General features: G+C 41.5%; 2 protein-coding genes across 9 annotated transcripts; one reads left to right on the top strand and one right to left on the bottom strand.

Moving 5' to 3' along the window:
- The first annotated feature begins 28,462 nt into the window (after positions 1 to 28,462).
- LOC112214517 (CD99 molecule-like 2) lies at positions 28,463 to 47,020 on the top strand. Of its 4 annotated transcripts, XM_024373320.2 has the most exons (12): positions 28,463 to 28,785; positions 32,655 to 32,723; positions 33,097 to 33,141; positions 36,723 to 36,842; positions 38,009 to 38,107; positions 39,689 to 39,769; positions 42,531 to 42,593; positions 43,409 to 43,480; positions 43,767 to 43,811; positions 43,945 to 44,064; positions 44,218 to 44,283; positions 46,804 to 47,020. In XM_024373320.2, exons 1-12 carry the CDS (start codon positions 28,728 to 28,730, stop codon positions 47,013 to 47,015), a joined length of 1,050 nt encoding a protein of 349 aa, XP_024229088.2. In that variant the 5' UTR covers positions 28,463 to 28,727; the 3' UTR covers positions 47,016 to 47,020. The 4 variants fall into 4 exon arrangements, with proteins under 4 accessions (XP_024229088.2, XP_024229092.2, XP_024229089.2 ...); XM_024373324.2 differs by lacking the exon at positions 38,009 to 38,107 and having other exon boundaries at positions 28,464 to 28,785; positions 39,692 to 39,769; XM_024373321.2 differs by lacking the exon at positions 42,531 to 42,593 and having other exon boundaries at positions 28,464 to 28,785.
- Positions 47,021 to 58,318: 11,298 nt separating this feature from the next.
- mtmr1a (myotubularin related protein 1a) lies at positions 58,319 to 71,825 on the bottom strand. Of its 5 annotated transcripts, XM_024373314.2 has the most exons (18): positions 71,485 to 71,825; positions 70,092 to 70,194; positions 69,857 to 69,883; positions 69,405 to 69,428; positions 66,275 to 66,350; positions 65,925 to 66,019; positions 65,695 to 65,802; positions 65,254 to 65,355; positions 65,006 to 65,089; positions 62,446 to 62,595; positions 61,952 to 62,140; positions 61,305 to 61,490; positions 61,031 to 61,189; positions 60,758 to 60,805; positions 60,556 to 60,648; positions 60,235 to 60,348; positions 59,927 to 60,103; positions 58,319 to 59,655 (listed from the first exon to the last, which is right to left on the bottom strand). In XM_024373314.2, exons 1-18 carry the CDS (start codon positions 71,607 to 71,609, stop codon positions 59,482 to 59,484), a joined length of 2,034 nt encoding a protein of 677 aa, XP_024229082.1. In that variant the 5' UTR covers positions 71,610 to 71,825; the 3' UTR covers positions 58,319 to 59,481. The 5 variants fall into 5 exon arrangements, with proteins under 5 accessions (XP_024229082.1, XP_024229083.1, XP_024229084.1 ...); XM_024373315.2 differs by lacking the exon at positions 69,405 to 69,428; XM_024373316.2 differs by lacking the exon at positions 69,857 to 69,883.
- Positions 71,826 to 72,089: the final 264 nt, after the last annotated feature.

Genomic DNA, 72,089 nt, shown 5'->3' with positions numbered 1-72,089 from the left:
TGCAGCAATGTAGTCTGTAGGGTAACACAACTTCTACATCATTCAGCAGTGTAGTCTGTAGGGTAATTCAACTTCTACATCATTCAGAGGCTGGAGTCTGTAGGGTAATTCAACTTCTACATCATTCAGCAGCTGTAGTCTGTAGGGTAATTCAACTTCATACATCCTCAGCAGCTGTAGTCTGTAGTCTGTAGGGTAATCAACTTCTACATCCATTCAGCATCTGTAGTAGTATTTCTGTCTACATCCTGCAGCATTGTAGTCTGTAGGGTAATTCAACTTCTACATCATTCAGCAGCTGTAGTCTGTAGGGTAATTCAACTTCTACATCATTCAGCAGCTGTAGTCTGTAGGGTTCAACTTATACATCCTGCAGCAGCTGTAGTCTGTAGGGTAATTCAACTTCTACATCCTGCAGCAGCTGTAGTCTGTAGGGTAATTAAACTTCTACATCCTGCAGCAGCTGTAGTCTGTAGGGTAATCAACTTCTACATCATTCAGCAGCTGTAGTCTGTAGGGTAATTCAACTTCTACATCCTGCAGCAGCTGTAGTCTGTAGAGTAATTCAACTTCTACATCATTCAGCAGCTGTAGTCTGTAGAGTAAGTAACTTCTACATCCTGCAGCAGTGTAGTCTGTTGGGTAATTCAACTTATACATCATTCAGCAGCTGTAGTCTGTAGGGTAATTCAACTTCTACATCATTCAGCAGCTGTGGTCTGTAGGGTAAATCAACTTCTACATCATTCAGCAGCTGTAGTCTGTAGGGTAATTGAACTTCTACATCATTCAGCAGTGTATTCTGTAGGGTAATTCAACTTCGACATCGTGCAGCTGCTGTAGTCTGTAGAGTAATTCAACTTCTACATCCTGCAGCAGTGTAGTCTGTAGAGTAATTCAACTTCTACATCATTCAGCAGTGTAGTCTGTAGGGTAATTCAACTTCGACATCGTGCAGCTGCTGTAGTCGGTAGGGTAATTCGACTTCTACATCATTCAGCAGTGTAGTCTGTAGGGTAATTCAACTTCGACATCGTGCAGCTGCTGTAGTCGGTAGGGTAATTCAACTTCCACATCATTCAGCAGCTGTAGTCTGTAGGGTAATTCGACTTCTACATAATTCAGCAGCTGTAGTCTGTAGGGTAATTCGACTTCCACATCATTCAGCAGCTGTAGTCTGTAGGGTAATTCGACTTCTACATCATTCAGCAGCTGTAGTCTGTAGGGTAATTCGACTTCTACATCATGCAGCAGTGTAGTCTGTAGGGTAATTCAACTTCGACATCATTCAGCAGCTGTAGTCTGTAGGGTAATTCAACTTCTACATCATTCAGCAGCTGTAGTCTGTAGGGTAATTCAACTTCTACATCCTGCAGCAGCTGTAGTCTGTAGGGTAATTAAACTTCTACATCATTCAGCAGCTGTAGTCTGTAGGGTAATTCAACTTCTACATCATTCAGCAGCTGTAGTCTGTAGTAAATCAACTTCTACATCCTGCAGCAGCTGTAGTCTGTAGGTAATTCAACTTCTACATCATTCAGCAGCTGTAGTCTGTAGAGTAAATCAACTTCTACATCCTGCAGCAGTGTAGTCTGTAGTAAGAACTTCTACATCATTCAGCAGTGTAGTCTGTAGGGTAATTCAACTTACACACCCTGCAGCAGCTGTAGTCTGTAGAGTAATTCAATCTTCTACATCATTCAGCAGCTGTAGTCTGTAGAGTAATTCAACTTCTACATCCTGCAGCAGTGTAGTCTGTAGGGTAATTCAACTTCTACATCCTGCAGCAGCTGTAGTCTGTAGGGTAATTCATCATTCAGCAGCTGTAGTCTGTAGGTAATTCAACTTCTACATCATTCAGCAGTGTAGTCTGTAAACCAGTACATCATTCAGCAGCTGTAGTCTGTAGGGTAAATCAACTTCTACATCCTGCAGCAGTGTAGTCTGTAGGGTAATTCAACTTCTACATCATTCAGCAGTGTAGTCTGTTGGGTAATTCAACTTATACATCATTCAGCAGCTGTAGTCTGTAGGGTAATTCAACTTCTACATCATTCAGCAGCTGTGGTCTGTAGGGTAAATCAACTTCTACATCATTCAGCAGTGTATTCTGTAGGGTAATTCAACTTCGACATCGTGCAGCTGCTGTAGTCTGTAGAGTAATTAAACTTCTACATCCTGCAGCAGTGTAGTCTGTAGAGTAATTCAACTTCTACATCATTCAGCAGTGTAGTCTGTAGGGTAATTCAACTTCGACATCGTGCAGCTGCTGTAGTCGGTAGGGTAATTCGACTTCTACATCATTCAGCAGTGTAGTCTGTAGGGTAATTCAACTTCGACATCGTGCAGCTGCTGTAGTCGGTAGGGTAATTCAACTTCTACATCATTCAGCAGCTGTAGTCTGTAGGGTAATTCGACCTCTACATAATTCAGCAGTGTAGTCTGTAGGGTAATTCAACTTCCACATCATTCAGCAGCTGTAGTCTGTAGGGTAATTCAACTTTGACATCATGCAGCAGCTGTAGTCTGTAGGGTAATTCAACTTCTACATCCTGCAGCAGTGTAGTCTGTAGAGTAATTCAACTACATCATTCAGCAGCTGTAGTACATCATTGCAGCAGTGTAGTCTGTAGAGTAATTCAACTTCTACATCCTGCAGCAGTGTAGTCTGTAGGGTAATTCAACTTCTACATCCTGCAGCAGCTGTAGTCTGTAGGGTAATTCAACTTCTACATCATTCAGCAGCTGTAGTCTGTAGGGTAATTCAACTTCTACATGCAGCAGCTGTAGTCTGTAGGGTAATTCAACTTCTACATCATTCAGCAGCTGTAGTCTGTAGGGTAATTCAACTTCTACATCCTGCAGCAGCTGTAGTCTGTAGGGTAATTCAACTTCTACATCATTCAGCAGCTGTAGTCTGTAGTAATTAAACTTCTACATCCTGCAGCAGCTGTAGTCTGTAGAGTAATTCAACTTCTACATCCTGCAGCAGCAGTGTAGTCTGTAGGGTAATTCAACTTCTACATCATTCAGCAGCTGTAGTCTGTAGGGTAATTCAACTTCTACATCATTCAGCAGCTGTAGTCTGTAGGGTAATTCAACTTCTACATCATTCAGCAGCTGTAGTCTGTAGGGTTATTCAACTTCTACAGCAGCTGTAGTCTGTAGGGTAAATCAACTTCTACATCATTCAGCAGCTGTAGTCTGTAGGGTAAATCAACTTCTACATCATTCAGCAGCTGTAGTCTGTAGGGTAATTCAACTTCTACATCATTCAGCAGCTGTAGTCTGTAGGGTAAATAAACTTCTACATCCGACAGCATCTGTAGTCTATAGGGTAATTCAACTTCTACATCCTGCAGCAGTGTAGTCTGTAGAGTAATTCAACTTCTACATCATTCAGCAGCTGTAGTCTGTAGAGTAATTCAACTTCTACATCCTGCAGCAGTGTAGTCTGAAGGGTAATTCAACTTCTACATCCTCAGCAGCTGTAGTCTGTAGGGTAATTCAACTTCTACATTCAGCAGCTGTAGTCTGTAGGGTAAAACAACTTCTACATCCTACAGCAGCTGTAGTCTATAGGGTATTTCAATGTCTACATTATTCAGCAGTGTAGCCTGTAGAGTATTTCAACTTCTACATCATTCAGCAGCTGTGGTCTGTAGGGTAATTCAACTTCTACATCATTCAGCAGTGTAGTCTGTAGGGTAATTCAACTTCTACATCATTCAGCAGTGTAGTCTGTAGGGTAATTCAACTTCTACATCCTACAGCAGCTGTAGTCTGTAGGGTAATTCAACTTCTACATCATTCAGCAGCTGTAGTCTGTAGGGTAAATTCAACTTCTACATCATTCAGCAGCTGTAGTCTGTAGGGTAATTCAACTTCTACATCATTCAACAGCTGTAGTCTGTAGGGTAATTCAACTACGACATGTTCAGCAGCTGTAGTCTGTAGTGTAACTCAACTTCTACATCCTGCAGCAGCTGTAGTCTGTAGAGTAATTAATCTTCTACATCATTCAGCAGCTGTAGTCTGTAGGGTAATTCAACTTCTACATCCTGCAGCAGTGTAGTCTGTAGGGTAATTCACCTTCTACATCCTGCAGCAGCTGTAGTCTGTAGGGTAATTCAACTTCTACATCATTCAGCAGCTGTAGTCTGTAGGGTAATTCAACTTCTACATCATTGAGCAGCTGTAGTCTGTAGGGTAATTCAACTTCTACATCTTTCAGCAGCTGTAGTCTGTAGGGTAATTCAACTTCTACATCCTTCAGCAGTGTAGTCTGTAGGGTAATTCAACTTCTACATCATTCAGCAGTGTAGTCTGTAGGGTAATTCAACTTCTACATCATTCAGCAGCTGTAGTCTGTAGGGTAATTCAACTTCTACATCATTCAGCAGTGTAGTCTGTAGGGTAATTCAACTTCTACATCATTCAGCAGCTGTAGTCTGTAGGGTAATTCAACTTCTACATCATTCAGCAGCTGTTGTCTATAGGGTATTTCAATGTCTACATCCTGCAGCAGTGTAGTCTGTAGGGTAATTCAACTTCTACATCATTCAGCAGTGTAGTCTGTAGGGTAATTCAACTTCTACATCCTGCAGCAGCTGTAGTCTGTAGGGTAATTAACTTCTACATCATTCAGCAGCTGTAGTCTGTAGGGTAATTCAACTTCTACATCCTGCAGCAGCTGTAGTCTGTAGAATTCAACTTCTACATCCTACAGCAGCTGTAGTCTGTAGAGTAATTCAACTTCTACATCATTCAGCAGCTGTAGTCTGTAGGGTAATTCAACTTCTACAACAGCTGTAGTCTGTAGGGTAATTCAACTTCTACATCATTCAGCAGCTGTAGTCTGTAGGGTAATTCAACTTCTACATCATTCAGCAGCTGTAGTCTGTAGGGTAATTCAACTACGACATGTTCAGCAGCTGTAGTCTGTAGAGTAATTCAACTTCTACATCATTCAGCAGCTGTAGTCTGTAGTGTAATTCAACTTCTACATCATTCAGCAGCTGTAGTCTGTAGGGTAATTAAACTTCTACAAACTGCAGCAGCTGTAGTCTGTAGAGTAATTAAACTTCTACATCCTGCAGCAGTGTAGTCTGTAGGGTAATTCAACTTCTACATCAATCAGCAGTGTAGTCTGTAGGGTAATTCAACTTTCGACATCGTGCAGCTGTGTAGTCTGTAGAGTAATTCAACTTCTACATCAATCAGCAGTGTAGTCTGTAGGGTAATTCAACTTCTACATCATTGCAGCAGCTGTAGTCTGTAGGGTAATTCAACTTCCACATCATTCAGCAGCTGTAGTCTGTAGGGTAAGACTTCTACATAATTCAGCAGTGTATCGGTAGGGTAATTCAACTTCCACATCATTCAGCAGCTGTAGTCGGTAGGGTAATTCAACTTCCACATCATTCAGCAGCTGTAGTCTGTAGGGTAATTCAACTTCTACATCATTCAGCAGCTGTAGTCTGTAGGGTAATTCAACTTCTACATCATTCAGCAGCTGTAGTCTGCAGAGTAATTCAACTTCTACATCATTCAGCAGCTGTAGTCTGTAGAGTAATTCAACTTCTACATCCTGCAGCAGCTGTAGTCTGTAGAGTAATTCAACTTCTACATCATTCAGCAGCTGTAGTCTGTAGGGTAATTCAACTTCTACATCATTCAGCAGCTGTAGTCTGTAGAGTAATTCAACTTCTACATCCTGCAGCAGTGTAGTCTGTAGAGTAATTCAACTTCTACATCATTCAGCAGCTGTAGTCTGTAGAGTAATTCAACTTCTACATCCTGCAGCAGCTGTAGTCTGTAGAGTAAATCAACTTCTACATCCTGCAGCAGTGTAGTCTGTAGGGTAATTCAACTTCTACATCATTCAGCAGCTGTAGTCTGTAGGGTAATTCAACTTCTACATCCTACAGCAGCTGTAGTCTGTAGGGTAATTCAACTTCTACATCCTACAGCAGCTGTAGTCTGTAGGGTAATTCAAGTTCTACATCCTACAGCAGTGTAGTCTGTAGGGTAATCCAACTTCTACATCTTGCAGCAGTGTAGTCTGTAGGGTTATTCAACTTCTACATAATTCAGCAGCTGTAGTCTGTAGGGTAATTCAACTTCTACATCATTCAGCAGCTGTAGTCTATAGGGTATTTAAAATTCTACATACTGCAGCAATGTAGTCTGTAGGGTAACACAACTTCTACATCATTCAGCAGTGGAGTCTGTAGGGTAATTCAACTTCTACATCATTCAGCAGCTGTGGTCTGTAGGGTAATTTAAGTTCTACATCCTGCAGCAGCTGTAGTCTGTAGGGTAATTAATCTTCTACATCATTCAGCAGCTGTAGTCTGTAGAGTAAATCAACTTCTACAACCTGTAGCAGCTGTAGTCTGTAGGGTAAATCAACTTCTACATCCGACAGCATCTGTAGTCTATAGGGTATTTCAATGTCTACATCCTGCAGCATTGTAGTCTGTAGGGTAATTCAACTTCTACATCATTCAGCAGTGTAGTCTGTAGGGTAATTCAACTTCTACATCATTCAGCAGCTGTAGTCTGTAGGGTAATTCAACTTCCCTGCAGCCTGCAGCAGCTGTAGTCTGTAGTCTGTAATTCAACTTCTACATCCTGCAGCAGCTGTAGTCTGTAGGGTAATTCAACTTCTACATCCTGCAGCAGCTGTAGTCTGTAGGGTAATTCAACTTCTACATCATTCAGCAGCTGTAGTCTGTAGGGTAATTCAACTTCTACATCCATTCAGCAGTGTAGTCTGTAGGGTAATTCAACTTCTACATCATTCAGCAGCTGTAGTCTGTAGGGTAATTCAACTTCTACATCATTCAGCAGCTGTAGTCTGTAGGGTAATTCAACTTCTACATCATTCAGCAGCTGTAGTCTGTAGGGTAAATTCAACTTCTACATCATTCAGCAGCTGTAGTCTGTAGGGTAATTCAACTTCTACATCCTGCAGCAGCTGTAGTCTGTAGTAATTTCCTCCTCTTCTTCGAAACGGATCAGAGGACCAATATGCAGCAGTGTGGTTCTTTTAATATGTAAATGTACACATGAACACTACAAAACAATTCAACTTCTACATCATTCAGCAGTGTAGTCTGTAGGGTAACAACTTCTGCCTCTGATTGAGAACCATCTAGCTGTAGTCGAAACATAGAAATACCCAAATTATAGAAAAACAAACATAGACTGCCCACCCAACTCACGCCCTGACCATACTAAATAAATACAAAACAGCTGTAGTCTGACAGTAGAGTAATTAAACTTCTACATCCTGCAGCAGTGTAGTCTGTAGGGTAATTCAACTTTGACATCGTGCAGCTGCTGTAGTCTGTCGGGTAATTGAACTTTTACATCATTCAGCAGTGTATTCTGTAGGGTAATTCAACTTCGACATCGTGCAGCTGCTGTAGTCTGTAGAGTAATTCAACTTCTACATCATTCAGCAGCTGTAGTCTGTAGAGTAAATCGACTTCTACATCCTGCAGCAGTGTAGTCTGAAGGGTAATTCAACTTCTACATCCTACAACAGCTGTAGTCTGTAGGGTAATTCAACTTACATCATTCAGCAGCGGTGTAGTCAGCTGTAGTCTGTAGGGTCGACATCATTGCAGCAGCTGTAGTCTGTAGGGTAATTCAACTTCTACATCATTCAGCAGCTGTAGTCTGTAGGGTAATTCAACTTCTACATCATTCAGCAGCTGTAGTCTGTAGGGTAATTCAACTTCTACATCATTCAGCAGCTGTAGTCTGTAGGGTAATTCAACTTCGACAGCAGCAGCTGTAGTCTGTAGGGTAATTCAACTTCTACATCATTCAGCAGCTGTAGTCTGTAGGGTAATTCAACTTCTACATCATTCAGCAGCTGTAGTCTGTAGGGTAATTCAACTTCTACATCATTCAGCAGCTGTAGTCTGTAGGGTAATTCAACTTCTACATCATTCAGCAGCTGTAGTCTGTAGGGTAATTCAACTTCTACATCCTGCAGCAGTCTGTAAAGTACATCCTGCAGCAGCTGTAGTCTGAAGGGTAATTCAACTTCTACATCCTACAACAGCTGTAGTCTCTAGGGTAATTCAACTTGTACATCCTACAACAGCTGTAGTCTGTAGGGTAATTCAACTTCTACATCCTACAGCAGCTGAAGTCTGTAGGGTAATTCAAGTTCTACATCCTACAGCAGTGTAGTCTGTAGGGTAATCCAACTTCTACATCTTGCAGCAGTGTAGTCTGTAGGGTTATTCAACTTCTACATAATTCAGCAGCTGTAGTCTGTAGGGTAATTCAACTTCTACATCATTCAGCAGCTGTAGTCTGTAGGGTAATTCAACTTCTACATCATTCAGCAGCTGTAGTCTGTAGGGTAATTCAACTTCTACATCATTCAGCAGCTGTAGTCTGTAGGGTAATTCAACTTCTACATCCTGCAGCAGCTGTAGTCTGTAGAGTAAATCAACTTCTACATCATTCAGCAGTGTAGTCTGTAGGGGAATTCAACTTATACACCCTGCCGCAGCTGTAGTCTGTAGAGTAATTAATGTTCTACATCATTCAGCAGCTGTAGTATGTAGACTAAAACAACTTCTACATCCTGCAGCAGCAAGGGTAATTCAATTTCTACATCCTGCAGCAGCTGTAGTCTATAGGGTATTTCAATGTCTACATTATTCAGCAGTGTAGCCTGTAGAGTATTTCAACTTCTACATCATTCAGCAGCTGTGGTCTGTAGGGTAATTCAACTTCTACATCCTGCAGCAGTGTAGTCTGTAGGGTAAATCAACTTCTACATCATTCAGCAGCTGTAGTCTGTAGGGTAATTCAACTTCTACATCATTCAGCAGCTGTAGTCTGTAGGGTAATTAAACTTCTACAAACTGCAGCAGCTGTAGTCTGTAGAGTAATTCAACTTCTACATCCTGCAGCAGTGTAGTCTGTGAGTAAGTACATCATTCAGCTGTAGTCTGTAGGGTAATTCAACTTCTACATCCTGCAGCAGCTGTAGTCTGTAGGGTAATTCAACTTCTACATCATTCAGCAGTGTAGTCTGTAGGGTAATTCAACTTCTACAGCAGCAGCTGTAGTCTGTAGGGGTACATCATTCAGCAGCTGTAGTCTGTAGGGTAATTCAACTTCTACATAATTCAGCAGTGTAGTCTGTAGGGTAATTCAACTTCCACATCATTCAGCAGCTGTAGTCTGTAGGGTAATTCAACTTCGACATCATTGCAGCAGCTGTAGTCTGTAGGGTAATTCAACTTCTACATCATTCAGCAGCTGTAGTCTGTAGGGTAATCAACTTCTACATCATTCAGCAGCTGTAGTCTGTAGGGTAAATCAACTTCTACATCATTCAGCAGCTGTAGTCTGTAGGGTAAATCAACTTCTACATCATTCAGCAGCTGTAGTCTGTAGGGTAATTCAACTTCTACATCATTCAGCAGCTGTAGTCTGTAGGGTAATTAAACTTCTACAAACTGCAGCAGCTGTAGTCTGTAGAGTAATTAAACTTCTACATCCTGCAGCAGTGTAGTCTGTAGGGTAATTCAACTTCTACATCATTCAGCAGTGTAGTCTGTAGGGTAATTCAACTTCTACATCATTCAGCAGCTGTAGTCTGTAGGGTAATTCAACTTCTACATCATTCAGCAGTGTAGTCTGTAGGGTAATTCAACTTCGACATCGTGCAGCTGCTGTAGTCTGTAGGGTAATTCAACTTCCACATCATTCAGCAGCTGTAGTCTGTAGGGTAATTCGACTTCTACATAGTTCAGCAGTGTAATCGGTAGGGTAATTCAACTTCTACATCATTCAGCAGCTGTAGTCTGTAGGGTAATTCAACTTCTACATCATTCAGCAGCTGTAGTCTGTAGGGTAATTCAACTTCTACATAATTCAGCAGCTGTAGTCTGTAGGGTAATTCGACTTCTACATCATTCAGCAGTGTAGTCTGTAGGGTAATTCGACTTCTACATCATTCAGCAGTGTAGTCTGTAGGGTAATTCAACTTATACACCCTGCAGCAGCTGTAGTCTGTAGGGTAATTCAACTACTACATCATTCAGCAGCTGTAGTCTGTAGGGTAATTCAACTTCTACATCATTCAGCAGCTGTAGTCTGCAGAGTAAATCAACTTCTACATCATGCAGCAGTGTAGTCTGTAGAGTAATTCAACTTCTACATCATGCAGCAGTGTAGTCTGTAGAGTAATTAAACTTCTACATCCTGCAGCAGTGTAGTCTGTAGAGTAATTAAACTTCTACATCCTGCAGCAGTGTAGTCTGTAGAGTAATTAAACTTCTACATCCTGCAGCAGCTGTAGTCTGTAGGGTAATTCAACTTCTACATCCTTCAGCAGTGTAGTCTGTAGAGTAATTCAACTTCTACATCATTCAACAGCTGTAGTCTGTAGGGTAATTCAACTTCTACATCCTACAGCAGCTGAAGTCTGTAGGGTAATTCAAGTTCTACATCCTACAGCAGTGTAGTCTGTAGGGTAATCCAACTTCTACATAATTCAGCAGCTGTAGTCTGTAGGGTAATTCAACTTCTACATCATTCAGCAGCTGTAGTCTATAGGGTATTTAAAATTCTACAAACTGCAGCAATGTAGTCTGTAGGGTAACACAACTTCTACATCATTCAGCAGTGTAGTCTGTAGGGTAATTCAACTTCTACATCATTCAGCAGCTGTGGTCTGTAGGGTAATTCAACTTCTACATCCTGCAGCAGCTGTGGTCTGTAGGGTAATTAATCTTCTACATCATTCAGCAGCTGTAGTCTGTAGAGTAAATCAACTTCTACAACCTGTAGCAGCTGTAGTCTGTAGGGTAAATCAACTTCTACATCCGACAGCATCTGTAGTCTATAGGGTATTTCAATGTCTACATCCTGCAGCATTGTAGTCTGTAGGGTAATTCAACTTCTACATCATTCAGCAGCTGTAGTCTGTAGGGTAATTCAACTTCTACATCATTCAGCAGCTGTAGTCTGTAGGGTAATTCAACTTCTACATCCTTCAGCAGCTGTAGTCTGTAGGGTAATTCAACTTCTACATCATTCAGCAGCTGTAGTCTGTAGGGTAATTTAACTTCTACATCCTGCAGCAGCTGTAGTCTGTAGAGTAATTAAACTTCTACATCCTGCAGCAGCTGTAGTCTGTAGGGTAAATAATCTTCTACATCATTCAGCAGCTGTAGTCTGTAGAGTAATTCAACTTCTACAACCTGTAGCTGCTGTAGTCCGTAGGGTAAATCAACTTCTACATCCTGCAGCAGTGTAGTCTGTTGGGTAATTCAACTTCTACATCATTCAGCAGCTGTAGTCTGTAGGGTAATTCAACTTCTACATCATTCAGCAGCTGTAGTCTGTAGGGTAATTCAACTTCTACATCATTCAGCAGCTGTAGTCTGTAGGGTAATTGAACTTCTACATCATTCAGCAGTGTATTCTGTAGGGTAATTCAACTTCTACATCATTGCAGCAGCTGTAGTCTGTAGAGTAATTCAACTTCTACATCATATGCAGCAGTGTATGTAAATGTACACATGAACACTACAAAACAATAAACATGGAACTGTGAAACCCTAAACAGTCCTATCTGCAAAGACAGAACACATGAAACCCAGCAGCTAGTCTAAGTAGATTCTCAATCAGAGACAACTAATGACACCTGCCTCTGATTGAGAACCATTGAAACTTCAAATTATAGAAAAACAAACATATTCAGCAGCTAAATAAATGTGTAGTCTGTAGGTAATTAAACTTCTACATTCAGCAGTGTAGTCTGTAGGGTACATTCATTGACATCGTGCAGCTGCTGTAGTCTGTAGGGTAATTCAACTTCTACATCATTCAGCAGTGTAGTCTGTAGGGTAATTCAACTTCTACATCATGCAGCAGCTGTAGTCTGTAGGGGTACATCATTCAGCAATTCAACTTCTACATCATTCAGCAGCTGTAGTCTGTAGGGTAATTCAACTTCTACATCATTCAGCAGCTGTAGTCTGTAGGGTAATTCAACTTCTACATCGTGCAGCTGCTGTAGTCTGTAGGGTAATTCAACTTCTACATCATTCAGCAGCTGTAGTCTGTAGGGTAATTCAACTTCTACATCATTCAGCAGCTGTAGTCTGTAGGGTAATTCAACTTCTACATCATTCAGCAGCTGTAGTCTGTAGGGTAATTCAACTTCTACATCATTCAGCAGCTGTAGTCTGTAGAGTAATTCAACTTCTACATCCTTCAGCAGTGTAGTCTGTAGTCTCTACATCCTGCAGCAGCTGTAGTCTGAAGGGTAATTCAACTTCTACATTCAGCAGCTGTAGTCTGTAGGGTAATTCAACTTCTACATCCTACAGCAGCTGTAGTCTGTAGGGTAATTTACATCCTACAGCAGCTGTAGTCTACATACATCCTCAGCAGCTGTAGTCTGTAGGGTAATCCAACTTCTACATCATCCGCTGCAGCAGTGTAGTCTGTAGGGTAATTCAACTTCTACATCATTCAGCAGCTGTAGTCTGTAGGGTAATTCAACTTCTACATCATTCAGCAGTGTAGTCTGTAGGGTCTTTCAACTTCTACATCATTCAGCAGCTGTAGTCTGTAGGGTAATTCAACTTCTACATCATTGCAGCAGCTGTAGTCTGTAGAGTAAATCAATTCAACATTCAGCACAGTCTGTAGGGTAATTCATCATTCAGCAGTGTAGTCTGTAGGGTAATTCAACTTCTACATCCTGCAGCAGCTGTAGTCTGTAGGGTAATTAAACTTCTACATCATTCAGCAGCTGTAGTCTGTAGTCTGCAGCAGTGTAGTCTGTAGGGTAATTCAACTTCTACATCATTCAGCAGCTGTAGTCTGTAGGGTAATTCAACTTCTACATCATTCAGCAGCTGTAGTCTGTAGGGTAATTCAACTTCTACATCATCAGCAGCAGCTGTAGTCTGTAGGGTAATTCAACTTCAACATCATTCAGCAGCTGTAGTCTGTAGGGTAATTCAACTTCTACATCATTCAGCAGCTGTAGTCTGTAGGGTAATTCAACTTCTACATCATTCAGCAGCTGTAGTCTGTAGGGTAATTCAACTTCTACATCCTTCAGCAGCTGTAGTCTGTAGGGTAATTCAACTTCTACATCATTCAGCAGTGTAGTCTGACATCCTGCAGCAGCTGTAGTCTGTAGGGTAATTCAACTTCTACATCATTCAGCAGTGTAGTCTGTAGGGTAATTCAACTTCGACATCGTACAGCTGCTGTAGTCTGTAGGGTAATTCAACTTCCACATCATTCAGCAGCTGTAGTCTGTGTAGTCATAATTGTAGTGTAATCGGTAGGGTAATTCAACTTCCACATCATTCAGCAGCTGTAGTCTGTAGGGTAATTCAACTTCTACATCATGCAGCAGCTGTAGTCTGTAGGGTAATTCAACTTCTACATCATTCAGCAGCTGTAGTCTGTAGGGTAATTCAACTTCTACATCATTCAGCAGCTGTAGTCTGTAGGGTAATTCAACTTCTACATCCTGCAGCAGCTGTAGTCTGTAGGGTAATTCAACTTCTACATCATTCAGCAGCTGTAGTCTGTAGGGTAATTCAACTTCTACATCATTCAGCAGCTGTAGTCTGTACATCTGCAGCAGTGTAGTCTGGGTAATTCAACTTCTACATCATTCAGCAGCTGTAGTCTGTAGGGTAATTCAACTTCTACATCCTCAGCAGCTGTAGTCAGTAAATCAACTTCTACATCATCCTCAGCTGTAGTCTGTAGGGTAATTCAACTTCTACATCATTCAGCAGCTGTAGTCTGTAGGGTAATTCAACTTCTACATCATTCAGCAGCTGTAGTCTGTAGGGTAATTCAACTTCTACATACAGCAGTGTAGTCTGTAGGGTAATCAACTTCTACATCATTGCAGCAGTGTAGTCTGTAGGGTAATTCAACTTCTACATCATTCAGCAGCTGTAGTCTGTAGGGTAATTCAACTTCTACATCATTCAGCAGCTGTAGTCTGTAGGGTATTTCAAATTCTACATCATTGCAGCAATGTAGTCTGTAGGGTAATTCAACTTCTACATCATTCAGCAGCTGTAGTCTGTAGGGTAATTCAACTTCTACATCATTCAGCAGTGTAGTCTGTAGGGTAATTCAACTTCTACATCATTCAGCAGCTGTAGTCTGTAGGGTAAATCAACTTCTACATCCTGCAGCAGCTGTAGTCTGTAGGGTAATTCAATTTCTACATCCGACAGCAGCTGTAGTCTATAGGGTATTTCAATGTCTACATCCTGCAGCAGTGTAGTCTGTAGGGTAATTCAACTTCTACATCATTCAGCAGTGTAGTCTGTAGGGTAATTCAACTTCTACATCATTCAGCAGCTGTAGTCTGTAGGGTAATTCAACTTCTACATCCTGCAGCAGCTGTAGTCTGTAGGGTAATTCAACTTCTACATCCTTCAGCAGCTGTAGTCTGTAGAGTAAATCAACTTCTACATCCTGCAGCAGTGTAGTCTGTAGGGTAATTCAATTTCTACATAATTCAGCAGCTGTAGTCTATAGGGTAATTCAACTTCTACATCCTGCAGCAGTGTAGTCTGTAGGGCAATTCAACTTCTACATCATTCAGCAGTGTAGTCTGTAGGGTAAATCAACTTCTACATCCTGCAGCAGCTGTAGTCTGTAGGGTAATTCAACTTCTACATCCTGCAGCAGCTGTAGTCAGTAAAATTCAACTTCTACATCCTGCAGCAGCTGTAGTCTGTAGGGTAATTCAACTTCTACATCCTGCAGCAGCTGTAGTCTGTAGGGTAATTCAACTTCTACATCATTCAGCAGCTGTAGTCTGTAGTAATTCAACTTCTACATCATTCAGCAGCTGTAGTCTGTAGGGTAATTCAACTTCTACATCATTCAGCAGCTGTAGTCTGTAGGGTAATTCAACTTCTACATCCTCAGCAGCTGTAGTCTGTAGGGTAATTCAACTTCTACATCATTCAGCAGCTGTAGTCTGTAGGGTAATTCAACTTCTACATCATTCAGCAGCTGTAGTCTGTAGGGTAATTCAACTTCTACATCATTCAGCAGCTGTAGTCTGTAGGGTACATCATTCAGCAGCTGTAGTCTGTAGGGTAATTAAACTTCTACAATCTGCAGCAGCTGTAGTCTGTAGAGTAATTAAACTTCTACATCCTGCAGCAGTGTAGTCTGTAGAGTAATTCAACTTCTACATCATTCAGCAGTGTAGTCTGTAGGGTAATTCAACTTCGACATCGTGCAGCTGCTGTAGTCGGTAGGGTAATTCGACTTCTTCATCATTCAGCAGTGTAGTCTGTAGGGTAATTCAACTTTACATCATTCAGCAGCTGTAGTCTGTAGGGTAATTCAACTTCTACATCATTCAGCAGCTGTAGTCTGTAGGGTAATTCAACTCTACATCATTCAGCAGTGTAGTCTGTAGGGTAATTCAACTTCTACATCATTCAGCAGCTGTAGTCTGTAGGGTAATTCAACTTTGACATCATTCAGCTGCTGTAGTCTGTAGGGTAATTCAACTTATACATCCTGCAGCAGTGTAGTCAGTAATTCAACTTCTACATCATTCAACAGCTGTAGTCTGTAGGGTAATTCAACTACGACATGTTCAGCAGCTGTAGTCTGTAGGGTAATTCAACTTCTACATCCTGCAGCAGTGTAGTCTGTAGGGTAATTCACCTTCTACATCCTGCAGCTGCTGTAGTCTGTAGGGTAATTCAACTTCTACATCATTCAGCAGCTGTAGTCTGTAGGGTAATTCAATTTGTACATCCAAGAGCAACTGTAGTCTGTAGAGTAATTCAACTTCTACATCATTCAGCAGCTGTAGTCTGTAGAGTAATTTAACTTCTACATCATTCAGCAGCTGTAGTCTGTAGGGTAATTCAACTTCTACATCATTCAGCAGCTGTAGTCTGTAGAGTAATTTAACTTCTACATCCTTCAGCAGCTGTAGTCTGTAGGGTAATTCAACTTCTACATCCTTCAGCAGTGTAGTCTGTAGAGTAATTAAACTTCTACATCATTCAACAGCTGTAGTCTGTAGGGTAATTCAACTTCTACAGCATTCAGCAGCTGTAGTCTGTAGGGTAATTCAACTTCTACATCATTCAGCAGCTGTAGTCTGTAGGGTAATTCAACTTCTACATCATTCAGCAGCTGTAGTCTGTAGGGTAAATCAACTTCTACATCATTCAGCAGCTGTAGTCTGTAGGGTAATTCAACTTCTACATCATTCAGCAGCTGTAGTCTGTAGGGTAATTCAACTCTACATCATTCAGCAGCTGTAGTCTGTAGGGTAATTAAACTTCTACAAACTGCAGCAGCTGTAGTCTGTAGAGTAATTCAACTTCTACATCCTGCAGCAGTGTAGTCTGTAGAGTAATTCAACTTCTACATCATTCAGCAGCTGTAGTCTGTAGAGTAATTCAACTTCTACATCCTGCAGCAGTGTAGTCTGTAGGTAAATCAAATTCAGCAGCTGTAGTCTGAAGGGTAATTCAATCATCCTCAGCAGCTGTAGTCTGTAGGGTAATTCAACTTCTACATCATTCAGCAGCTGTAGTCTGTGCAGCAGCTGTAGTCTGTAGGGTAATTCAACTTCTACATCATTCAGCAGCTGTAGTCTGTAGGGTAATTCAACTTACATCATCCTGCAGCAGTGTAGTCTGTAGGGTAATCAACTTCTACATCATTCAGCAGCTGTAGTCTGTAGGGTAATTCAACTTCTACATCATTCAGCAGCTGTAGTCTGTAGGGTAAATCAACTTCTACATCATTCAGCAGTGTAGTCTGTAGAGTAAACCAACTTCTACATCATTCAGCAGCTGTAGTCTGTAGTGTAATTCAACTTCGACATCCTGCAGCAGCTGTAGTCTGTAGAGTAAATCAACTTCTACATCCTGCAGCAGTGTAGTCTATAGGGTAATTAAACTACATCATTCAGCAGTGTAGTCTGTAGGGGAATTCAACTTATACACCCTGCTGCAGCTGTAGTCTGTAGAGTAATTAATCTTCTACATCATTCAGCAGCTGTAGTCTGTAGAGTAAAACAACTTCTACATCCTGCAGCAGTGTAGTCTGTAGGGTAATTCAACTTCTACATCCTGCAGCTGCTGTAGTCTGTAGGGTAATTCAACTTCTACATCATTCAGCAGCTGTAGTCTGTAGGGTAATTCAATTTGTACATCCTAGAGCAACTGTAGTCTGTAGGGTAAATCAACTTCTACATCCGACAGCAGCTGTAGTCTATAGGGTATTTCAATGTCTACATCCTGCAGCATTGTAGTCTGTAGGGTAATTCAACTTCTACATCATTCAGCAGTGTAGTCTGTAGGGTAATTCAACTTCTACATCATTCAGCAGCTGTAGTCTGTAGGGTAATTCAACTTCTACATCATTCAGCAGTGTAGTCTGTAGTCATCATTCAGCAGCTGTAGTCTGTAGGGTAATTCAACTTCTACATCATTCAGCAGCTGTAGTCTGTAGGGTAATTCAACTTCTACATCATTCAGCAGCTGTAGTCTGTAGGGTCAACTTCTACATCCTGCAGCAACTGTAGTCTGTAGATTATTTCAACTTCTACATCATTCAGCAGCTGTGGTCTGTAGGTTAATTTAACTTCTACATCATTCAGCAGCTGTAGTCTGTAGAGTAATTCAACTTCTACATCCTGCAGCAGTGTAGTCTGTAGAGTAATTCAACTTCTACATCATTCAGCAGTGTATTCTGTAGGGTAATTCAACTTCGACATCGTGCAGCTGCTGTAGTCTGTAGAGTAATTAAACTTCTACATCCTGCAGCAGTGTAGTCTGTAGAGTAATTCAACTTCTACATCATTCAGCAGTGTAGTCTGTAGGGTAATTCAACTTCCACATCATTCAGCAGCTGTAGTCTGTAGGGTAACATCATTCAGCAGTGTTCGGTAGGGTAATTCAATCCACATCATTCAGCAGCTGTAGTCTGTAGGGTAATTCAACTTTACATCATCAGCAGCTGCTGTAGTCTGTAGGGTAATTCAACTTCCACATCATTCAGCAGCTGTAGTCTGTAGGGTAATTCAACTATCCATCTTCAGCAGCTGTAGTCTGTAGAGTAATTCAACTTCTACATCATTCAGCAGCTGTAGTCTGTAGAGTAATTCAACTTCTACATCCTGCAGCAGTGTAGTCTGTAGAGTAATTCAACTTCTACATCCTGCAGCAGCTGTAGTCTGTAGAGTAATTCAACTTCTACATCCTGCAGCAGTGTAGTCTGTAGGGTAATTCAATTTCTACATAATTCAGCAGCTGTAGTCTATAGGGTAATTCAACTTCTACATCCTGCAGCAGTGTAGTCTGTAGGGCAATTCAACTTCTACATCATTCAGCAGTGTAGTCTGTAGAGTATCCCAAATTCTACATCATTCAGCAGCTGTAGTATGTAGGGTAAATTCAACTTCTACATCATTCAGCAGCTGTAGTCTGTAGGGTAATTCAACTTCTACATCATTCAGCAGCTGTAGTCTGTAGGGTAATTCAACTTCTACATCTACAGCAGCTGTAGTCTGTAGCAACTTGTACATCATTCAGCAGCTGTAGTCTGTAGGGTAATTCAACTTCTACATCCTGCAGCAGCTGTAGTCTGTAGGGTAATTCAACTTCTACATCATTCAGCAGCTGTAGTCTGTAGAGTATTCAACTTCTACATCCTGCAGCAGCTGTAGTCTAGTAATTCAACTTCTACATCCTGCAGCAGCTGTAGTCTGTAGGGTAAATTCAACTTCTACATCATTCAGCAGCTGTAGTCTGTAGGGTAATTCAACTTCTACATCATTCAGCAGCTGTAGTCTGTAGGGTAATTCAACTTCTACATCATTCAGCAGCTGTAGTCTGTAGGGTAAATCAACTTCTACATCATTCAGCAGCTGTAGTCTGTAGGGTAATTCAACTTCTACATCATTCAGCAGCTGTAGTCTGTAGGGTAATTCAACTTCTACATCCTTCAGCAGCTGTAGTCTGTAGGGTAATTCAACTTCTACATCCTGCAGCAGTGTAGTCTGTAGAGTAATTCAACTTCATCATCCTGTCAGCAGTGTAGTCTGTAGAGTAATTCAACTTCTACATCATTCAGCAGCTGTAGTCTGTAGGGTAATTCAGCATGTGCAGTGCTGTAGTCGGTAGGGTAATTCAACTTCTACATCATTCAGCAGTGTAGTCTGTAGGGTAATTCACTTCTACATGTTCAGTCTGTAGTCTGTAGGGTAATTCAACTTCTACATCATTCAGCAGCTGTAGTCTGTAGGGTAATTCAACTTCTACATCATTCAGCAGCTGTAGTCTGTAGGGTAATTCAACTTCTACATCATTCAAGCTGTAGTCTAATTCAACTTCTACATCATGCAGCAGCTGTAGTCTGTAGGGTAATTCAACTTCTACATCATTCAGCAGCTGTAGTCTGTAGGGTAATTCAACTTCTACATCCATTCAGCAGCTGTAGTCTGTAGGTAATTCAACTTCTACATCATTCAGCAGCTGTAGTCTGTAGGTAATTCAACTTCTACATCCAGCAGTGTAGTCAGTAATTCAACTTCTACATCATTCAGCAGCTGTAGTCTGTAGGGTAATTCAACTTCTACATCATTCAGCAGCTGTAGTCTGTAGGGTAATTCAACTTCTACATCATTCAGCAGCTGTAGTCTGAAGGGTAATTCAACTTCTACATCATTCAGCAGCTGTAGTCTGTAGGGTAATTAAACTTCTACATCCTGCAGCAGTGTAGTCTGTAGAGTAATTCAACTTCTACACCATTCAGCAGCTGTAGTCTGTAGGGTAATTCAACTTCTACAACAGCTGTAGTCTGTAGGGTAAATCAACTTCTACATCATTCAGCAGCTGTAGTCTGTAGGGCAAATCAACTTCTACATCATTCAGCAGCTGTAGTCTGTAGGGTAATTCAACTTCTACATGTTCAGCAGCTGTAGTCTGTAGGGTAATTCAACTTCTACATCATTCAGCAGCTGTAGTCTGTAGGGTAATTCAACTTCTACATCATTCAGCAGCTGTAGTCTGTAGGGTAATTCAACTTCTACATCATTCAGCAGTGTAGTCTGTAGGGTAATTCAACTTCTACATCATTCAGAGGTGTAGTCTGTAGAGTAATTCAACTTCTACATCCTGCAGCAGCTGTAGTCTGTAGAGTAATTCAACTTCTACATCCTGCAGCAGTGTAGTCTGTAGGGTAATTCAACTTCTACATCCTGCAGCTGCTGTAGTCTGTAGGGTAATTCAACTTCTACATCATTCAGCACATCATTCAGCAGCTGTAGTCTGTAGGGTAATTCAACTTCTACATCCATTGCAGCAGCTGTAGTCTATAGGGTATTTCAAGCATGTGCAGCTGTAGTCTGTAGGGTAATTCAACTTCTACATCATTCAGCAGTGTAGTCTGTAGAGTAATTCAACTTCTACATCCTTCAGCAGCTGTAGTCTGTAGAGTAATTCAACTTCTACATCATTCAGCAGTGTAGTCTGTAGGGTAATTCAACTTCTACATCATTCAGCAGCTGTAGTCTGTAGGGTAAATTCAACTTCTACATCCATTCAGCAGCTGTAGTCTGTAGGGTAATTCAACTTCTACATCATTCAGCAGCTGTATTCTGTAGGGTAATTCAACTTCTACATCATTCAGCAGCTGTAGTCTGTAGGGTAATTCAACTTATACACCCTGCAGCAGCTGTAGTCTGTAGGGTAATTCAACTTCTACATCATTCAGCAGCTGTAGTCTGTAGGGTAATTCAACTTCTACATCATTCAGCAGCTGTAGTCTGTAGGGTAAATCAACTTCTACATCATTCAGCAGCTGTAGTCTGTAGAGTAATTCAACTTCTACATCCTGCAGCAACTGTAGTCTGTAGAGTATTTCAACTTCTACATCATTCAGCAGCTGTGGTCTGTAGGTTAATTTAACTTCTACATCCTGCAGCAGCTGTAGTCTGTAGGGTAAATAATCTTCTACATCATTCAGCAGCTGTAGTCTGTAGGGTAATTCAACTTCTACATCCTGCAGCAGCTGTAGTCTGTAGGGTAATTCAACTTCTACATCATTCAGCAGCTGTAGTCTGTAGGGTAATTCAACTTCTACATCATTCAGCAGCTGTAGTCTGTAGGGTAATTCAACTTCTACATCATTCAGCAGCTGTAGTCTGTAGGGTAATTCAACTTCTACATCATTCAGCAGCTGTAGTCTGTAGGGTAATTCAACTTCTACATCATTCAGCAGCTGTAGTCTGTAGGGTAATTCAACTTCTACATCATTCAGCAGCTGTAGTCTGTAGGGTAATTCAACTTCTACATCATTCAGCAGCTGTAGTCTGTAGGGTAATTCAACTTCTACATCATTCAGCAGCTGTAGTCTGTAGAGTAATTAAACTTCTACATCCTACAGCAGCTGTAGTCTGTAGAGTAATTCAACTTCTACATCATTCAGCAGTGTAGTCTGTGTCTACAGTCAGCAGCTGTAGTCTGTAGGGTAATTCAACTTCTACATCATTCAGCAGTGTAGTCTGTAGGGTAATTCAACTTCGACATCGTGCAGCTGCTGTAGTCTGTAGGGTAATTCAACTTCTACATCATTCAGCAGCTGTAGTCTTCTACATCATTCAGCAGTGTAGTCTGTAGGGTAATTCAACTTCTACATCATTCAGCAGCTGTAGTCTGTAGGGTAATTCAACTTCTACATCATTCAGCAGCTGTAGTCTGTAGGGTAATTCAACTTCTACATCATTCAGCAGCTGTAGTCTGTAGGGTAATTCAACTTCTACATCATTCAGCAGCTGTAGTCTGTAGGGTAATTCAACTTCTACATCATTCAGCAGCTGTAGTCTGTAGAGTAATTCAACTTCTACATCATTCAGCAGTGTAGTCTGTAGTAATTCAACTTCTACATCCTGCAGCACTGTAGTCTGTAGGGTAATTCAACTTCTACATCCTGCAGCAGCTGTAGTCTGTAGAGTAATTCAACTTCTACATCATTCAGCAGCTGTAGTCTGTAGGGTAATTTAACTTCTACATCCTGCAGCAGCTGTAGTCTGTAGAGTAATTCAACTTCTACATCATTCAGCAGCTGTAGTCTGTAGGGTAATTAAACTTCTACATCATTCAGCAGCTGTAGTCTGTAGGGTAATTCAACTTCTACATCATTCAGCAGCTGTAGTCTGTAGAGTAATTTAACTTCTACATCATACAGCAGCTGTAGTCTGTAGAGTAATTCAACTTCTACATCATTCAGCAGCTGTAGTCTGTAGAGTAATTCAACTTCTACATCATTCAGCAGCTGTAGTCTGTAGGGTAATTCAACTTCTACATCATTCAGCAGCTGTAGTCTGTAGGGTAATTCAACTTCTACATCATTCAGCAGCTGTAGTCTGTAGAGTAATTCAACTTCTACATCCTACAGCAGCTGTAGTCTGTAGAGTAATTCAACTTCTACATCATTCAGCAGCTGTAGTCTGTAGAGTAATTCAACTTCTACATCATTCAGCAGCTGTAGTCTGTAGGGTAATTCAACTTCTACAACAGCTGTAGTCTGTAGGGTAAATCAACTTCTACATCATTCAGCAGCTGTAGTCTGTAGGGTAAATTCAACTTCTACATCATTCAGCAGCTGTAGTCTGTAGGGTAATTCAACTTCTACATCATTCAGCAGCTGTAGTCTGTAGGGTAATTCAACTACGACATGTTCAGCAGCTGTAGTCTGTAGGGTAATTCAACTTCTACATCATTCAGCAGCTGTAGTCTGTAGGGTAATTCAACTTCTACATCCTGCAGCAGCTGTAGTCTGTAGAGTAATTCAACTTCTACATCATTCAGCAGCTGTAGTCTGTAGGGTAATTCAACTTCTACATCATTCAGCAGCTGTAGTCTGTAGGGTAATTCAACTTCTACATCATTCAGCAGCTGTAGTCTGTAGGGTAATTCAACTTCTACATCATTCAGCAGCTGTAGTCTGTAGGGTAATTCAACTTCTACATCATTCAGCAGCTGTAGTCTGTAGGGTAATTCAACTACGACATGTTCAGCAGCTGTAGTCTGTAGAGTAATTCAACTTCTACATCATTCAGCAGCTGTAGTCTGTAGTGTAATTCAACTTCTACATCCTGCAGCAGCTGTAGTCTGTAGAGTAATTCAACTTCTACATCATTCAGCAGCTGTAGTCTGTAGGTAATTCAACTTTACATCCTGCAGCAGCTGTACATCAACTTCTACATCAGCAGCTGCTGTAGTCTGTAGGGTAATTCAACTTCTACATCTTCAGCAGCTGTAGTCTGTAGGGTAATTCAACTTCTACATCATGCAGCAGCTGTAGTCTGTAGGGTAATTCAACTTCTACATCATTCAGCAGCTGTAGTCTGTAGGGTAATTCAATGTACATTCAACTAGTCTGTACATCTTCTACATCATTCAGCAGCTGTAGTCTGTAGGGTAATTCAACTTCTACATCCTACAGCAGCTGTAGTCTGTAGAGTAATTCAACTTCTACATCATGCAGCAGCTGTAGTCTGTAGAGTAATTCAACTTCTACATCATTCAGCAGCTGTAGTCTGTAGGGTAATTCAACTTCTACATCATTCAGCAGCTGTAGTCTGTAGGGTAATTCAACTTCTACAACAGCTGTAGTCTGTAGGGTAAATCAACTTCTACATCATTCAGCAGCTGTAGTCTGTAGGGTAATTCAACTTCTACATCATTCAGCAGCTGTAGTCTGTAGGGTAATTCAACTTCTACATCATTCAGCAGCTGTAGTCTGTAGGGTAATTCAACTTCTACATCATTCAGCAGCTGTAGTCTGTAGGGTATTCAACTTTCAAGCTAGTCTGTAGGGTACATCCTGCAGCAGCTGTAGTCTGTAGGGTAATTCAACTTCTACATCATTCAGCAGCTGTAGTCTGTAGGGTAATTCAACTTCTACATCATTCAGCAGCTGTAGTCTGTAGGGTAATTCAACTTCTACATCATTCAGCAGCTGTAGTCTGTAGGGTAATTCAACTTCTACATCCTGCAGCTGTAGTCTGTAGGGTAATTTCTACATCATTCAGCAGCTGTAGTCTGTAGAGTAATTCAACTTCTACATCATTCAGCAGCTGTAGTCTGTAGGGTAATTCAACTTCTACATCCTGCAGCAGCTGTAGTCTGTAGGGTAATTCAACTTCTACATCATTCAGCAGCTGTAGTCTGTAGGGTAATTCAACTTCTACATCATTCAGCAGCTGTAGTCTGTAGGGTAATTAATTGCAGCAGCTGTAGTCTGTCTACATCATTCAGCAGCTGTAGTCTGTAGGGTAATTCAACTTCTACATCATTCAGCAGCTGTAGTCTGTAGGGTAATTCAACTTCTACATCATTCAGCAGTGTAGTCTGTAGGGTAATTCAACTTCTACATCATTCAGCAGCTGTAGTCTGTAGGGTAATTCAACTTCTACATCCTGCAGCAGCTGTAGTCTGTAGGGTAAATCAACTTCTACATCCTACAGCAGCTGTAGTCTGTAGGGTAATTCAACTTCTACATCATTCAGCAGCTGTAGTCTGTAGGGTAATTCAACTTCTACATCATTCAGCAGCTGTAGTCTGTAGGGTAATTCAACTTCTACATCCATTCAGCAGCTGTAGTCTGTAGAGTAATTCAACTTCTACATCCTGCAGCAGTGTAGTCTGTTCTACATCATTCAGCAGCTGTAAGGGTAATTTAACTTCTACATCCTGCAGCAGCTGTAGTCTGTAGGGTAAATCAACTTCTACATCATTCAGCAGTGTAGTCTGTAGGGTAATTCAACTTCTACATCATTCAGCAGCTGTGGTCTGTAGGGTAAATCAACTTCTACATCATTCAGCAGCTGTAGTCTGTTGGGTAATTGAACTTCTACATCATTCAGCAGTGTATTCTGTAGGGTAATTCAACTTCGACATCGTGCAGCTGCTGTAGTCTGTAGAGTAATTCAACTTCTACATCCTGCAGCAGTGTAGTCTGTAGAGTAATTCAACTTCTACATCATTCAGCAGTGTAGTCTGTAGGGTAATTCAACTTCGACATCGTGCAGCAGCTGTAGTCTGTAGGGTAATTCAACTTCTACATCATTCAGCAGCTGTAGTCTGTAGGGTAATTCAACTTCTACATCCTGCAGCAGCTGTAGTCTGTAGGGTAATTCAACTTCTACATCATTCAGCAGCTGTAGTCTGTAGGGTAATTCAACTTCTACATCATTCAGCAGCTGTAGTCTGTAGGGTAATTCAACTTCTACATCATTCAGCAGTGTAGTCTGTAGGGTAATTCAACTTCTACATCATTCAGCAGCTGTAGTCTGTAGGTAATTCAACTTCTACATCATTCAGCAGCTGTAGTCTGTAGGGTAATTCAACTTCTACATCCTGCAGCAGCTGTAGTCTGTAGGTAATTAAACTTCTACATCCTTCAGCAGTGTAGTCTGTACAACTTCTACATTGCAGCAGCTGTAGTCTGTAGAGTAATTCAACTTCTACATCATTCAGCAGCTGTAGTCTGTAGGGTAATTCAACTTCTACATCATTCAGCAGCTGTAGTCTGTAGAGTAATTAAACTTCTACATCATTCAGCAGCTGTAGTCTGTAGGGTAATTCAACTTCTACATCCTGCAGCAGTGTAGTCTGTAGAGTAATTAAACTTCTACATCATTCAGCAGCTGTAGTCTGTAGGGTAATTCAACTTCTACATCCTGCAGCAGTGTAGTCTGTAGAGTAATTAAACTTCTACATCATTCAGCAGCTGTAGTCTGTAGGTAATTTAACTTCTACATCCTGCAGCAGCTGTAGTCTGTAGAGTAATTTAACTTCTACATCATTCAGCAGCTGTAGTCTGTAGGGTAATTAAACTTCTACATCATTCAGCAGCTGTAGTCTGTAGGGTAATTAAACTTCTACATCATTCAGCAGCTGTAGTCTGTAGAGTAATTCAACTTCTACATCATTCAGCAGCTGTAGTCTGTAGGGTAATTCAACTTCTACATCCTTCAGCAGCTGTAGTCTGTAGGGTAATTCAACTTCTACATCATTCAGCAGCTGTAGTCTGTAGGGTAATTCAATCTACATCCTACAGCAGCTGTAGTCTGTAGGGTAATTCAACTTCTACAGCAGCTGTAGTCTGTAGGGTAAATCAACTTCTACATCATTCAGCAGCTGTAGTCTGTAGGGTAAATCAACTTCTACATCATTCAGCAGCTGTAGTCTGTAGGGTAATTCAACTTCTACATCATTCAGCAGCTGTAGTCTGTAGGGTAAATAAACTTCTACATCCGACAGCATCTGTAGTCTATAGGGTATTTCAATGTCTACATCCTGCAGGAGTGTAGTCTGTAGAGTAAATACAATTCTACATCCTACAGTAGCTGTAGTCTGTAGAGTAATTAAATTTCTACATCATGCAACAGTGTAGTCTGTAGAGTAATTCAACTTCTACATCCTACAACAGTGTAGTCTGTAGAGTAATACAACTTCTACATCATGCAGCAGTGTAGTCTGTAGAGTAATTCAACTTCTACATCATTCCGCAGATGTAGTCTGTAGAGTAATTCAACTTCTACATCATTCAGCAGCTGTAGTCTGTAGGGTAATTCAACTTCTACATCATTCAGCAGCTGTAGTCTGTAGGGTAATTCAACTTCTACATCATTCAGCAGCTGTAGTCTGTAGAGTAAATACAATTCTACATCCTACAGTAGCTGTAGTCTGTAGAGTAATTAAATTTCTACATCATGCAACAGTGTAGTCTGTAGAGTAATTCAACTTCTACATCCTACAACAGTGTAGTCTGTAGAGTAATACAACTTCTACATCATGCAGCAGTGTAGTCTGTAGAGTAATTCAACTTCTACATCATGCAGCAGTGTAGTCTGTAGAGTAATTAAACTTCTACATCCTGCACTAGTGTAGTCTGTAGAGTAATTAAACTTCTACATCCTGCAGCAGTGTAGTCTGTAGAGTAATTAAACTTCTACATCCTGCAGCAGTGTAGTCTGTAGAGTAATTAAACTTCTACATCATTCAGCAGCTGTAGTCTGTAGGGTAATTCAACTTCTACATCCTGCAGCAGCTGTAGTCTGTAGTAAGTAAATCATTCAGCAAGCTGTAGTCTGTAGAGTAATTAAATCTACATCATACAGCAGCTGTAGTCTGTAGAGTAATTCAACTTCTACATCATGCAGCAGTGTAGTCTGTAGAGTAATTCAACTTCTACATCCTACAGCAGCTGTAGTCTGTAGAGTAATTCAACTTCTACATCCTACAGCAGCTGTAGTCTGTAGAGTAATTCAACTTCTACATCATTCAGCAGCTGTAGTCTGTAGAGTAATTAAACTTCTACATCATTCAGCAGCTGTAGTCTGTAGAGTAATTAAACTTCTACATCATTCAGCAGCTGTAGTCTGTAGAGTAATTAAACTTCTACATCATTCAGCAGCTGTAGTCTGTAGAGTAATTAAACTTCTACATCCTACAGCAGCTGTAGTCTGTAGAGTAATTAAACTTCTACATCATTCAGCAGTGTAGTCTGTAGAGTAATTAAACTTCTACATCCTACAGCAGCTGTAGTCTGTAGAGTAATTAAACTTCTACATCCTACAGCAGCTGTAGTCTGTAGAGTAATTAAACTTCTACATCCTACAGCAGCTGTAGTCTGTAGAGTAATTAAACTTCTACATCCTACAGCAGTGTAGTCTAGCTTTTGGGCAAATTCAACTTCTACATCATGCAGTGTCTATTACACACCATTTAAAACCAAGCTAGAGGCCATTCATGAATATGCAATATCGCACTATCATCTACTTTTTTTGCCATTGGAAAGGAAAATGTAATTTATATCACCACCAATGTGTCTGCATGCCTGCCTGTCTGTCTGCCTGCCTCTGTAATAGCTGGATGCAAATTAAAGTTTAAGATCATAAATAATTCTCTATTAGCCTACACAACCTCACTAAAAACCTAGCCTACAGGCCTTTCCAGAATATGCAATATGGAACTATTATAGGCCTTTTTCGACATTAAAATAGGAAATAAGGTACGGGATTTAAATCACCACTGTGTCTGTGTGTCTGTCTGCTGTCTGCCTGCATTTGTGTGTGTGTGCGTCTGTCTGCCTCTGTAATAGCTGTAGGCGAATGAAAGTTCAACATCATGCATAGTCTATTACACACCCTCACTAAAAAAACAAGCATACACGCGATTCCTGAATATGTAATATGGCACAATCATAGGCATTTACACCATTGGAATAGAAAATAACGGGATTTAAATCACCACGGTGTCTGTGTGTCTGTCTGCATCTGTAATAACCGAAAGGAACCGCCCTACGCCGCCGTTGTAACGTATGATTCCACCACGCTGTAGCTTGTGCTGCTGCGCCAACCTACCACCCCGTCGTTTCTCCACCAGCGCACAGCGCCATATTCGCACTGCAGACTTTTGGGTTCAGTTGCAGCAAACTGTTTGCCACTGTCGCACGGGAGCCGCCAAAAATACATATTTTTTGGAGATCAAACTAAAAAAAAACTGTTAGATTGCAGCAACCAGATTCACGGATAAAATATACGTCGATTTATGGTTACAGTGTAAAGTTATTGTATCACTCGCTTCAGAACCAGTGTCGATACAACACCGGACGGACGAATTTCAAACATGGGCACATTTTCGGCATGGTCGATCTTTCTGGTGGTCTCGCTGCTTGCTGTGAAAGGTAAGCGTTTCGCCCAACCCCTCTCTCTCTCTTCTTTGTTGCAGTTCACGCTATTGCATAGTTCATCGGTTTTTTTGTTGCATCGGTCTGTTGTTTGTAACCAGTAGGCCCAATTTCTTTATTCTAAAGAGAATAACGGTACACGGGCAGCAGCAACTCACCGCTGCATAGTTCATTAGCCTACGATCGAGACAGGGTTATTGCATAGTTACGCGTTGCGGTCTAACATACGTTTTAGCCTAACTACCCAGTCATGCCTGTATGTAGCCTACTACGTTAGTCTGGTTTGGACTTAGAGCCATATTGACCAGCCAGTCTGGCTGCGAACTAATGCTCCATATGTTTGACTCCAGGACCCAAATGAATCACGTTCTAATCACGCTTTTTGTCGAGGTGAATATTCGAATTAATCAAACAAGAGGAAGCTTTATGTGAAGATGTGGGGTGGAAAAACGTTCCCCGAGATGCTGATTTCGTTGCATTCTAGTCACATAACAGTCAGTATGATCAATAGAATTCATCTTACAGGCAAGACAATAAGAACTAATATTCAGGGTTGATATAGGCGTTATTCTGGGGGTAATATGGATGGATTTTTAAAAAGGGTCAAATTGTCTTTGTTTATCACTAACGATGGATAAATAAATAGATATGCAAATGAGCTATTGATGATGATTGTCTGAAAGTAATTGATAGTCCAGTTAACATTTTTGGTGGATCCCTTAGGCAGTTAGGATACACTCACAAGACAGCATGGTTTTTGATTGAATGGTTAGATTGTGAGCTAAGGAGCTACGGTCTCGTTCAGTGAGTGGAGTGTCTTTCGTTCTCTCCATCATGGCAGGTGCAGGTTCAAACCTCGAGGGTGCCAGTGTCCTCCCTCCACACAGACGAAGGCACACGCACACGCACGCACACACACACACACACTGAGCGTGTCATTGTGAGACAATGAGACCTGTCGAGTCCTCAAGTCCTATTCTGTTCTATTCAGATTATTACTGCATTAATGATCTGAATGATCTGTCCCAAATGGTACTCTATGCTATGTAGGCATAGGGTGCCATTTGGGACAAACCCCTGCATGTTTAAAGTTCAGTCTGCCAGCTCGGCCACCCTTCACAGATTAGTGCGTACTTGGCTCATTTTTAGCTAGAGGGGTTTGGATTGTGGGATGAGGGGATGAAGGAGGGGGAAGAGAGGGAGGAAAGGAGGGGGGCACAACCTTAGCTGCAGTATTTTCTTCGGGAGAGGGAGATGATGGGTGTGTGTGTGTGTGTGACAGAGAGAAAAAGAGAGCTGTTTGGGTTGTGTGTGCGTGTCTGTGGAGGAGGAGAGGAAGGGTGTGTGCGGTGGATCTGTGGAGACGGAGAGGGGTGTATGTGCACGAGCACACATGCGTGTGTGCCAGCTTTCTTTTTTGGCTTAACGAAGAGTAATAAGATCAACCCCCTAGACCGGCAGCGAGACAGAGCCATGTGGTGTTCGTCAATGAACAGAGGAATCGATTATTTATTCACTTTGTTACACACCAGCTGGGGATCCAAACAGGTCTCTATAGACAACCGTTCGTATTGTGAATTCAGCGTTGACCTGAGAAATTATATCTAATTAACAGCTATGGTATAGAGATGACTGTTGATGTCTAGGATGTAGAAAGTAACTAGTTGTTACGAGCAAGATTCATGTGGGGGGGGGGGGTGTTCTTCAAATAGCAGCGGAGGTCAAACGATTGCGTTCGCTGGACAAGCCTCCATCGGCGTTTGAAGAACATCTACGCATGATCGCGTCGCACGAGTAAGAGAGCGATGGTCAGAAGTCAAATCAAAATCAAATTTTATTTGTCACATACACATGGTTAGCAGATGTTAATGCGAGTGTAGCGAAATGCTTGGGGGTCATGTGGTTGCTTCCGAGGTCGTCACCAAGCTCGTATGGAATCCGCACACACAGAATTCATACGACAATCTACATCATTTCAAATGGCTTTTTTTCCTCTATAGCAGGGCTGGACAAATATCTTTACACCCCGGGTGGGAGATAGCCTACATAGCTATAAGTCCTATACATAATGATAGCGTAGCAATAGAAATAGAGCTGAATACTATGCAGACTAAAAGCTATGTTATAGCATACTAATAGCAATAGCCATAGCTAATAAATTGCAATAATGAACGTCATATTATTAGTTAGGGCCCCATTAATAATTGAACCATGGCTGTGCTGCAGAGGTGCATGGTGACCCAGCCTGGCCTGCAGTCACACAGTCACATAGATAGTAGTCTTCTTAGCCTTGAATCTATTTTTAGAGTTACTAGCCAGTGTCACCCACAAGTTGCCTGCCAGATCTCAGAAGGGACAGGGAGAGGGCAGCAGTGTCTGTGTGTTTGCGTGAGTGTGTGTGCATTGCATGCATGTGAGTGTGTGTAACTAGGCAAGTGTGGCTACTCTGTGTTCTTGGTGCTAAGCATCTTTCTAATTTCGGAAGGGGAGGAGAGAGGGTGCGACTTGCAACGGGAGAGGGTGGAGCACATACAGTACAGACCTCGAACTTAATCAAGCGGCTGACAAATTACACAAGTCTTTAGTTCTGGGTTGACCAACATTATTCCTGGTCTAAAGATTGAGCCTTCAGTACTTGGCTAGTAGGGTTAGCTGAGTCTGTGTTTCTGCTTCCTCTCAGACCTGTGTGTGTGTGTGTGTGTGTGTGTGTGTGTGTGTGCGCGCATGTGTGTGTGTGCGTGTGCTAGGATAGTTCCCTTCTCAGACCAGTGTAGAATGCTGCTCTCTGACCCTTACAGATATGATTAGAAACAGGATGCTACCTTACGCTAACATGCCTCCTAATGAATTTCACTAATAAACACAGGAAATGCAGTTTCATAACGATCATTACATAAATTGCACTGTAAGTGTTTAGAAGGGTAGTAGGTGCCTGTAGACACAGATCTAGGATCATCTTATTTTTCCCTGAAGCCTAACCCAGCACCATTAGGGTGCACAATTAAGAACAGACCTTAGATCAGTAGAGGGACAGCTTCCTCCTACTTCCACTTAGCCCTGCTAGAGATAACCTTTGACCCGTCTGATGATAATGAGACACACAGATTGTATCTACCCTGATTGAAAACGTCCCAAATTATTTTGTTGGAGGGCAAAACCCCTTATGGGCTTTTTGAGATCTTTCATGATCACTCAATGTAGCAAGACATTTTTGAAAAAAAAATGTGTGTGTGTGTCACTACATGGTCACAATAGCTATTCTGTCCCATGTGCAGGAGGAATGCATTGGAGTCTGTCATGGGTTGTGTCGCAAATGAACACCCTATTACCTTTCAAGTGTACTACTTTTGACCAGAGCCGGCCATCTCAGTTGATATCTAGATCTGACAGAACGCAATGCATCCTTCACTACACTGCAAAGAAAGATGGGTTGGCTGCAGACCTGGGTTCAAATGCTATTTGAAATCATTTCAACTATTGAACTTACCTGTTAAAAACCCTGCCTCGTCTGGCACTCCAGGCAGGCTAGTGCAACCGCTCAATGTGTTTGAGAGATTTCAAATAGTATTTGAACCCAGGTCTAGTTGGTAGTGTTGCTGCACTCAGAACTAATGTGTTGTGCACATGTTATATACCGCATTATTATGGCTGTCGTATGGAAAGATTGTAACGTATTGGTGTAGATTTAGTAGCAGAATCACTGATGTGGGGACTTGGGGTAGCAAAATATTCGATTCCGATTGTTTAATGGTCAGATGTACAGGGTGACTAGAGCAAAGTTCCTGTCCTTTTCTCCGCAATGGATTGTGTAAAAACCCTCCGCGCTTCTCCCTCCCTTCCTTCCTTCCACCCTTCATGTATTGCAGTCCTGTCCCAGGAGTTTGGTGACTTTGACCTGTCTGATGCCTTGGATGATGGCGATGTCACTAAAGCGCGTAAGTACAGCAAGACAATACAGTATTCATATGCTTTAGACTTGTTGCTGTCTATTTCTATTTCTGGCAAAACCTGGATTCATGCTTTCGGTCTATGGAATCATACATTTATTACGACGAAGGTCACGAACAACGCCTTAAGTTGACAATGTTTTTCTAACAGGGTTTGGGTCCATTCCATTTCCATTCAGTCAGTTCAGGAAGTCAACTGAAATTCCAATTATTTCTCACACAGAAGCATTGAGGAGAACTGCATTTGAAATGTCAGTTTACTTCCTGAACTGACTGAATGATTTATTCTAACCCCGATGACCCGCGTTTGAAGACGAAGCTGTACATTCTGTGTAACATCGTCCTCTTCTCTTTTCCTCAGCAGCAGCAGCCACACCGAAACCCAAACCGGTTCCATCGGGAGCAGGTAAACTATCCCAGATTCACTGATTCATCTAGATATGGACTTTCTCTGTTATTGATTATATCTGCCTGTACCGTAGATACTGGGCTTACATGAGTAAGCACAATGCTCCTAATTTATTACCATTTATTAAATTGGCAGGCATTTAAGCCGGTATTGACCACTTGAAAGACTACTAATAAAGATGTAGTGTATCTTCTGCTAATGATTATACAAGGTTATAATATTAGAATAAGCAGCATCTACTTCCAATTCTCCCTATATCAGCCTAATACAGATACTGCGTGAGACAAGATACCTTGTCATCTAAAAGGCATAAAAGAGGAACTGAGAAATAGTCCTAAAGGTACTTTTTTAAAAACAGCTGATTTCCACTTCAGCTCCGCTATAGATGTCGCGTTGCTTTGCCCTCAGCGCCGCGTCAATGTGACATTCTACCTGCAACACAGAGCGTTGTTTTACAGCAGCCTTCAATGAGTTCAAAGGAAGAATTCCCTTGGTGGCTGATGGCGGACTCCAGGTGGCTGTAGTGTCTCAGGGTCTTTACTAAGTAAACGCACATGACTGCTGGCTAAAACAGATGGCTCTCCCACAGTCAGGAAACACCTTTTCCAGAAAACACAAGCCCTGGTTACACATTGCAGGCACCTGTACCAATGAGCAGTGCAATACAACAGAAAAGGTTGCCGGTGATAGAAAGGTTAATGGATTAAATGAATGAATTTATACAGACCATAAATAACATTGCACAACGTCAATACACACTCTTAATCCATATGTTTAAAAAGAGTAATTTAGTACTTAGTGAACGGCTCTCCCTCACATTTCCTCCACCATGTCCAGTTTCACAAAGCTTGAGTCAGTGAGACAGGAAGAGAAACAGCCACCCGTGTAGTTGCCATTGAGGACACCTTAATTGAATTACTGTCCAAACCTTCACCTTGCTATTGTGCATACTGAATGAAATACACCTGAACCGGCGCTCTCTCCAGGCAGTAGCAGCAAACATTTACCCCAACCAAACAAGGGTTGTTCCCTGCTGCTCCTATTCCAAGCTCCGCTGCTCTCCTCGGGGCTGAGCAACCGTCTACTCCTCAAATTCTGGACTCTCCTCCAACGGAACACTTGCACCACTGTGGTTAGTTGACCTCCTCTGCTGCTGGTCTGCATCCTCAGGACCGTATCTGCTCGAGGCCACTATATCACTGGCTGTTAATTCAGTCCATCCTGGAACCTCAGTCTTCTAAAAACCTTTTAAAACCATAGGTCACCCCAAAGGATAGGGGCTAATCCACAATTCTGACACGTAAATGTGACAAGCTGGCCGATGCCTTCTCATCTAAAAGGCATAAAAGAGGAACTGAGAAATAAATAGCTATAAAATGACTTTGTTTATTTTAAAAACTGCAAACTTGCAAAGTAAACTTCTTCTTTTATGAGGTTTTACAGCGGTTGGCATCCATAGATGTTGCATTACCGCCACCAAGTAGACTTGGATAAACACATTATCATTTGCGCAGCAAAATAAAATAAAGACATTTAAAAACGGCAAAAGGGAAAATGTGGAAAAAATAAACAATTCTCGTACAGTCCCTGCAGTACAGTTGATAACCATTGCTATGAATGCTAAGAAGCCAATCTTACTGAAGGATCTATCACTTGTTGGCCTATCCCTCTTTGCTGGCACAGATCCACTTACTTACACGGATCCTCTCAGGATCTTTCCCCCTTGACCCCTCTTCCTCTACTTTCTTCACTGTCTCAGCATACGCCACCTCCTGGACTACTCCCTTGCACTGGTACTTCTGATCCCCAGCACCTTGGCCACCGTTACAATTAACACATACCACTTCTTAGTAATCACAATAATCTATGGTTTAAACATGCCAATATGTACTTTGAATCCATATATTTAAAAATACAATTTACCCTCTACTGTAGCTACAGTGCCTTCAGAAGTATTCATACCCTTTGACTTATTCCGCAGTTCGTTGTGTTACAGCCTGAATTCAAAATTGATTAAATATATATATGTTCTCAACCATCTACACACAATACCCCATAATGACAAAGTGAAAACATGTTTTTAGAAATATTAGCAAATTTATTGAAAATGAAATACAGAAATATCTAATTTACTTAGGTATTCACAACCTTGAGTCAATACATGTTAGAATCACCTTTGGCAGCGATTACAGCTGTGAGTCTTTCTGGGTAAGTCTCTTAAGAGTTTTGCACACCTGGATTGTACAATATTTGCACATTTTTCTTCAAAAAAATTATTCAAGCTGCAGTTCAAGTTGGTTATTGATCATTGCTAGACAGCCATTTAAGTCTTGCCAAAGATTTTGAAGTTGATTTAGGTCAAAACTGTAACTAGGCTACTCAGGAACATTCAACATCGTCTTAGTAAGCAACTCTAGTGTATATTTGACCTTGTGTTTTAGGTTATCGTCCTGCTGAAAGGTGAATTTGTCTTCCAGCGTATTCAGGACATAAAGTTAATTTCTTTGCCACATTTTTTGCAATTTTACTTTAGTGCCTTATTGCAAACAGGATGTACGTTTGAATATTTTTATTCTGTACAGTATTGTGGAGTAACTACAATGTTGTTGATCCATCCTCAGTTTTCTCCTATCACAGCCATTAAACTCTGTAAATGTTTTAAAGTCACTATTGTCCTCATGGTGAAATCTCTGAGTGGTTTCCTTGCTCTCCGGCAACTAAGTTAGGAAGGACACCTGTATCTTTGTAGTGACTGGATGTATTGCTACACCATCCAAAGTGTAATTAATAACTTCACTATGCTTTATTTTTATTTTTTTACCTATCTACCAATAGGTAGATATGCCCTTTGCGAGGCGTTGGAAAACCTCCCTGGCCTTTGTGATTGAATCTGTGTTTGAAATTCACAGATAATTGTATGTGTGGGGTACTGAGATGAGGTAGTCATTCCAAAATCATGTTAAACACTATTATTGCACACATCCATGCAACTTATTATGTGACTTGTTAAGCAGACTTTTACTCCTGAACGTATTTAGGCTTGCCATAACGATGTCTAAAAACATCATTCCACTTTGACATTTTGGAGTTTTGTGTGCGGGCCAGTCGGTGACAAAAAAATAAATAAATTTAATCCATTTTAAATCCAGGCTTTAACACAACAAAATGTGAAGAAAGTTAAGTGGTGTGAATGCGTACTTTTTCTTCTCCTTTTTTTTCTCCCAGAACTAATCAGGCCTGACCCTGAACAGGCGTGTTCAGGGTGGTATGGCCACAAGCGTATTTTGTTCATTCTGTTTTCTCCCTGAAGTTGGTCCCTTGGCTCATCTCTGTGTGAATACTTTCTGAAGGCACTGTATGTACTAAAGGGCTACTTACCACGTGCATGAAAATAATTCCTAGTGCAAATTTAGACCAATGACAAAGACCTATAGGTGTACGGGCACAAAGCAGGCAAATAATCTCTTAAGCAGGTAGGCAATAATAAGTGTCATATACGGGCTTTGTCTTAACGTGTATCCAATCTAGCCGTGGTTTGACTGTACTGACTTCGGTCATTTTGATGTTGTGTTCTTCAGACCTGGACCTGTCAGATTTCTTTGGAGAGGGTGACAAGATTACCACCACCAAGGCTCCTTCTAAGGTTCCTCCTAAAATCCCAGCAACCAAGGCCCCGCTCAAACCCAAACCCAAACCAGGTGAGACATGAGGGAAGAAACCGCCATAACATACAGGCTTTCTAATCAGACATGTTACACTTAACAAAAGGGAATGGAGAAATCCCTGTTACGGCCTGCTTACTAAACCCGCATGCATTAAATCTCTCGTTTAGGAGAGGCTTTTACGCTAAGTGACTCACAAGTAGGCTATGCAGAAGACAGGTGGTGTACTTAAAAAACGCAAGGGCCGCAGTAGAGTCGTGTAGAGTCGTGTAGAGTCAGCCAATACTGCTGGTCAATAGATATTGATTATAAGCTAAATGCAGTCTCGGGTTTGAGTCAGCTGGAACAGATGATGGGTAAACTATTGACAACAAAGTTTGGACAATGCTTCAGATGGATCACTATACTCAAACCGTTTTGAGAAACCACTGCTATAAGATAGCACGGTGCCATCAACACAGGTCTTTCTGTATCTCTCTGGTGAACAAGGCTGTCCCTTATTTGTTAGTCACAGTCTTGCTTGGCCTTGCACCTCTTGTTTATGTCGTGCAGAGGAGGCTGGTGGGATGAGCTATTGGAGGACGGGCTCGATGTAAAGGCTGGAATATAATAGATGGAACAGAGTCAGATATGTTGTTTTTGTGAGTTTGATGTTTGGTACCATTCCATTGATTCCATTCCAGCCATTACAATGAGCCCATCCTCCTATAGCTCCTCCCACAAGCCTCCTCTGATGTTGCGGTATTAACATGTATGTAAATTTGTAATCGCCATACTATTCTCAGATCATCTCTAGCTAAATCCCCTACAACTCACAAGCACCTCTACTATAGTACTGTATGGGATTCCATTAACCCTACTAGCTATCCCTAGAGTGATCACAGCACTAACAGATCTGTACAGAACTTGTCCTAACACCACTTAAACGAAGGGCTAGATTCAATCCGGAGCGTGGAAGAGCCGCGTTATCGCGTGATTTACATTTAAAGGGGATTTCCGATTGAGCCGGGCATATGCAGCGTTTACTTTGAATGCAGTCCGTGCGAAGGCAGAAACATTGCCGTTTAAATTCCAATCACGCTATAGCCAAATCTTCCACTCTCTGGATTGAATCTAGTCCTAAGCCTAGCATTAAGCCTTGTTAAACCAGACTGAACGCTAACTAGGCTATACTAATTCCTGAGCACTCACTACACTAACAGATGACACCCAGGCTGATTTTGACTTTGGGCCTGGCCTCCGCCCGGGCCTGCTCCCCCGTGCCACCAAGGGCCCCCGTAACCCACCTAGGCCCCATCCTGGTTGGTACCGCTACCACTTAACGAACAGACGTGGGTTCAAATACTATTTGAAATGCTTCAAAAGGTAAATACTTTTAGCGTTTGCTCTAGCCTAATGAAGTGCCAGATGGGCGGGAGCTTGCAGTCTTTGGACTATTCTATTGGTCCATTAAGCTAGGCGAGCTCAAACAAGCACAGATAAAGTATTTCAAATGATTTTGAATAGCGTTTGAACCCAGGTCTTAGAACCACCATCCCACCCTCCCGTCCGTTTTCACATCTGCGGGTGTGTCCTAAATGGCCCCCTGTTCCCTATATAAGCGCACTACTTTTGACCAGGCCCAGGTGTGGGGAACAGGGTGCCATTTCAGATGCCGCCTATGCATCAGTGTCAATATACATGTATATTCCCGTTGTTACACATCATCATCCCGTCTGCACTGTTGGTTTCGAAAGACTAGCTCTGCTTGTGGGTGACGTAGGCCTCTTGTCGGAAGACAACGCCTATGTCCCATCAGTCTAAAACAAGAGGTGTAGATATACAGAGTTTGGCAAACTCAGTTTTAGATTGTAGAATTGGTATAGGCACCATTTTGACACCATTCTAATTAGAATGCATATTAGAAGGTTAATGGCATAGAATGTTTGGATCCAACATGGAGGCTAGTTTGCCAAAATCTCTATACAATATCAATGGCTCTGGTCTAAACTAGTTTCCTTGTTCCTGGTCTCTGCTTTGCCTCATGAACACTGGTCTGATTGGACTGGACAGATGACAACTCCTAATGGTTATAATGGGGGAGAGGAGATGAGGAAAGGATGCGAGTAAAGATTATTGGAATGCACTCCATGTCTATATTCACACACATTATAGTGGTATCTTGTCTGCATCAATTACATCTTGTTCTCCTATAGCACACCATTGTTGACACACTATAGACACACACACACCATGTTGTTTTCATGTTGTTGTAGTTTGTCTGTTGTCACACATGTTGTTGTGTGTGTAAATATTGTGTTTTGAGTCAGCATCTTCGTTTCACTGTTGGGCTTTTGAGCCATAGAACACTGTCACATTCTGGAATGCAACCAAGTGACCAAACAACAATTTGACCTTTGAATGACCTTTGGACCTATTTAGTATGTATTCAATCCCAAAATGTCTTGTTGTCCTTATTTGTGGTCATTGTAAGTTTGTCTATTTGTTATATACAACAGCTTGTTGTATATTGCTCTATTTCTAGAATGCTTGGTATATTTTGACATAATTGTAGCCTAAGTGCATGTTTGGCTTGACAATGACAGCAATGGAATTGGCAAGAGCACAAACAGATCTTGGACAAGGCTAGCAGAAGTCACTACTGCAGTGGTTTCCTCTCGGTTGAGGTGTGCTAGATGCCCTAATGCATCGTAGCAGTGGTTTGTTCAGGCTCACCTTTGATAGATTTTCCCCACATTTCCTGGTTTTTCAGAAATCCCAGTTGGAGAGAATAAGCACGAAATCCAGAATCCTCCAATGAGGATTTCTGGAAAACTTGGGCATTTTGGGAAAGTTACTGTCATTTTGCAACTCTACCTTTGACCTGTGACCTTTCCCTGCAGCAGGTGATGAGTTTGACCTGAGTGATGCTCTGGACCCCAAAAACGACATTGGAGGGAAGGACAAGAACAAGGGACAAGCAGGTTACCTATTATTTTATTATTTGTCTATTTAAGTGTTTTGTATATTTTGTTAATTTATTTGTATATGACATACTTATAGTTGGGGTTTGCAATAGGTATGGTGCAGGGCAACAGAACGAATCAGTTGGACAGGCATTTGATTTCCAGAGGGGGGCGCGCTTTTTCATAGGACCTCCTGTGTGTGAACGAGCTTGGCATGAACACATCCAGTCATGATGTTTTCATCTGATTGTCAAAGAAATCACTTTAAAAAAGTAGGTTATCTTCGCACATTCTTACGAAATAAGTAGCTGAAACCATCTCACCCGAGAAAGCATTCGATCGAGCGAAACAGCGCCCCCTCTGCCTTACTATATGTTAATCAAATCAAATGTGGTCACATACACGTGTTTAGCAGATGCTATTGCGGGTGTAGCGAAAAGCCCATGTATCTGATGCTGTCTGACCTGTCATGGGCTACATATAGTAACTAATCAAAATAGAACCATCGTGTTCTCCCAGAAGCTTGGCTGGTGCGTAAACCCGGGAATTCAGACAAACAGAGGTGTAATGGGTTCGCACTAAAAAAAAAAACCACACACACAAAAAATATATATATATATTTTTTAAATATATTTTTTTACTGCATCAGGGATAGCATACGCAGATGTTTCGGCTTTACAGTCTTCTTCAGTGTGTAAGTCCAATTTTATGTCATTCAAAACAGCATTTGCAAAGATCAACAGCTGTGCAGCAGGTGCTTCAAATCAGAGGTTGCATTCATCTGCCAATCAAGGATATCGCTTTTCTGGTCTACCTGCATACAAATTAGTCACAAAGAGATACAGAATTCTAGGATATGTGAGCGGGCACGGGCAACTCACAAATCAATCGCCCCCAGGTGTCCTCTCACCTAAATACTTCACATCAATTCATCAGATGCCTCTTTTCTCTCTCTGACCACATCTGTTTTTAACCAATACGTTTGATAGATTTCTCGATCGTTTATTATAGGCGAATAAAGGTTGATTCTAAAAAGCAGAATTTAAAGAGGAGTCTGATGATAATGTACCAGTGTTAATTGACAATAGACTTGATGCCATTACGGCTATCATTGAAAGTAAGTATATAGTTTACTGGAAACAGTTTCATATTTTTGTGGGGATTTATTAAGTAACTGGCTTCTGTTCAAGCTTTGAACTTGTTTTGGAGCTTAATCAAGCCAGGAATCGGGTATCCTCTCAAGCGGAAACGCTCAAGAAGAGAATTTGATTGTCTATCATATTCTTCGTTTGTGTCACAGATGCGACGCAGTCTATGAAGTTGGCTTACTGGTAAACCTCTTTTTAGAGGGAGAGGTGGATAAATATCAACTGTCGATATAGTATTTTCTGTAAATTGTAGTATTTAAGAGATTGTCCCTTCTTTGTATCAAGTACATCTAAGAAATGTATAGAGTTAATGTTATTTTCCATAGTGAATGAGATTGATTGTACTCCAGGGTTAATGTAGTTAAGAAATGTAATTTAATTTCGTAACCCGACCAGATCATAAAGCAATCGTCTATATATCTGGTCCAATATTTAACACGATCTTTGTAAGGATTATTTTCATCAATAAAATCCAATTAGAATTTCCCCATAAAGGGGTTTGCATAGTTAATGGCCCTAATGGAGTTCCCATTGCTGTTCCAAAAGTCTGTAGATAGTCATATTTATCAAATAATGTTGTTTTTTTAGGTTTTCTTTGCACTAGTTGCTGCAAGCTCAATGATGTAATTTTGTCGGCACCTCGCTTAAGCGAGAGGAAGAATGAGGGCCTCCATACTGCCATCATTTGGAATATTGGTATGTAGAAATGAGACATTAAAAGTGACTAACCAGTCTCCTTCAATAATAACTGGTATACTTTGTAGTTTCATTAGAACAAATGCTGTTTTGAATGAAAGAAAATTGGACCCACACACTGAAGAAGGCTGTAAAGCTGAAACGTCTGTGTACGCCAACCCTTGATGCAGTAAACATGTTTAAAATATGGAATATTGAAGTAAGCTTTATGCTACATATTTTTGAGTGCGAACCCATTACACGTCTTTGTTTGTCTATATATAGTAAGACAGAGGGGCGCTGATTCAGACACTTTCAGATTGAAGGAAAGTTGGCGAGTGCACTGTTCGGATGCTAGAATTATTTTGGACTCACGCCATCTTTCTGTTGGCACGCGTCTCGGTTAAATAAATGATCAATATTCTATATTTTATTTGGACGGCAAGGAGGTACGGTAAGGCCGACCAGGTCCCCTAAGACCCGCCCATAACGCCATCCCTGTTCAAATCCAGGTTTATTGTTCGCGTACGCAGATTTGCAGATGCTATCGCATGGTCCTGCGAAGTAGTATGGTATTTACTAGGCCTCGATTCAATTCGGACCGTGGAAGATCTGCGTTATAGTGCAATTGACATTTACAGGTAATTTCTGATTGAGCATATGCAGCGTTTACTGTGAGTGAGTTCTCTGTAAAGAAAAAAACATTGCCTTTAATGTTGTAGTGTAGTATTAAGTAGTATAGTCATAGTATAGCTGTACAATAGCAGTAATGTTCTAGACACCAGAAATAGTAGTATTAGTGGTAGTATTAGTTTAGTACCAGGGGGTTGATGGTGTGTAGGCTATAGTACTGTAAAGTAGTAATAGTAGTACAGTATAGTGGTAATATAGTAGAGCAGTAGTATTATTATAGTATTAGTATACAGAAGGTTGATGTGGTGTCATTTGCTCGTCAGATAAAGGTATCGGAGGCGGGGGCAAGGGTGCCGGAGCTTCCAACAACAGAGGGGGGAATGGGGGTAAGAACCCTGCCTGACCTACCCTATACCGTGCCTACCCTAACCAACATGGTCTACCTGACCAAACTAAACCCTACTGTGCCTGTCCTGCCTCTGTCTACTGGGCTGGGTACTAGCTTTTTGGATAATACCTTCTTGGATAATACCTAGTTCAATTTAACCTCATTCCTCTCTTTATTATCGATGATATCTGTCCTGTCTTTATGTCACTCTCTCTACAAGTATGCCTGTCTCTCTCTCTTTATCTCTCCCTGTCTCTCTCTCTTACTTTCTTCCTTTCCATCTCCATTTATCCATCTTTCTATCCCCCCGATTTCTCTCTCACACCATTAACAAGGCCTACTGGGGAGTTATCGACTGGGCACACACTGAGCGTGTGTACTGCGTTTGGATGGGTACTGTGTTTGGATGTATTTAACACACACTCTACTAAAAGCTTCCTCTTGGCAAGTTTGTACTGTGGGTGTACTGCGCAAGAAAGCAGGACTGATGGTCTATATCCAAAACCCACATCCTCAAAAAGACACCACTTCCGATTTCCTGCCAATGTGGTCATAATATCTGGCAACTTGCATGGGGATGGTGGCTGTAGTTTCACTGGGTCTTGTGAAAGGCTAATCTTCTCTTTTTCCTCCCCGGGTGAAATCTGGCAACCAGCACTGTGATTGACCCCTCGTCTGCTGAACTTTGTCCTCTCTCTCGTGACCTTCCTTTGGAGACATTGGCGTTGTTTGTATGGGGACCGTCCCTGGCTTGGAGCCTGGTGTGTCAGGTTAGGGTTGCCAGTTAATGTAATCCTATATCCCGCATTTTAGGTGGCTCCTTCTCAGACGATGATCTGTTTGACGTTGGAAAAGACAACACCTATAACCCCGACAAAGGGAAAGGTAATGATCTCAGATATGGGAAATGATGAGATATATTTTTTCTAAAGAGCTTAAGGACAGACTTCTGTGTTCAGACTTGCTTGTAATTTCTTATGATGGATTATTGAAGATACTCTTGTTTTAATAGGACAAATAAATATATTTACATCTGGGTTGTTAAGATTCTCTTGTCAGGACACAAGATGTAAATACTGCATATTTATTGGCATTGGTTGCACATGAATGCACGTGAATAAATAACGCGATAGACTACCTCGCAGTACATCTTTCAAATTTGTCCATGTAGGTGGACGCAATGGTGGCCCATCCACTGCTGATGACAACAACTATGGTATGATGACAACAACAATATTGTTTGACAACAACAACAATATTTTCTATGAGAAAAAAGATTTACATGGCCGTGGTCTTATATTGATGGTTGATTATGGATTATACCTCTCTGTGTTCTCCCTTCGTTCCAGACACCATGGCGGAGACCGGAACTATCGCGGGGATCGTCAGTGCCGTTGGCGTGGCGCTGGTTGGCGCGGTTACAAGCTACATCTCCTACCAGAAGAAGAAGTTCTGCTTCAGCATACAACGTACGTGACCAGCTGGGATAATTGTCCTCTATAATCTAGAGATAATAATACATTAATCTTTATTATGAATTAATTATAATCATCTCGAATAATTATTAATTATAATAATCTAGACGTGAGATGATCTCAGACTGTTGTCTCCTCCCATCACAGAGAGCCTGAATGCAGACCTGGTGAAGACTGATAACCCGGACGCTGTGGTGGCCACAGAACCACAAGGTAACCACCCATAGAGAGCTAGAGCTCTAATTCAATCAGATCCGCTTTAGCCCACATTTGCATAGCAGTTGTTTAGGCGGTGTCAGAGGTGGAACTGCATTAGAGCTGACAAATCCACAAGCGGCTCCTCTGGCATTATACCTAAAGCGGACATTGCCATTGGCTGCACAGAGTGGCATTACGAGAAATCCCATGCATCCTTGATTACAAGTTCGAACTCTGGAATGTGAGATGTAATCGACACCTTGATTAGGCTGATAGAAATCCTCATTATTTCGCGGAATGATTTTCAATTTGAGTGCCATTATTTCTATATACTACTTTCTCGTTCTTAACTTCTAACACAAGTGGGACGGGCAGTGCTTCATTCGTAAATCGGGAGGTGCCGGATCAAAAAGTGAGCGCGAGAGGGGGGTGACCTGAGGAGCTCTGAGGTACACATGAGGGGGAAAAAAAACCCACCTTTATAATAAAGCATTTCATGCATATCATCACATTTGCGTAGTGACACAAAGCAGTAGAGTAGAGGCACTTACAGAAGTTGCACACATGGGGAACATTGTAGTAGCCTAGGGTCCGGGGAAAAATGTGGTCTTTTATAAACGTATTTCATGCAATTCTACATCATTTTACATGACTGGAGACTTTGGCAGAATCTTTTGTAATACCCCACAAATGATGGAAATAACAGGCTAATTTGACGCTGACGAACTGAGATCAATAAAAACTACCTTAAATCCATCAACAGCATAGGCCTACGTGTGTGGAGACACATATTGTAGGCTACAATATGAGGATGAAATTATAGTCCTAAAAATGCTATTCAGTTTCACTGACTCACCCAATGATGCATTGCTCACTCGCTGGTGAGTATTGATAGTTTTGCGGTGTTGTTGGTTGACACGAGAGTGAAATATGAAACCGTATTCTCTCCAGTTAAAAGGGTCTGTCAGGGAGATGGGGAGGGAAGGAGAGGGAGGAAGTGGGAGGGAGATGGAGGGGGAGGAACTGGTGTTTTTTTTTTGGTAACTCAATACTCTGGGGTGTCTCCAATCTGGTGAGAGAAGGAGACAAGAAAAGTGAGGGAATGGTTTTCGTTTTCGGAACTTATACCATATATGACCAACACCTTTCTTATGATGGAATCCATGAGAAGAAGTGATCTTTGTGTTTGGACAATCTTCAGCCTATTTTACTTAACTTCAAATGAAGTAGATTAGAGTAGATAAAATTACCTCCAATTGAAAATGGTCATAGGGCTGGTTCTGGTTGTAAAAGGTTTATGAAGGCATTATTATTAAGCTTTAGAAGTTTCAGTTTGTGGGGCCTACCGCTTGGCACAGCGGTCTAAGGCACTGCATCGCAGTGTTGCGGCATCACTACAGCCTGGGGTAGGATCCCCGTGACCGGGAGTCTCAAAGGGCGATGTCCGGGTTAGGGGAGGGTTTGGCCGGGGGGGCTTTACTTGGCTCATCGCGCTCTAGCCACTCCTTGTGGCCGGCCGGGCGCCTGCAAGTTCAATAGTGTTTCCTCCGACACGTTGGTGCAGCTGGCTTCTGGGTCAAGCGAGCGGTTGTCAACAGTGAAGAGGCGACTCCGGGATGCTGGCCTTCTAGGCAGAGTTGCAAAGAAAAAGCCATATCTCAGACTGGCCAATAAAAATAAAAGATTAAGATGGGCAAAAGAAGACAGACACAGAACAGAGGAACTCTGCCTCGAAGGCCAGCATCCCGGAGTCGCCTGTTAACGTTGAGACTGGTGTTTTGCGGGTACTATTTAAGGAAGCTGCCAGTTGAGGACTTGTGAGGCGTCTGTTTCTCAATCTAGACACTCTAATGTACTTGGCCTCCCACTCCTTTTCCCATTCTGGTTAGAGCCAGTTTGTGCTGTTCTGTGAAGGGAATAGTACACAGCGTTGTACGAGATCTTCAGTTTCTTGGCATTTTCTCGCATGGAATAGCCTTAATTTCTCAGAACAAGAATAGATGGACGAGTTTCAGAAGAAAGTTCTTTGTTTCTGGCCATTTTGAGCCTGTAATCAAACCCACAAATGCTGATGCTCCAGATACTCATCTAGTCTAAAGAAGGCCAGTTTTATTGCTTCTTTAATAAGCACCACAGTTTTCAGCTGTGCTAACATAATTGCAAAAGGGTTTTCTAATGATCAATTAGCCTTTTAAAATGATAAACTTGGATTAGCTAACACAACGTGCCATTGGAACACAGAAGTGATGGTTGCTGATAATGGGCCTTTGTACGCCCATGTAGATATTCCATATAAAATCTGCCGGTTTCAGCTACAATAGTTATTTACGACATTAACAATATCTACACTGTATTTTTGAGCAATTTGATGTTATTTTAATGGACAAAAAAAAAGTGCTTTTCTTTCAAAAACAAGTATATTTCTAAGTGACCCCAAACTTTTGAATGGTAGTGTACATATAAAAAAAAAAAAAGTTGCAGTTTGTGATCAGGTTTATAACCATCAGTTTCATGTCTCCTCTCTTTCACCAACAGTTCAACAGACTCTTCTGGAGCCCCCCAATGCTGAGCCCCTAGTGAGGAGAACGCTGTCTAACACCCCCCAGTTCTGCCTCGTCCCCCAACCTACACACATGCACAAACAAAGAGGGCATGACAACACACACTTACCCGCTCCCACCTTATGGAATATTTCTCTCCACCTGACACACACACACACACACACACAACACACCACTTTTGAATGATAGTTCCCCCCTTATACCTGACTATACAGAGATCGGCAAACTCTGTTTGTAATGTAACGTTCCATTGGCGGCCATGTTGACACCGCCAACTTGCATGACATTCTAAGGTCAGAATGTCATTGTGGCATAACTTGGTGCCAACACGGAGGGCAGTTCGCCGACCTCTGTAGACCTACCCCTGCCAAACTATGTGTAAATATCATTTTAATTTATTTGAACTGTTTTGAATACCACTAATATGCCTGTTTCCTATATGATTATGTAGGAGATGTTAACCTGATCCCGGGATCAGTTTGAGTTTGACAATGATAGTCAGAGGACTTGCTAAACTAAAACACATACAGATCTCGGACCAGGCTTCCATCTTGGTATTTCCTGAAGAGATAGTGTAGGACATAGTATAGCCCACATACTTGTCCCGTAACTCTGTTTATCCAATCAAAAAGCGTATCTAATCGACACAAGCCCTATGATCGGTGTGGATTTGTTTGCTTAGGCATATAAAAAAAGTGATTTGAACTGTTCAACTATTGATGCTAGAAATCAAACGTCGATTGATATCCGACCTGCACTTTCTATCTGTTGGATTGCCTTCAATATTCATTGAATTGGTTGAATTCAATTGGTTGTACGTATATCCCCCCGTGTGATTTTGTACCATTTCTACCTTCATTGTATATACTCGTCTTGTCCGAAAGACACAAAGCGTTTTTTGCAGTGGTTACTTACACAGGTTCATGTCTAAAAGCTGCATTTTTATAACCTCGATGCCAGCCTGTTTGTGCTTTTTTTAGGCACGTCCTTGTCACTCATTGTATAATGCTAGCATTTTTATAGTGTTGATTTGAGGATGGGAAAAAAATGAAGCAATTTGAAAACGTATTTGGTACCTACTAACCCCCAGAGCTGCTGCTTTATTGTCCATCATATAATTTGCGCTTTTTAAAGACACTGAAGAGAAAATAGTCTCTTTTCCAATATCCTTAATAGCATACTACTTAGGGAACGAATCAGTAGGGTATGAACCAGTGTATTGGGTCCTACCGTTCTAAGTAGTATTCCAGTATGGACATCGGAGCGTACACAAAGGCTCTGTTCCAATATCCACACTAGCACACTACTTAAGCTGCGTTTATACTGTCAGTCCAATTCTGATATTTTGCCCAATTATTGATCTGATTGGACAAAATACCAATTAGTGGCAAAAGATCAGAATTGGGATGCCTGTGTAAATGTAGCCTTAGGGAACGAGCCAGTGTATGAGGTCCTAGAATTCAAAGTAGTACGCTAGTATGGCTATTGTAGCGTAGCCTTTAAGTCTACTTGTGTGGAAACGTGTTTGTGATGAAGATAATAATACTACTCTTTGTACGTTGTATATCTATTTGGTCTTATTGAGATAATGCCAGTGCTAGAGAAAGTTAAGTCAATGTGAAATCGAAGCCTAGTTGAACTTTAAAACCTCTTGATATTGAAGTAACATAATGGTCGCGTTCCAGGCCAACTACATTGTAGATGTTGCAGATATTCCAGGGCATCAACCAATAGTTGCGTGCCACATCATCAACTTGGCGGTCAGGCATCAGGTTTCTATATCATAATGTGGTTAGCTGGTGTGTTAAAGTCTTATCCAAGCATTGTGAGATCTGGAAGGCGTCTGCAATGTAGACAGTCTAACGCGCCCAGTGGCAATGTAGAAAATGGAAGTTTGTTTTTGTAACAAAGTCATTTATGGCTATGTATAGACTTCTGAAGTCCTTCAGATTTAGCTCTTTGCTAATATGAAAGCATAGTTAGTTAGTCTTAGGTTCTTTGGGTAGTCTTCATACTAGGTGTTGCTGTGCTGCAGTCAGTTGCTTGTTAGGATGATTGGGGTCAATTCCATCTCAAACCAGCCAATTCAGGAAGGGATTTCAAATTCCATTTCAAGAATTGAGAAAATGCACAAGAATTTATAAAAATCCTTAATTGAAAAACAATGGCACATTTTAGTTCATGAATTGGGATTTGAAATCACTCCCTTGAATTTACTGAAATGAAATTGGCCCCAAGGAGACGAGTAGTGAAAGTGAAGCTTGTAAATTGCGGTGTTTCTGTGTTTTTACTATTACTTGTTGTATGAGCATATTCCTTGATATTACGGTGTGACCTGATGATCTATACACTCGTTCCTAAGTGTGTTTTTGCGAGAAAATAATTGCGTCTCTGCACCCCCACTCTTTCTACACTAACGTTTCCTAGAGTGGGTTTTGTCTTAACTTCTTAGCTCAACTTATTTAACATTTCTTTTAGATATAGAAGAACATTTGTTTCCAAGTGACGTTTATTCCAGAAATGAAAACCTTTTTAGGGCGGATCCAAAATGGCCCCCTGTTCCCTTTGTAGTGCACTTACTATATAGGGACGAGGATGTGATTTGGGATGTAGTCCTACTGTGTGCTGCACCCTGTTCTGTTTGGCTCCCTTGTTGCCTTGGAAACGCAGCTCTAGAACCACTCCTTCTGTGATGTTCCAGTATTCTCCCTACCTGCAGTAACTCACTGTCCCTAACAACTGCACCAGGATCAGTTGTATCATCTTACTTATAATGGGTAAGTTAAGGATTGAGTTCGGAGGAACTGTTGTAAAACTGTGTAAAAATACGGAAGACACATTTCAGTTCAAGGCATTCAGTTGTACAACTGACTAGGCATCCCCCTTTCCCTTCCTTTAACATGGACCGTAGTGTTGCGGAATACAACACAGGACAATAGAACTGTCCAAACATTCAATTTCACACAGGTTAAAAGGTCCAATGCAGCAGTTTATGATCTCAATATCAAATCATTTCTGGTTAACAATTACCTTACTAGCTAGGTTTCCATCCAATTGGTGATTTTCTTGCAAATACAGTATGCTAAAATCCACATGAAAACATTATGCACATTTTCCCACCAGAGATGTGTTTCCACCAAATTGACGTGTTGCAGATGAAAGGCTGTGTGATGACGTAGTGCACATGAACATACCTTTTTGCGGTTCAATTCCCATGTACCGAATAAAGACATACAAGTTCCTGTAAATGGGTTTCCATCGCATTTTCAACTCTACTGATGGTTTTCTCGCCAAAACAATTGTATTTTATAGCGCGTGCCCACTCTGGTAGTGGCAAGTGCGCTCGAGCCAATAGCTTGCAGATAACTTTGTGGGTATAGCCTACATGATGAGATTATTATGGACAAACGGCAGCCAAGCATCGATGATCATGTCGCCAGAATAAAACCCTCTATAGTTATTGGAAAGGAGCATCAAGCTCATCGCGGTGCACGTTCACCACCCTGTGAAGTTCATCGTAACTTATTTCATCTAATTAAATAATGAACTGCATGCTTTCCCGACGAGTCGTAGGGGGAGGACCACACAACATGTCATCGTGTGACTCCCAAGTTTACTTCGATATGATGGTTATTATATCAATATTTGCGCATTAAAGCATTTCCACCAACATTTCTTGCATAATTAATTTTACGAACACAAAACGATCCCACCTTGTCTAGCGTATTTTGTTTTGTCGACATTTGAAAAGTTTACCGACAAATTTTCTGTTTCCATCACAGACATTTTTTATTTGATGTACTTTATGCGCGTAAAAAGGTTGGATGGAAACCTGGTTATTGTGATTGGTTTTAATTAAAATAGTCAAATGGAAACTAAAATTAGCAATTTCTCAAGCAAGAATCTTGGTAGGACTGTCAGGGAGTGGTCTGAGTGGGGAGGGGGAAACTGATGTCACCAGGCAGGCCAAAACTCCAACCCACCAAAACAGGCCGAAATTTCAGCAGGCCTTTTCAAACACTAAAAGGGCATTATCATAATTTTCACAATTTCACAGTATTATTCTAACCTTACAGTGGAAATATATATAAAACAAAAATCTGTTTTTTGACTGCACTGGGCCTTTAACTAAGGGGCAGTGAGTAACTGGAGAACCGTAGTTAACACTTCCCTCTTCTGTCAACCAGATTCAGGTGTGCATTGCTAACCTCTCTCCTATGACACTGCTGTAGTAGTTATGGTGCTTCTCTATGCCTTATAACCTGCTAGCTCATGCTGAGTCCCACAGTACTAACCACATAGACTAGAATCAATAGAATGAACAACGTTGTCTCCGAGCATTTGGTATGGTTCTGTATGTAAACCCAAGACACTCCATTTAATATGATATGTTACGTTTCATATGGTATGTATTCATTTGTGGATGTCCTTCATCCATTTCATGATATGTTACAAATTGCAATTCGTACAATATGTTACGTAGTTGCAAATTAGCTAAAAAGTAGTAAAAAGTTGCTAATTAGCTAAAATGCTAAAGTTGCCTGTGACGAGAATTGAACACAACCTTTGGGTTGCTAGATTTTTACATTATACCAAATGTAACATCATACTAAATTCAGTGTTATGGATTTGCATTTACTATGTTACGTCTAGTCTATGAGACCAGTCTGGAATGGAACATTCAATGGCAAGAATGGATAGAATTTTCTCAGTGTTCCACACATGCAACAATGGTGTGGGAAGTAGAGATAATATTTCTATGGGAACTACCAATTGAATTCCCGTGGTCTAAGGGCATGTGTCCATTCTATGCATTCTATTTCTATGGCTAAACCCCCCCCGCCCCCACCCCAGTGACTGAGATCTGTGCTTACACACAAAAAAACAACAACAACGAATGTTAAACGAATGTAATCTTTCTCTTAACTCAGATGCGACAGCGCCTACTGCGGTGCTTTTCGCTCGTAGCAAAGATGTTAAAAAACCCACCAAAGATGTAGCATTGATGGATTTGACCATTGGAAGATTTTCAGATATCAGATCTTAGTGTTGTGCTTTGGGTTGAATGTTTCACTGTATAACTGCCACTAAACAGTAGAGGAAGGCACCCCCTTTCTTTTTACTATTGCATCCGAGGTAGTTTTGGGCACAACCAAAAAGAAAACACACATGTGAAGACATTCGATTCTGGACCAATTGAATGTTCAGGAGTGTCTTCCACATGATAACGTCACATAGCTACATAAAGATCCCCAAAATAAAATGACATAGAAATTCCTCAAAAATATTCACTTTTTAAACGTGGATTGAGACTGTTAGGGTGAAGAATCCCACCATCCCGTCATAGACTTGTTATAGGCTTGGTAGATATAAGAGAATTTGATTTGATGAGCACTGAGTTGTGTGTGTCAGAATTGCCTGTGAGATGATTATCTTGTGGTACTATGGTTTACTCTCGTGGTATGGTGTACTCTTGTGGTACTATGCTATACTATGGTGTACTATGGTTTTGAATGGTATTATTGTCCCTCTTGGATGCAGTATGGATAATTTGCCTGATTTGGAAATTAGATGATGTCAAGTTTTCAAAGACGTAAGGAAACGTATATACAGTAGTATACGAGTCAATGACCTAGGAGACGCTGCCCAGTAGTTTGCAGTCCTACGGCTTCGACGTTTCCCTTGGTTTCTATGGTTTACGATAACTGGGAACTAAAGGTAACCGACATAGCAGCAGATGGATTGCCTTAAATCTAGGGGCTCCTCTGCTACACATACGACCGTATGGGATATAATGGAACTGTACAGAAATACAATGCATGTTTTGGGATATGTAGCAGTAGTCTTTGGAAGTTTTCCTCATTGGGTTTGCATTGAGAACGCCTGGGCGCCAGTATGTTTCTGCTCTCTCGCCAACTCCTTATGACTTGACGCATGACAGCAAAGGAGCTGGCAAGAGCACAAACAGCTCTGGGACCAGGCTAGCATTGGTAGGCTTGGTCTGATGATAATGTATTTGGATCAGGAGTAGTAGTTGGTGGTTGAATGTGAAGGTATGTATGACCTGGCAGTGAAGTCTAGGATGAGAACAATAAGGATTGGACCGGCATGTCGTCATAATAGAAACCTGGAAGTGCGCAAGAGTGCCAAGTTCTCCTATCCAGTTCCATTCACTGGTGGCTCTGTTTAAATGTAGTGCACTAATATCTAGGAAATAGGGTGTTCTTGGAGACAGTTCAATTTGGTTCCAGTGCAGATGTACTTCATTAAGAATGATCTATTACACCACTGTCTCACTCTTCTTTATCTCATTCTAGAGCGACGTCATCCAGTCGTTGCACTAGCTGTCACTCCAACCCCACTGACCAGTTAGAAGTAAGAACGCAGGGCTCTTATGACATCGCAATGTAAACAATGTATTCCGACTGTAGCATTCACTTCAGATACGTACTAACAATATGGCCTTCTGCATGCACAGAATCCACGCCTGATTCACTAGTGCCTGTCAACTGAACGACACACACACAATTTACGCACGCACGCACGCAGATGTATGCGCAATCACACACACACAAAACACACATTTGACATGTATGCGCACACACACACACACACACACACACACACACACACTCACACTCACACTCACACTCACACACACACACACACACACACACACAGTCAATGAATGCCACTGGTTTTCTAACTAACAATGAGCATCTGAATGTTGGACAATCTTGGATAAATCTTATACTAACAACAGAAATGTGATGATTCCTACTGAGGCTTTCTATACTGCTGCAGTTCTATACTATATCTCACTGCTGTCTCTCACTCTCACTGGCAATACATTATGGAACAACATTCATCAATCAATGAAACCCAATAAAATAATTTGAAAAGAAAAGAAACCCCAAGACTCTGGACTCTGCTTTCATTTTTTATATCTGTGGAATGTCTGAAGGTTTTTATTGACAATGGCTCAAACACTGGACTGGGTGCAAGTCTGTTTCTGTTCTTGCCAACTCCATTGCTGTCATTGTCAAGACAAACAGTTTGGTGTAACAGGGAGTAGGCATGATAACACAAACAGACAGGCACTCAGGCTAGTTCATATGCAGGGGGTTTCCAAGGGGGTTGGGATTAATTTAGAGTATTCACAGAAGCACCAAAGGATAATACCGAATGCTTGACATGTTAGATGACTGAAAAAAAAACACATGGTAAAAAAATCTGTGAGCAGCAATGATCGGGGTTCACAGGATGACAGGAAAGACACAAAATCAGTTGGATAACAAAGCAATCACTCCATCATGTAGGACAGGGTTCCCCATCTGGTGGCCCGCAGGCTAAATTTGACCCGTAGGTGATTTTATGTGGTCCCCCAAGTTTTCTGAGAAAAAAGTTTTATTTAATTTTTATTGTTGGACATAAAATAAACACCAAATCAGCTCCAAGTGATTTTAATTATGGAAATCTGTTCCAAAGTATTCCAAAGCATAACATGTGATCGTATACAATTGTAAGCTAAGTTTGAAATAATGTTTTAGTCAAGTATTATATTTGTTTGGGCTTCTTGCAGGCAATTTACAAAGTATTTGTGACCATCTGCTCAAGAATAAAATCAGACCGCAGCTGAATCTAGTTGATGATCACTGATGTAGGAACTATTTACTTTATGTTCAATCAGTGAAAGCATTACCATGTTTATCTCGCAATACCACAAGGATGATGCAAGTGAAGTTTAGTCTAGTACTGTAGGTTGGCTATCTTTGAATGCAACAGGTAATCCTTCAAAACATTTAACTTAAAAGTAAAATAAACTAAATTGTTTGTACACAGTGGGGTCTGAAATGATTGACACCCTCAATAAGGATGAGCAATAATGAATTCTAAAGATGCTTATCAATAAAGTAGTCAAAGGTTTAGCATTTGATCCCATATTCCTAGGAGGCAATGGCTACATCTAGCTTGTGAGTTAATTTTGGTTGTGTTTCAGATTATTTTGTGCCCAATAGAAATGTATGGTTAATAATTAAGTGTAATTTGAGTCGCTTTTATTATAAATAAGAATAGAAAATATTTCTAATCCAAATTAATGTGGATGCTACCATGATTACGGATAATCCTGAATGAATAAAAAAATAATGATGAGTGAGAAAGAGGGTTAAAGATCATACCCCCTCACAGCCGGACATGACCGGGAGACCCATGAGGCATCGCACAATTGGCCCAGCTAAATCCAGGTTAGGGGAGGGTTTGGCTATGTTCCACCCACGTAATATGGCAACAATATGCAATATTTCACATTGTTTGTCTGCATAACTTAAATCTAACACATTTTTATGAGGCAAAGTCCGCCTGACCAATAGTTATTGCTCTAGTATCCAATGGTGCCACTGACATCTATAGTCCCACCAACTGGTCTGGTGCAGCCAACTAAGGTCCAGGCTGTATCACACCTCGCCGTGATATCACAACCCGCAGCGTCGTCCAGGTTTAGCTGGTGTAGGCCATCATTGTAAATAAGACTTTGCTCTTAATGACTTGCCTATTTAGATAAATGTTAAAAAAAAACAATATTTTTTAAAGGTAGCAGTGAATTAATATTCACATAGCTTCTAAGGCCCATATACATACGGTTTATATTCCAAATTCCATGGCCCCATGTCCATCGGTTCATTTCTTATAGCCCTGGTGTGGGCGAAGCAAACTCCTGTGACTGGCATACGCCCCCAAAAGACATTTGCTTGAAAAACGAGTGAAGCTACAATATTACTGTTTGTCCCTCTTCAGACGCCATAGCAACAACATAGCCAGTATACACTTCCTCAAAAAAGTCTGAATTAATCTAAGATAAATCAAGAATTCTGTAATTAATGTTGACATTTTTGGTCTTAGTCGTGCAATTGTACATCTAATGTTTGGTGCAGTATTTATCAAGTGATTTTTTTCTCATGAAAACTAGTTGTCTCTCGTTGAATAAAAAACACTTAATTGAAGAATCCCGTCCATAGTTCCCACTCCTACTACGAGTAGTACTGTTGACCGTCAATGGGCGTAGACTTCGGCTACCAGACTGACTTGCCTCAAGAAACATTTTGATGTGTGCGAACAGTCGGCAAAAAAAACCCCCGAAACGTCAAAATGTTGTCATAATATTTGCATAAACTGTTTTGACTGGGAAGCATGCGACAGGCTTTATGGTTCATGAGATGATTTTTTCAAGTATTTTTCGCATTAGCATATGTGCTAACGTGCGTCTATATGTACAGTGTGGCCATATCTGAATACGGCAACTATTTTTACTGAAAACCATTTAGACTGATGTAACGATGTAAATACAACATCTTGAGTGAATCTGCCGTTACGGTTCATGAGAATATGATTGCAGATGATTCTGAGCATTAGTGTTACATCTGAGTGTAACATCTGCAAAGAATCTTGCCACCAACAAAATGTTGAATATTTGGGGCATAAAATAATCGAAACATAATAAAAAGTACATTTGAATCAGCCGGAGGCTGATGCCACGCAGGTGTTTGTCCACATGCATATACACACTCTCATTCAAATAAACATACAAGAACACACACAAACATATACAGTTGGCATTGCTGTTATGATTTTAGTTGTCCTTGATGTCCTTTGTTTTAAATGTATTATTTGGTTTTATTATATTTTTTGCGTTGTTTGCTTCTGTCGTTTCCTTTTTTTTCTTTAGTTCATTCTCTTGGTTATTGGGGGATTCTTGGAGGTGGGGAATGGAATTAATTGTAGTTCTTGGGAGAGGTCTCGAATGGTTGAGGGACAGCTATTGGGGAACTGTGGGGGGGAATCTTGGAGGGTTCTGGTTCATGTTTTTTGGCCTGATGCTAGATCGGCCAACGTGCCCTTGAGCAGGGCATTGACCCTGGATGCTTCTGTGTGTCGCTCTGAATGGGAATCTGTTGGATGACTGGTATGATGTAGTTGTTGAGCGGCTTCACCGCAAGTATATTGTATGTTTCGAATATTCAATAAATATTTGCTATTAATAGTTTCCTTGTTTTTAAAAATATAAATACCAAATTAAGATATGAATACCAAAATAGTGACAAGTTTCAAGTTGAATGTACACATAAAATCAGATTTTTGATTTGTCAATAACTCAACCATCTTTTGACCAATTCCTTAGCTTTTCTCAAACTATGGGCCTACATTCAATTTGGTCTCATATACCAATTTGGTGTAATTTAGTAGTTAGTTCAGGAGAAGAAGATTTTAAGTATTTTTAGCATATTACAATATGTGCTAATACTATTTCTCAAACTCCTTAGGCACTATTGTGATGAGTCCAAATACCAAATTGAGTTTCTGACTTTTAGTCCATGAGAAGATTTATGATTATTTGATGCATTACCATTATATAGTTAAAAATGTAAATTGTTAAGTTTCCTTTTTTAAATTTCAATGCCAAACTTAAGATTTCCATTTGATTCCAGGCCATTGTGATTTACAATATAAATAGACAGGTCAAATCAAATTTCCTGATTTATCAATAACTCAGCCATCTCTTAACCAATCAGGGGTATCAAACAGAGGGCCGAGTGTCTGCAGGTTTTTGTTTTTTCCTTTCAATTAAGACCACCAGGTTCCTTAATAAAGGGAAAGAGGGATGCCGTGTCAGTTGTCCAACAATGTATTCAACTGAAATGTGTCTTCCGCATTTAACCCAACCCATCTGAATCAGAGGTGCGGTGGGGCTGCCTTAATAGACATCCACGTCTTCGGCGCCTGGGTTAACTGCCTTGCTCACCAGCAGAACGACAGATTTTTACCTTGTGAGCTCGGGAGGAGCGATTGATGAATTAAGGTCACTAATTAGGGGGCGGCAGGTAGCCTAATGGTTAGAGCGTGGGGCCAGTAATTGAAAGGTTGCTGGATCGAATCCCGAGCTCACAAGATAAAAATCTGTCGTTCTGCTGGTGAGCTCGGGATTCGGTCCAGCAACCTTTCAATTACTGGCCCCACGCTCCAACCATTAGGCTACCTGCCGCCCCCCAATTAGCGACCCTAATTCATGGAGCGAAAACCTGCCGACACTCAGCCCTCCGTGGAATGAGTTTGACGCAATGTACTTTAGCGTTTCTCAAGCGAAGTTAAAAGATGGGCCTACATACCGAATTTGGTGTTATTTGTACATTTTCAAGCTGGAGGAAAATCAATCCTGACCTTATGGGTCTTTGAAGCAAATTTGTTCACCTATGTACAATGTTTCAAGTCTCTAGGTCAAACGGGGCGATGGATATGAGGGGGTAAGTGAGACTGCTTATAACAGCGCCACCTATAGGCCAGTTGGTTGACATGTTTGATTTATTTATCAAGTTACTCATGGCCTCTAGGTTTTGTGTGCCAAATTAGAAAATTTGTTACCAATCTATTCTTGAGTTATTTGACCATGTCAACTCCAAAAAATAACTAAGAGAAAAACAATTAGGTCACAATAATTGGAAAATAATCACATTTACCACAGAAAAGTTCAATGAAGTTGCAGCACAGTAATGAGAACATAAACTTGACACAGGAAACAGTGGTTATAACCAATCACATGAAACTAGAAACAGTTACAACCACCATAATACAGTAGGAACCATACACAATATCAAAGACATTAAGGTTAGTTAGACTTAAATGATATTGATCTAATCCTCAAGGAAAAGGATATTGGTATCACAGGATGTCAGTATTGCTGCAGTGTGTCTTCAAAGCCACAAAGGGGATATGAGCTCAGACCACATTACCATTGATTAACGTCGGCAGAGGGCAAGGAGAGCCTCTCGGTGCAAATGGTAACCTAAAATAAGGATTTGGCGTCACCACAATGAAAGAAAAGTCAGCACAACGAAAGAAAAGTCACAAAGGAATACCAAAGATAACAAGAATACAAGATATAATACAGATCATATGGATATCATCATTGCATAGAAATGAAACACACATTGAATAGGAAAAAAATGACGTAAAAAAAAAAACACGTGCAACAGAGACTTTCAATGGAACGTGTAGATAGGAACACAACATACACAAAAAGGTAAACCTCCAGTCAGGAGGTTAAACGGACGGACGGACAGGAAGAGGGGGGGCACATTATATTACAGAGGAATAGTTATGGCACAGCTGGATCAGGTTAAGTTAGTACAGAGAGATAGAGATCTTATTCAGTCTACACTCCAAATGGCACCCTATTCCCGACATAGGTCCCGGTCAAAAGTAGTGCACTATAGGGAATAGGCTGCCATTGAGTTGATAATACATGCTTACTGGAATGTGGCAGTTAAGAAGTGCTATTGATAGTTTAGAAATATGAATTCAATTCAATTAGAAATTGTTGTCATTCTTAAAGAGTATACTTTTGGTAGGTATAAATATATTAGTTACATCTATTTCTATTTACACTTTCAATGTTCGACAAAATATTATGGTGCATTTCTCTCAATACTGTAATATTTCTTTCAACAATTACATTACCCTATATCTTTTCTCTTATTTGAATACAACCAAGAACAAAACTTTGTTACAAGTGTGTACTTATTTTCTCTATGATAAAAACACTTGTGGAAAAATAGGGGAATACAAAGACAAATGTGTTGGTGGGGGTATGTGTGTGTATTCAGACGGTGGTGTGTAGGGGCGTTCCCCCGCTGTGTGAGGGTGATGATGTGTGTTCTGATGAAGAGGAAAGAGAGCCGTGTGATGAAGATGCTTCTCTCTGTAACTCTTCAACCTTCCTCTGTAACTCAGCTTTCAGGAACAACAACTCCTTCAGGTTCTGGTGCACTGGCATCTGATGGGGAGAGAGACATGGTTAGTACGATATACACAAACATACAGCGCGTTTGGAAAGTATTCAGACCCCTTCGCTTTTTCCACATTTTGTTACGTTACAGCCTTAACCTAAAATATATATATTTTTCAAATCTAGTTTTTCTAAATAGAATATAGTACGATTGGTACACAGTAAGCAGTTTATGTAAGTAGTAGGCAAGACAGATTTCAGACCCCCCACACACACTTTTCCTCCCTCCCTCCCTCAACAAGCGCACTACCACCCCTACCTGCGGCCTCATACGGGGGTTCCATCGCACGTAATACCCGGTCCACAGCTCCAGGTGTCGAACACTAGCCAGTGGGTACAGGACGTGGTGCTCATAGTCCACATAGAACGGGTTGGTGAAGTCCTCTGGTTGACTGTTGATGTAGGACCATAAAGAGACTGTCTTGGTCTGGACTTCCTGTGGAGGAAGAAGAAGAGACAGATGGTCAGGAATAAATTAACATTCCATAGACAGTTTTACTGTAAGAGACCAGCTGAGGACTGTAATACTCAGCCTCCCACCCCCGCTGGTGAAGAAATGATACTTACATTGACGACTCTCTCCTGTTCGCTGTTGTAGAGGAACGTACCAAAGAGGCAGCTGTAGAGGTGGTCCAGAATGGTGATTAGGAACAACTCATTGAACTCAAATGCTGCAGGGAACTTTGAACAAATAAAGAGACAGAAAGACAGATTGAGTATAACTACACAATTATTACACAATTACCTGTGTGTGTGTGTGTGTGTGTGTGTGTGTGTGTGTGTGTGTAGCAGGGAAATCTCACCAGTTGTGTGTCTACATGTACGTACTGTGTGTGTTTGTGTCGGTCTGTACGTGCGTCTCTGTGTGTGTGTGTGTGTAACACTCACCTGTCGGGTCATCTGCCAGACACAGTCTATAAATTGGATGAAGAGAGGTGATCTCTCCGAATTGGCATGGTTCTCATCCCCATGGCCCACACGCTGAGAAACACACCCACAGGTTATTACGCACACACACACAAAGATCCTCTCACACATCTTTAAGAAAACACACAAGAAACAATGCGGACATCACACACACTCCTCTCACCGCGGCGAACTTGTGTCCGAAGCTGATCCACTCCTTCTCCAGCAGTACCTGAGAAGACACACCTCTTATACTTTACTTATAACACAAATGATGAGAGACAAAGGTTTCCCTTCCTCACTCACCACTCTGCTCTCCCGCTCTTCTCTTCCCTTCCCTTCCTTCCCTCCCAACCTTCCTTCTCACCTGGAAGCCCCTGAGGGTGCGGTAGTGACCGTCCCCTGTCCAGCCCTTAAACATTCTCTTCCTCCCCCTTTCCCCATCCCTTTTACTCACCTGGAAGCCCCTGAGGGTGCGGTAGTGGCTGTCCAGCATCAGCATGGCCAGAGAGGTGAGCTGGGCTGTCCGGTCCCACCCATCACTACAGTGGACCACCACAGAGGTTTTACCAGACTCCAGCTTGTCAGCTATACGCACTGCACCCGCAAGGAGGACCTGGGGGGGGGGGATATGTAAGGACTTGTGAAAATGTGTTGTGTGCGTATCCGTCTCTCTCCCTTGAGCCAGTGTGTGTGTATGTGCGTGTGAGGGCAAGAGAGAGAGTCCTCACCCGGATGTACTCTAGCCAGTGTGTCTGGTCGACTGCAGAGTGCCAGTGTGCCTCATCTGTACTAGGGTAGACCACTTCTTTCAGTTTCCTCAGTGACTCCCTCATCACGTGGATGTTGGGGATCTCCAGGAAGTTGAGTTCCACGTTGGGATAGAAACTCTCACTCTCATAACCACCATCCTTAGCCTGGGGGAGAGAGGGGTGGAAAGGACATTTAGCAGAGCGAAAAAAAGGAGTGGCAAAAGAGAAACAGAAGAGAAAACGTTAAGGGAGTAAAGAAAAGTGAGAAGAGAAAAAAAAAAGAGAAAATGAAAAAGAGAGAGGGTAGGAGAGAGAAGAGATGGAAACAGACACGTAGTAATCAATAGCCCTTGGAGAGCTGGTGGTGTGACATAAGAGTGACCTCATAAAACAGGCAGACACAGTTAGAGGACATTCACCAAAATTGCTCAAAACACCGTACATACCATTTACCATACCGTCCCTTTACGGTCCCTTTACGGTCCCTTTACGGTCCCTTTACGGTCACCATAAAACACGTTGTGATATAGAACATAGCTGAGATTCAAGTCAAACTAAGCTTGAACACCAATGCTTACATCACGGTCTCCAGTTGACGACATCGGTCTTAAATTGCAATAGATCACCTTGTTGTTGTCTGCCACGCTGCTCTGTCGGGCGTCAAATATGGTGAGTTTGTGAGACTGTGCGTTAGCATCCATGATGGTCTGGAGGTATCTTTCGTCCTCCTTACAGCGCCGGTCAGAGGGTCCCACTAAAGGCTGACTGCTACGGACTATAGTGGCCTGGCTCTCCGGGTGGATCCATGACAATACCTAAAGAAGAGGAAGGAGAGAGAGAACAAGCGAGAGAGCGAGGAAGGAAGGAGTTATAGCAGCCTGGCTCTCTGGGTGGATTTATGGTAAACACCTAGCGGGGTACAGGGTAAGTTTCGGCATAATTTTGAAGATACCTTTTGAGGAAACTTTCCAGGAAACTTTCAAAATAACAGCACATTTAAACATGTACACAGTATACACACAGCTAGCACCAACAGGTAAATCACATATCTTAATTTTTAAAAATATATATATATATATATTTTTACACATACTACCCCCCCACACATCCCCAGACGTACCGGTATGCGGTGCCTGGCCCTGAAGGCCACAACTCGTTTGAGGTCGTCGTCCTTGATGCTAGTGGGGATGACCAGCAGGGCAGGGTAGGTGTCACACACCTCATAACTACTGTTCATCTTACTGATGGCCCAACTCTCATTGGGAAGACCCTGGTGTGGGGAGAGCAGGAAAACAAGAGCCTCTAAATGTAGTGAGCAACAGTTCATTCATCAGTTCTTTGACTACAGCATTGTTTAAGACTGTTTTCTGATTGGCAAGAAGGGGCATTAAAAACATATATACGGGACAGTTGGATGTCTCTGGGACAGATACACTGCATACGCAAGACCATCCTTGCTACAAAGTTACAGAACGCGAAACCAACATCCACACAAACGGATATTGGATACATTGCAAATGCAGGCCGAACGAGGGAAAAAGCTAGCTAGCATTCATTTGTTTGTTTTTGCAGAGACATCTGATGACCTAACGTGGCGAGTAATGGGATGAACATGAATTTCCTCGGTCCTTCAATGTTGCAGTCATGACGCAAGTGGCGCTATGCTGTCAAATCCTCCCACATATTTGTAGTTTGACCAGCGGTTTTCAGCAACTGATATTGTTGAATTCAGTTGTCACATTGGCATGTTTCCTAGCAACAAACTATTTAGCAAGCTTCTGGCCTAGTTTTTGATATGCAATGTGAATGATATCCTCGTAATGAACAAAGTCCTGACAAGAAGACACTGAGCGTTGTGCTGTGATTGGCTCAGTGTTCTTTCACTCAAGGGGACAGCGTCACCGCCAAGTCTAAGAGTAGAGCAAAGAAATTCTAGCCCCTTGGGTGCCGTCATAGAGTTACATTAGAAGTGCCCATCCAAGAAGGCTCAAAGTTATTGGCCACAGATAAAATGACATCAAATCACATATCTACAGTAGCTTTGATTAGACTGATCATGTCAACATCATACTTTCAAAATCCGAGCCAGCAGTTATCCTCATGAATCAACACTCTACTGGCAAATCCTTTTTAATCCTTGTCATATGAAGAGAAATTATAGGTAAAACATATCGGTGCTCATCGGCCATCAACATTACACAACTAGTTGGAAATCGCAAATTCAACAAATGAGTGGTTTGGAAGGAATCAGTGTGACTAAATGCAAGCATTGCAAAATCATTAGCCTGCTATTCAGTGGAGTAGCTGTGTGGTCCAAAGTCTAAGATTAAGGGTCTCTTTTCCTAGTTTAAAATGATAAACATTCAACATTGGCCATGCTGTCAACAAAGCATGATTTGTGCCGCGCTCAAAACAACTTAACTCGGAACTGCAAAATCTGACTTCAGAAAGTTCAAGACAACTGGGAACGAGCTACGACTGGGAAAATACATTTTGAACTTTCATCCAACTCGGAATTGTAAAAAGGTTTGATGACATAATTTGCCAACGAAGGGCCGCCGCGCCACCTTCCTGTTCAAGTGAACACAGCACAAGAAAGTGTTTCCAAAAATGTCTTGTATGCTATTGCATAAATTATTTGATATGCATACTATAGCTAAGAAAGTAATACGAAGTGTATGTTGTGTAGTAAGCTGTTAGTAGCCCATGTTTATCACCCTAATAATTGTCTATTTTCACTTCTTCATTTCGCCTACTGTTCTGATTTGTGGTGCACATGTAGCCTATAACCTGTTTTAGAGAAATGTAATCATTGAATATTGTAAGAGCTTTCGTTGTCTGCTTATATGCCCCCTTTATTTATCTTAAGGTTCTGAATTGGTGTACAGGAAGAACACTAGGAACGGTCCATGTTCTGAATTATGTTGCTGTACATTTCAAAAGTGCTGAACAAATAGTTATATTGACTACGTCCATCCCAGCTCGCTCATTAATGTCTTAATCGAAATCATGGATTGCCTCTTATCCGCTTGCCGTCCCCTTATGCCATAGTTTGTACATCTCAATTGTCAGCAGAAACCACATCGGCTATGTTTTTTTAAAGGAAGTAAATTAGGCTGAATTAACTGTTTCACTGCCAAACAAGGCTCCGCTGATAGCCAGGAGTAGCAGTGGTAAGGTGTGGGGACTGCTGTTGGGACAGCTTTATGTAGGCCCTTAACAGTTTGCGGGCACCGTTTATCACCGTTCTAGTTCAATTAATGTATTGTTTAGTGATGTGTTGTGGCTTTGCTGGTATGTATCCCACGTTTTTTTGCCCCGCTAAGATTTACATGCTAAAATCACGACTGGAACTAACAACCACCAGATTTAGTGGAAAAAATTTGAAGGTGTGTATTCACATGTCAAAATGAAAATAGAATTTAAAACATGTTATTTCTTCCGGTAAACGTGTGCTTAGTTGTCCATTACTTCCAAAGTAATGTACCGAAACGTCTGCATTTATCCATTACATATACGTTAGTCTTACATGAAACATTTCAAAAGGACTTTGAGACTCAAAAGCAAATAAATCTCAAGGGATTTCTCCAATTACACAGAAATGTTCTGATTTTCTAATGTTGGAAAATCAGGAATACTATTTCTCATCTGTTCTCTTAGCTAATATCAACCATGGTTACCTGTCTCTTGTACTCAGATATGGGATCGTACACCTTCCATCCGTCCACAAGAAACTTCTCCTTATACAGGAAGGCAAACAAGGGCTGCAAAGGGATAAAAACAGGGAGAGTAAGTGACAGGTCTCAACAAATGAACAAGCAAGGATTTTAACTAAGATCACAACCCATATTGCGTTACATGCCAGGCACCTATCAGAATGCTAGGATCTTTAACTCCCGCCCTGTATTGGTTGATTGACAGGTCTTACCAGGCCATTTGATAGGGGGAAGGTGTGTTTTGTTAGAACCTCCACTATCTCTGGTTGGCTGGCGTCCTCCTTCTTATAGGCAAACCGGGGACTACGCATGTCCTGATGGAGGTAGAGAGAGAGAGAGAAAGGAGAGAGAGAAGAGTTTTTATAAGTCAAATCTATACATACAAATGAAACCAGATCTTCCAACAATCCTTCCTTCAACTCTTGTACACAATTCGTAAACCTGTGGGCAAGCACATGCATTTTAACAGAGAATACTATGTGTGTGTGTAACTCCTGGGTTGTAATTCTCTCGTACCTTACAGAACATCTCCATGTCCTATGTGTTCCCTCCATGACTCTGGCCACTGATGGCAGTTGTTATGACTGCTTATAACAGCCTTGTGCAGGCTTAATAAACAGGCTTTATAACAGTAGTAGGGTGTGCTTTCTCACCTTACAGACTATCTCCATGCCCTGTGTGTTCTCTCCATGACTCTGGACACTGATGGTCTCGAGACGACTGATCGCTCCCAGGTTCACATCCAGGATGAAGGGAGTATCCTGGGAAAATAGTGGGATGAGAATGGGACGGGAACAGGATGGGGAAGTTCACATATAAACGTTTTAAATAAAGAATTGGGTGAACGAGGGTCAAACCTGAGTGTGTATGTGGGTGCTCTTACCCTCTCCAGGCTGATAAAGTATAGTTTATAGTTGGTGCTGGTGAGGGTTCCTGTCACCAAGCCAGTGAAGGGACAGATGTACATCACATCCTTGGCTGAGGGGACAAACAACAACAAAACAAACAGAAACATGTTAACAACTAGAGCTCCTCTAATAATAGGCTGAAGACAAGAGAGAGGAAAACAGAAAGGTATAGAAAATGGGAAAATAAGTCAAAATGGAGAAAAAGAGATCTAGAGGGAGAGAGAGGGAGAGGCACACAGAAAAGTAGTGGCTGGATTCGAGAGAGAGCGAGAGAACGTGAGCGCGATAGAGCGACAGAAGACAGAGACACAGAATGGATGCCCACCCACAGCCTTGATGGTCTCTCCCGGAACCAGTGGAACCTCGTCCATCTGGACCTGCTTGGTTCCGTCTCTGAGAGCCTAGAACATAGAACCATAGAGCCATCTCAGAAATCTAGAACTCGCAACAGAACATCGGGTTCTAAGCAGAACCATTTCTCACTGTCCGAGCTACAGCTACACAGCCAAAGAGAGGGGGAGGCAGAAGGAGAATGAAACGAAGGTTGTAGGTGGAAGAGAAGGAATGGAGAGAGCGGGGGGGAAAAGAGAGCGAAAGAGGCAGAGGAATAGGGAAAGGGGCAGCAGTAGATAAGGAACAGAGGAGGCCGAAGGGGCAGGAGAGAGGGATGGAGGGAGTGATGGACAGAGAGCGAAACTTGCCAAAGCGTGGGGGAGAAGCTCAGAGTCACTATCGCCTTGGTAACAATGTCCCCTTTCCATAAAGTCCTGGACCAAGATGGGAGGCAAGGCAAGCGTGGAAGCAGAGAAAGAGAGAGCGAAGGGAAGAGTTAATTCTCTTACAGTTGCAAGTTATCGTGAGAGAACAAGAGAGAAAATGAGGAAAGAGAAAATGAGAGAGAGAATGTGAGAGAAAGAGAGAATGCAGAAGTGGCAGAGAGGTTGATAAAAGGGTCTTTGAGGTCACGGACGTGAAGCACTGTGGAGAAATTAGAATAGTTAGTCAGTAGAGTTCTAAAAGGAAGTGAAGAAGGGAGCAAAGCCACAACCTCGCTATGAAAAAAAAAGGTGATAGACTAAACATTAGCCGTTGATTACATTGCAAATCAGTCTGACAGTACTTTTGACAGCATTCCAATATGTAGGAAGTATGGTTGGAAATGACAAATGCATCAGAAATGGTATAGAGAAGTTGAGAAGATCACAAATTGAAGAAGTGGCAGAAACCAAACTACTGGGAGTGCAGCTAGACAACTGCTTATCATGGTAGTCTCAAATAACTAATCTATGTAAAAAATTATTAAAACAGCATGCATAATCAGAAGGATAGCTAAATATTTACCAGGGAAAATCCTTCAGCAAATAACACAGGCATTGGTTGAGAGTCAAGTGAACTATTGTTCGGTGGTCTGGGGAAATGCATCATCTAGTGAAGTTAGGAGGCTGCAGAATGCACAGAATAAAGCAGCAAGGATTGTTTTAAGGCGGAGATATGGTTATTCTGTTGCAGTCATGCGCAGTGTTCTTGGTTGGTCATCAATCGACAAGATAATTGAAAAAAACATGCTTATCTTATTTTATAATATACATAATTTAAAACGGCCAAGTTCTATTCACAATGATATTCAGTTGGTAAGAGACAGACATTCCGTAAATACTAGGAATAGATTGTCCATCATCTATGCGTTATCCAGACAGAAAAAAGAAATGGGCAAAAGAACATTTCGATTTAGAGCAATAAAGAAATGGAATAAATTAACTGAGCAAACTAGAAACCTTTCAATATATAAGTTTAAACATTATTTAAAAACAATTTAAATATAGTATATAGAAATGTTGTGGGACTATAGTAGATGAAGAATCAATCTTTTTTTTAGATTGAGTATTTATTGGGTCATTATGCTAGTGTATTATGTATGTTTGTAATGGTGTGTTATATGTGAAAGTGTGTTTGTATTATATTTTAATGTTAAGGACTCTTGGAAGATTAGTCCAAATGGGGACTAAAAGAGATCCTAATAAAATAAAATAAAATAAAATCAGTTAATGGGTTTGTAGGATCTTCTGTGTATAAAAGAACATCATCATTAGCCTGGTTTCCATCCAATTGGCAATAGATTTGAATGAGAACATTCTAAAATCTGCATAAAACAATATGTACATTTTCCCACCAGAGAGGTGCTTACATCAAATTGACTTGTCTAACTAGGCAAATCAGTTAAGAACAAATTCTTATTTACAATGACGGCCTACCCCGGCCAAACCCTACCCCGGCCAAACCCTACCCCGGAGGACGCTGGGCCAATTGTGCACCGCCCTATGGGACTCCCAATCGCGGCCGGTTGTGATACAGCCTGGAATCAAACCAAGGTCTGTAGTGACGCCTCTAGCATTGAGATGCAGTGCCTTAGACTGCTGCGCCACTCGGGAGACCACTAAATTCCACTGATGGTTTTGCCACACAAATTGTTGCGTTATATAGCGAGTGTGGGTATAGCTTACTTCATGATAAGATTATTATGGACAAAAGAGCGAGATTCTTTTTATTTGACAAAGGGCAGTCAAGCATCTATCATCATGTCACCAGAATAAAACCCTCTATAGTTATTGGAAAGGAGCATCAAGCTCATCACTGTGCACGTTCACCACCCTGGGAAGTAACTTATTTCATCTGCAGCCTTAATAAACTGCACGCTTTCACGAGGCGTAGTGGGAGGACCACAACACATTATCATGTGACTCCAAGTTCACTTCGATATGATGGTTATTATATCAATATTTGCGGATGAAGGCGATTCCACACAATACATTTTACCAACACTTTTTTTTTTTGGACATTTGGAAAGTTAAGCGACAAATTTGCTGTTTCCATCAGGCCTGTCATGACGTTTTTATCCGGCATTTACCTTACTCTAATAAAAAGGTTGGATGGAAACCTGGTTATTGATTCTATTATTTTCCCCCCAGTTTGATTTAGAAACGATAGAGCCACATTAGTAGGAAGTAAACAGAAATGGCTCTGTTTATTACAACCATATCTAGTGGCTACCGGAGGCTACTGACGAAACCAGGGTTCTATGAATGAAGCGCAATGAAAAAAATATTTCGGACTTTCTCTCGCGACCCCATTTTCAAATCAGGCGAGCCCACACGGGGTCACGACCTCTGGTTTGGGAAACGCTGGCCTTGACCTTGAAGGCTGTAGACCCGCAGTCTCTTTATCCTTGAAAGTAATCTCTACAGGTACAAACAGCATGACAGCTCCTACAAACTACTACACAAAGAACTAGCTGACAACCATACAAATATCTGTAGAACACCACAAATAAACAATTAATCACAAAGAAACACACTGTGCTGTAGTTTACACACTCCTTGACAGGTTGTCAAGTACTAAGGTAACCTAGAAATGTTAAAAAGGCTGTTGGGTGGACGCCACCAGTCTTCAAATCTTACCCTGAGAACAGGCCTCTTGGACACCTGTTGGTTACAGACAACCGCACACACCGAGTTACTACACACACACACACTCTCCGGGTTAACACTCACATACACATAACACACAGAGCTAAAGGATAGGCCTAGAAGACCCCTGAACAGTGGTGTATCACCGGAAGGCAAAGCTGCAGCAGACGGCGAGAGAAGCATTGACCCGCTGAACACAAAAGCTATAACCTCAATTCAGAAACTAAAATAACTAAAATAATGCTTTCTGAATGGTGCAAAGAGAGAGACAGACAAGAGGTTGACTTGTGGCCTTTGCAAAGAGAATGACATTGCATGACTACGTCAGTTACTATAGAAAAGACTCATAAGGAAGACTACCCAAATCACTCGACCCAGGGTACATAGAGCGTGTAAGCGCGCACACACACAAGCAACACTGCTGCTGCTATGGTTAACCTTACCCTTGGGAGATCTGTCCTTCTCCCAACCTGTCAGTCAGAAAACACAGGTTATGACGTGGGTGTCTAAACCTGTTATTGTGTGCGCATTCGTGTGTGTTGTTATAAGCCTGCTATTACAAACAGCAAGTGTGTGTGTGTGCGTGCGCGTATCCATGCTAATGCATGCGACCGTGTGTGAGCGCGTCAGTGCTTGTGCGTGCGACCGTGTGGGACCAACCACGCGTGTTTCCCCCACCTTGAAGTCTCTGGATGCAGTGTCTGGGGTTACGGATGATATCTGGCTGGAGATGGTGGCTGCTATCAGCTGCTTACACCACTCCACATGAGAACCTGTAGGACTGGGCGAGGGATGAAGGGAGAGAGAAACAGACAGACGAAGGTATATAGGGGACATACAGAAAGACAGAGAGAGACACACACACACATATAGACAAAGGAATATGGGGGATATACAGAAAGAGAGGGAGAGAGAGACATGAGGGAGAGGGGAATAGTCAGAGAGAGAGTTCAAAGGAGAGAGGGACAAGGGGACACAAAAACAAAGAGACAGACAGAGGGGGACAGAGGGCTCAATAGTGGTTTCAAGGGAAGGAGAGAGAGAGAGCAATGTTTAAGAGATACCAGAGGTAGGCAGTCAGTCACACACAGTAGTAAGCTGCATCACATTTAAAAAAAGCCTGTTTGCAACATCTGGGCAAAAATAGGTCGTGGTTAGGCTGATTCCTGCTGGGCAAAGCCACTACTTTATAACAGGGGCGTGTTCACTTGGCACAGATTAGTGATGGGCATTCCAAGTCTTTTCGGCGAGCCGGCTCATTTGGCTCCCAAACGGCTCTTTATTCAAAATGCTTTAAAAAACGACATAGAACAATAAAAATAAAATACTAATCTCCAATGTGAAGCCCAAAAGTCTGCCATTATGTCAGCTCGTGAAATGCGCATTCAAATACATTTTTAACTGGCCAAATATGGAATAGTACGTTTTTCGCACTGCAAAAAAAGAGCGTGGACCAGATTTACTTGCTCTCCCCACTATTTATTGTTTGTGCAGTGAGGATTCATCCTCAGTATTTTCTAACTTATCTGTAGAAAATCTTTTGAGCTCAAAAGGCAGTGCGAAAAATCAGGGAGCCAAATGAACGGCTCTTACACCGATGCGATTCAGTTCCCGACCCATTACTAGCACAAATCCCCTACGCCCATCTGGCGCTCTCGTTGCCGAATGCCGAAATACACAAGAGACACGGTAGCTTACAATGCATTTACTGCATGTTACAGCACAATGAAACGCTTTGAGGATTAACGTTAAACTCGTTGAAAACAACACTAACAACATATGTCAAACAAGTACCTAAATGATGCATGCAGGCAGGCTATTGCCTAGGAAAGAGCAAGTCACATTTCTACAACGATAGGCCTATACACGACACCGCCCAAGAGCCAATACACACACAACGCTGTAGTAACATTCTAAACGTTTTGTAACAACATATGACAAGCAATGTCTAACAACTGCAGCCTACGAAAGGGAAATTCGCTCTTATATTTCTACTGCCCAGTGCAAAATCCATCATAACAGTGTAGCTAGTAACAGTTTTGTAGCGAGACCGGAAAAGCTATATATTCACCTGTCCAATGTCTCCACGCTAGCCTGTGTCGATCCAGAGTTGGCCAGCGCTCGTGGCTGGTTGTTTCGATTCGGTACTCCCGGCAGCGCAGGGCTATCTCCTCCTCCAACCGAGTGCTTTTCCATTTTAGTCTCCACTCAACCCGGTTTCCTTCCCGCTAGATGACGGATCAAATATGCTTCCTTTCTGAATGTCGACAAAATCTGTGTGGCGGCAACGTGTTTAAGAATTGACGTTGTTTTTATACGGATGAGACTGACTCTTCCGCTAGCTAGCTCACAGCACGAGAGAGAATACGGATGTTCGCTAGCTTCCGAGTCTCGGTCTGTTAATGAAATAGAGCCGGTGTGTTTATTTTGCAGATTTGAGGAAGCAGTCAGTAAGCTCAACCCTGGAGCAGGACAGCACACACCTTGCCCAGGCGAACCATTAAGATCACCCAAAATGCTCACATCCTTACTAACCAGCTTCAGCAACACATAGATTGAGGATAAATTTGAGGCCTGCTTCCAATAAATGGTTATTACATTGTTAGTGTTCTTGCAAAAATAGGTCACAAGAGGCTTACTACATGTTGCCTATTGTAACTAACGACTGGCTGAGGG

The sequence above is a fragment of the Oncorhynchus tshawytscha genome, linkage group LG15 (assembly GCF_018296145.1).
Source record: "Oncorhynchus tshawytscha isolate Ot180627B linkage group LG15, Otsh_v2.0, whole genome shotgun sequence".
Taxonomy (NCBI): Eukaryota; Metazoa; Chordata; class Actinopteri; order Salmoniformes; family Salmonidae; genus Oncorhynchus; species Oncorhynchus tshawytscha.
This window is presented reverse-complemented; position numbering and strand designations above follow the sequence as displayed.

Coding starts and splice junctions, on each gene's coding strand:
- LOC112214517 (XM_024373320.2), top strand. CDS start 28,728: ATGGGCACATTTTCGGCATGGTCGATCTTTCTGGTGGTCTCGCTGCTT. Junction 36,843..38,008: donor CAAACCCAAACCCAAACCAG/GTGAGACATGAG, acceptor CTACACTAACAG/ATGACACCCAGGCTGATTTT. Junction 43,812..43,944: donor TGCTGATGACAACAACTATG/GTATGATGACAA, acceptor CCTTCGTTCCAG/ACACCATGGCGGAGACCGGA.
- mtmr1a (XM_024373314.2), bottom strand. CDS start 71,609: ATGGAAAAGCACTCGGTTGGAGGAGGAGATAGCCCTGCGCTGCCGGGA. Junction 66,351..69,404: donor CCAAGAGGCCTGTTCTCAGG/GTAAGATTTGAA, acceptor TCTATGTTCTAG/GCTCTCAGAGACGGAACCAA. Junction 60,649..60,757: donor TCGGACACAAGTTCGCCGCG/GTGAGAGGAGTG, acceptor TGTGTTTCTCAG/CGTGTGGGCCATGGGGATGA.